The sequence below is a fragment of the Crocodylus porosus genome, unplaced genomic scaffold (assembly GCF_001723895.1).
Source record: "Crocodylus porosus isolate Cpor-Errol unplaced genomic scaffold, CroPor_comp1, whole genome shotgun sequence".
NCBI classification, from domain to species: Eukaryota; Metazoa; Chordata; order Crocodylia; family Crocodylidae; genus Crocodylus; species Crocodylus porosus.
The window spans coordinates 19,115,175-19,171,793 of NW_017728926.1; the positions used below are offsets into that span (position 1 = coordinate 19,115,175).

Below are 56,619 nucleotides of genomic sequence, written 5' to 3' on the forward strand. Positions count from 1 at the left end.
TATATAGCGAAAAGTGCACTGTGAGTCAGCAATGGGTGGCCCACACCCAGGCCAAAAACCCGCTACGACAGCCAGCTACTGGAGTCTCTCCTTTAACCCAAGGAGTGGTTTATGCTGTGGTGAGGAAGATCCCAGGTACAAACCTTGGTAACAGCTCACCTCCACCTTTCCAAACACACACATGCCTGAAAATCTTAGGAGACAGCTTATCACACTGATTGGGAAGCAGCACTGTAACTCCAATACCTCCTTGCCAAAGCCTGCCTTGACAGCCAGCTATGTTGTTACCCAGTGGGTGACACAACCTGGCAGCCCCCAGTAGGCTGCTGCTACCCTCCTCCTTCTCCGACCCTCAACCCCAGCGGATATGTTGGAGCTAAAACATCTCCGATCCCCCCAGGGTCACATCTGGTTTGAATCGGGCCTCCCATTTGGTTCCAATCCACTGATTTCCTGCTACTGTCCATGAAAAAGAGAGTGCGACTCTGTGGCTTCCCCCGGGTGTAATGGTCTAATCTGTACCTTGTTGCACACTGTATAGGGGAGGGTGAATCAGTGCTACTTGGAAGCAGATTTCTCTTCCTTTACAGTAGCATCCTGCACTTATATCATGCACCTTTATTCCTGCTGGCAGCAGCCAAATGCCCTGCTGCCCTTCCTTACCTCATCCACATGCCTCCAGTCTCCTAACTGAATCCTTCCCTGACTGGGACAGGTCTTCCCCACTCTAGAGGAGTTGGCACATGGATCCAATCCTCTCTTGTGAATGCTGCCCAGGCCCCTGAGGCTTCTGTCCCCATAGCTACTATAACGTTGCTAATGAGATGGGAAGCCCCAACTGGACAGTTGGGGGATCTTGTCTGAGAAAGATGTTGGGAAGTACGAGCTGCAGTTCAATAACACTAACCCAGTTTCCATGGACTCAAAGAACTTTATGGAGAAGGTCAGTTGCATTTTCTCAGTTTTACAGGTGGGAAAACTGAGGCACAGAGAGATGAAGTGACTTGCCTGAGGTCCCCTGACAGACCCAGTGGCAAAGTCAGGATGGAACGCTGTCTCCCCAGCCTGTTCTGTCAGCTCGGTGAGATGGGTGCTGGCAACAAGGGATCTGACCTGATGCCCCTGCTCTTCTGTACATATTTATCTGTTGGCTGTATATCCTGCCCTATCCAAAAGGCTCAGAAAATGCTTCCAGTAAATAAAAACCCCACAGGTAGGAAACAATAGTTGATTCCCCAAACAACACATAAGAAACCTCTTCCTATTTCCTCCACCCCCTGCACACCCATTCCCATGCCTCTGCTTTGCCCCAGGGGAGATCCCTCTGCACAGCAGGGCAGCACAGTTTCCCTCGCTCCTACCTGCCTGTCCGCTACCTACAGGCTGGAGGGGGGAGTTCAAACCCTGTGGCCCATTCAGCCCTTGGCCTCTCATCTGAGACTGTCACTATTAGCATGACAGGGGATAAGTATACTTGGAGCCAGACTCAGACCCAGGAAACTAAGTAAACTGAGGTTCACAGTAGGGATGAGACCCCCCAGAATCCTGCTGGTTGCCAAGTCCCTTACTCTAACTGACTGCAGCCCACACTCACCCACTACACTAACCATATCTGGATCTCATCGGGGGCAAATATTGTGAAAAAAACTATCAAATCTTTGGGGAGGGGAGGAAAAAACCCTGTGCTCCAGAGGCTTCTCAGTCATGCAAGGAACCAGAGCTGTTGATACTGTTATTATTAGACAGGATCTAAAGGAAGATCAAGAAATGTTCTATGGGGTGCAACTGTGTTTGTCATGCAACTATTTGGATCCTCAGAGGAATTCCACATGTGGCTTCCCCTCTCCTGACTCCAGGGTCCCACCTTGGCACTGATCCTGGTCTCCCATGCCTGCGGACCCAGCAGTGTGGAAGGGGAGGGTGGACGCTGGAGGAATAATGGGATTGTCAGCCTCCGAGGCTGCTGCTTGGCAAGCCGACAATGTTTGTTTGCACCTCTTTGAAGATGAGAGATGAAAGTGGCGCCCACATGGGCTGCCTTTGATTAGCTTCTTATTTTTAACATTGCAGCTGCGATTATTTTTCTTTTTCTTGAAGCATTTCTTCCCCAGCACCAGAAACTCTGAGGTTTCCCTTCTCCAGGGAGGTTAAACTTCAAGGAAACATAACAAAGAGAAGTGTGAATATAAAGGAGACTGGACAACCCGGGGCCAAGAGGGACCTATGTCATTTTATTTTTAATTTTACTTCCATTTTTTCTCCCAATCCCCTAGCCCCAGTGGACTGCAGAGAGAAAATACTTGTTTACTTCTTTTTTTAATGGGGAAAATAAATGAAAGCTAGGATTGTGCAGAGCTGTCACAGAGAAGCAAGTATCTAATGGCTCAATTCCCACCTCTGTCACTGAGCCAGTGTGGAACGTAAGGACAAGTCAGCTCGTCCATCTGTAAAATGAGGTTTATAAGGCACTGCTTCCTGGGTGCGATGGAAAATGGAAGCAGCTCTGGTAAAGTGTCTTGTGAGCATCTTGGACAGAAGGTGCACGAGCCACGATCCTATTTACTAGGATCTCTTCCATCTAGATACTTCTCTGACCCTCATCACAGCAGCATCTGAGCGTCTCACAACAGCTAATGGATTTTGTTCTGACGACTACCCTGCCTCGCAGGGGTGTTTCTCAGGAAAATGAGGGACAGGCTAGATTGAGTGACTGGAGTGGCCCAAGGGAGCTATCTTGCTGACAGGCAGTCAGGTTGTGCTATTCCTGCTGTTGAGAGCAGAGCACTGACAGTGCAGGTCTGGAAAAGAGGCTAATTTTGGGTGTCTGCTAGGATCTCCAGTCTGGCTTTTTTTCTGGGCCAGCCCTCTGCTTTCTCGTCTGTAGACTGGATGACATAACTTTCAGCTAGGAATCTGGTGAAATGAGGGTTCAAGGTCTTCCCTGATAGGACCCCTTTGGCTTAAGTCAGACAGCATCAGGAATTAATTTAGTTTAGCCTGCCACTCCTTTTCTGAGGCCTGGTTTTCAAAAACCTGATTTCAATGAGAGCAGCAGGTGTTTTCCACCTCTGAATTATAGCCTTATAGGGAGCCCTCTAGCCCAACTTAGAACCACCTTGCAATAGGGCAGCGTTCAGAAAAAAGTAGGAACTTTAGTCCAGTTGCCAAGGATAGTCCCAGTAATTGATGAGCAGAAGTATTCCAGAGTGGGGAGAAGATGAACTTTCTGCAGGGATGAGTGATGCTTAGGATCACAATGCCCATCTGTTAATACAAGTAGTGCTTTCTCTTGTAAGATGTCTGTCTGGCTATTCACCAGTGGAGTAGAGAGGGGGTCAGGGGTCTGGGGATGTTCATATTGTGGGAACCCTAATCAAATACTCAACGAAGCCTCTCCCACAACGCAAAAGGCAACTCCAAGTTTATTTGGATGCAATCCAGGTCTGCCTCAGCCCATCCAAAGGGACAACTCACGCTCCAATCCACCCCAAACAATCCAGAGAATCAGCCCCCTCCCAGTGCCCCTGCACCACCCAGGACAGCCTTAATGAAGAAAGCCTGACCCTCAGAGTGACAGCTCAGCCCACAGAGACAGGCTGACACAGCCCCACTGACTCCAGAACAGATGCTTTCAGCCCACCAAGACCCACTGCCCACCCTACTCGCTCCAGCTGTGATGTCCAGCTAAAAGAGAAAGATCAGCACCCAGTCCAGCCAGCACCAAAGGGGCACCTGAATGGACAAGCAGCATGGAAGAGTGACCGTTCTGGGGAACATGGCTCTCAGTTTGACTGAAGTTTCACATCCTGGCCCCAGGACCATCAGCCAGGTAAAGGAGCTGCAGTGTGGACGTGCAACTAAGGAGCAGGGACCCACTGCAGGTACTCATCCCTTTGTGTCCCAGGAAGTAGGTAGTCAAGGGACCCTGCATCAGAGGCAGCTTCGTGGAGCAGTAGAGGCAGCCTGCACGCTCCTGCCCCAGCTTGCACTGGGCTGAAGGAAAACCTGGGATGGAGCTTCTGGAACGAGACTTTCCCTTGGTTGCTCCAAAGTCCCAGTGAGGAAAGTGTAGGTGGCTCTTCTCCCCATGTCAATGAGAGGCATCGGGCAGGGCTATGTCTCTCCTCCCTCCGCTCCTTGCAATAGGGCACCATTCAGAAAAAAGTAGGATGCACCACTACCAGCCAAAATACCCCCTTCCCAGTCCACCCAGGTTAAGTCACGTTGACCAAAGGGGCCTTTATCTGACTAGAAGCTGTGTCTGCTTTAGGGCCCTTTGGCTTCACAGCTGTGCTATGGAGGGCTGCTAACTGCAGGCCACAGGTACACAGGGCTGGAAGGGGTCTCTTGGGCCACGGAGTTCAGTCCCCAAAATGGCCATTTCAAATCCTTGCATGTGACTATGAGGTACAAAGCCAGAAACCCCTGGGATACCTTACAGCTATGCTCTACTCATGCCATAGATAAAAGCTGGGGAGAGGAGGGGACTGCCAATGGCTGGCCACTGCAGTGACATGGGAGTTGTTCATTAATATGGGCTCAGAAGATCCTGGGAAGAGAACCAGAGGTAGGCAACCCCCATCTCCAGTCCTGAGATCCTTGCATGGAAAGTGCTATCAAATGGCAAATAATTTCTACCTGGGTGACAACTAGTATGTGAGAAGCACTGTGGTCTAGTGGGCAGGGCACTGGACTGCAAATGAAATGAGCTGGGTTCTACTTGTGGCTCTGCCACTGATCTTCTGTGTGACTTGGGCAAGTCCCTTCACCCATGTCTCCCATCTTATCCCACTTCTCTAGTTATACTTTTTGCTCCTCAGGGTAGGAACTGCCTCTTGCTACATGGAACATACAGTTCCTAGCGTGATGGGTCTTTGATCCCAAATGAAACCTCTAGTTGCTAATGTAGAATAACCCAGACTGGACTCCTGCATGCTTTACTCTGCTCAGAACAGGAGAGACAAGATCCTATCTTTAATTTGAACAGGAAGAAAGAGCCCAGGTGATCATCTCTCCAGTGGAACCTCCAGCCCCCACCCTGGGTCCAGTTATTCAAGCTGCTCCAACACATCCAATCTTGCAACAGAGCTGGCTGCCACATTGTGACCCATTCCCCTGCACGTCACATCTGGCTGATGTAAAACACACATGTTTTGACTGAAGCTTTTTCTTTAAAATGCCAACATTAAAGGAAGGTTTGCTTTGTAAAACAGAAACTGTAAAACTCCTCTGAAACCCAATCTGGGGGATTAAAAGAACCACATGAAAAGGGATAAATATGACCTGGACATTTACTTCCTGTTCAGAAGTTCGTTGAACATGTGCCTCCCAGCCTGTCAGTAAGAAGTGAGACCTTCAGGAACTGCTCTGCTTTTGTTTCAAGAAAGAAAGAAAGGGGGGAAAAAAAACCTTAGGGAGTTCCCAACTCTTCTTTAGCTCTTAGCTAATTTCAAAGGGTTGCTTTCCTTCCTGAGGCATCTCATATTCTTTCAAGGCCAAGGAAGATTCACAACGAAGAATAAAGACTCAGCTATTAATGAGCAAACTGTCCCAGAACATTACAAGGAGTGGAACAAATCCTGCTTTCATTAGTCAGGCCCAGTCTACACTACAGTTCTGACTATGGAGCTCACACTCTGCCAGTAAAACTTGAGGGTCTACACCCAAGGCTCCTCTGCTGCAACAGAGCTTTCCCTTTCTGCATCAGCTTTCCCAAATGAAAGAAAGCTTCTGCTACTGACTGACAGCCAGCAGAAGGCATATACCATTCCTACTTGTTGCCCCTCCTCTCGAGTGGTAGCATGCTATGGAAAATGCAGTCACGCTGTTTCTTCTCTGACATGCATTTCCAGAAAGCCTCTCACCCTACACATTGTTTGATTTCAAGGGGTAAAAGTGCATCTCCCCCATATGTCCATCCTCATTCAGACGTGATCGTTCTCTTACTTCTGGTGAAGCACTTTACAACCTTTGGCATCCGAGAGAGCCACTCCAGCAAACTTTTCATTATATCTGTCAAGATCTGAACCTGGCAGGTCACTGAGAAATAAAAAAAAGGACTTTTATGAATGAGATAGTTTCTGATTTGCTACAGCTTGGAACAGGCAGAGAGAGAGAGAAGCCAGTTTCTGAGCTGGAAAGAAGGTTGTTCCTTGCCAGAAAAAGAACCAATTTTCAAGTCACTTACAAGCCAAGGCTTAATCTAATTTCTCATTATTAATGACCAGGATGACACTTATATGTGGGAGGCAGATTACTCCACACCTGCTTGCTGAAGAGCTCTTACCCTTTCTCAGAATCGTCTTGTGTGGGCCACCTTCTGATTAAGGATGCTGGGTTGAATGGATTTGGGTCTGACCCATCTTGGCAAGTCCTTTGTACAAGCCCAAAATAAGCCAGTTTCTAAAAGAGAAAGAGGCCACTTCCCAAGTCAGCTCTCATACACAGCTGTACAGTAGCAGCATCCAAGCTAGTTTCCAGGCCCTCAAAAAAGGCTAGTTATAAAGTAATTTCTTAGATGGAAAAAGGCCAGTTTCTGAGTCATTTCCAAACCAGAAAGTAGCCAGTTCCTTAGTTAATTCCAAGCCGGAAAGAGGCCATTTTATGAGCCAGAAAGCATCCATTTTCTGAGTCAGTCCTGAGCCAGAGAGGCTAGTGTCTGAGTCAGTTCCAGGGGGAATATCTGGCACTTTTCCAAGCTTGGGAGTGTTGCTATCACAGCAATTGTTTGGTGATGCCATCCCAATAAAGCTTCATTATGGTGCTCCTCTTTCTATAAACTTCAGTGCCCTCCAGTGTCCCCAGCAATCACTTATCTAATATTAGGATATTAAAAAATATGGAAAGATTTTAAAGAGACTTATTAAAATGCAATTAGCAGCATGTACGACTTAAGCAGCGAGATTATTTTTAAAAACGACTTGATTGTGTGGAATGCCACGCACCTTACAGAGATAATAAAGCTGCCAATCAAGTCCATTTTCAAATTAGGAAATTTTCATTCTTTTTTTACAGCCCCCTAAGTGAATATTAAAACTGATTATTAACCTCCGAGTGCAGCAGCAGCCCCTAAACCTGCATGCACAAAAAAGAGAGGGTTTCATAATTGTTGTTAGCCTAGGCTTCATTCCCCATTTGGGCTGAGAGATGTTACTATTTAAAGGGCCAGTGTCCCACTTTGAGCCGGGTGATTTGAAAAGCCTGCATCCCTTAGTTAGAAAGGGGCAGCACTCCAGATTTTGCTACTGCAACTTGAGAGAGAAGTGAACTAGATATAATGAACCTTCCTCAGTACTACACAGCCAAATGAGTCTTTGCCATCATCAAACAGCAGATAACACTGCCCCCTCATGTCCAAAGTGTGAATCTCACCAGGTCTTCAAAGCCCATTCAAGTAACCTCCGCTTTGTCTGAGTGGAAACATGCAAGGCAAACTAATGCTAATGTAAAAACACCTACCTGTGTCATATTCAAGTGGCAGGTGTGCAGGTCATCAGCGTATGTTAAGATCTGCTTTCCCTAAAAGTGAAAACATGTCATATGCCTTTCCTTCCCTGATTTTTGTGTGTGTTTTAATTCCTACTGGGAGTCAATCAAATGTGATACTTCCTGGCATTTGACACGGCTGGCATTTTTATTTCGCCCATAAAAAGGATCTTTCGCAGAGAAATGAAGTCACATCACCCTGACACGTTACTCCTTTCACAGCTTTCCTGTGCTGTCAAAGTAGATTTATTGATGCTTCCTGGATTTCTCCCTTCAAGCCTACAAACTGGAAGTGATGAATTCTCTGCAAGGCAGCAGGTTGGGTCTTAGGGTGGGTGCTCCGTTTTTGGGCAAATGAAAAGATTTAGGAGAAATAACTGACTCATGTGGACCTTGATCCTGGCCCCTATCTAACAAAGCACTTAAGCATGTGCTCATTTTTAAGCATGTAAGTATTCCTGTTGGCTTCCATGAGATCATACACATGCTTAAAGTAAGTGTTTTGCTAGTGCAGGGTCAGATTGCTTGGGGACTTGCAGGGCAAAGAGTCTAGAAAATATGTCAAAGGGGTAAGAACAACCAGGTACAAAGTACCCACGACAGTGCACATTTCTGATGCACACCATTATCTACGGAAGTCAGGTAACTCACCTGGAATCTATGTGTTATGATTCACAGGGAAACTATCTATGGCACCTTTTTAAGGAAAATAATCTGCCAGAGCTAGAATAATGAGGGTTAGGAGGTTGACAAATTAGTTTAATAAGCACCAGCCTGAATCCACATTTCAGAAGTGGAGCAAGTCCCTAATGAAATACCTGTCATGGTTGAGTGTCACACCTTAAACCTGGATGTATATTTGTGTACGTCACTAAATGACCACAAAATCTGGTATCATTTAAAACAACTGGCAGGGGTGCAGCTCTGAGGTGGGAAAGGGTAGAATAAAGAGGATATTACTGAGCAGGAGAGAGCTGTTTTGGCAGAGCTTTGGGCTGGAGGACTGGAGTAGCAAAGATGCTATGGATCAGGACCAAGATGCACTAAAAAAGAACGGTGGAGTCTTAGGACCACAGACACTACAGGTGTTTCACTTTACCTAGTGCCATCATTTTCTCAATATTAGCTTAGTAAGTAGCCCTATTACTAACATGCTCCCAATTAAAGCAAAACCAGTATTTCCAAGCATAGGGACTGTTTCTGACTGTCTGCAGAAGGGACCAGTTAGTGTGACTATATGCACTGGGAGACTGCTAGGACAGGGGGTGAACATCCCAAGTGACTCCCAATGCAATTTAATCTTTTAGCTCATGGAAGTCTGTGCTAAAGGCCATAGGCTGCGCCCATGATTATGAACAGCTTCAGGAGCCGCCTATCCCTGAAAGCTGGGAGAACCAGGAATGTAGAAAACAACTAGGCCCTGCTGCTAGGTGAAAGATTTCCTCCAGGCTATATTCCAGAAAGCCACAAGACACGGCCAACCAAGGAATGGTCTGGGAGATGCCGCTAGGAAAAAGCAGAGGACCAGCTGTTGGTGAAACAGATCCAGCTGGATGCAGCATTTGCCTCTAGACTCACCTCTGTCCTAAGAAACAGATCCAGAAAATCTGCACAGCAAAGATGTTTCCTTAATAGAAGAAAAGACAGAAAATAGTTAATGCCATTGACACCTTTATTAGAAAATTGTTAAAGAGCTGGGTTCCCCTTGCAGCATTTCCCAGTCCAAGTTTGTGTCGCTCATGACTTCTCAGCTTTCTCTCCAAAACCTGACCAGCGACATCTCAGTGATTCCCCTCCAGGTGTCAGCCTTGCACTTTGCAAATGACTGCCTTCCCTCAGCCCAAACTGAAGGGAAGTGCTGGCTGAGAGCAGCGTGGATCCTCTGTGCAAGAGAGCACAGAAACCTTTAAAATATTAAAGGCTTTCTAAAATTTGACCCCAAGAAAGAAGCTGAAATATGCTTGGGGAGGGGAAGGGATGATAGCAGAACTGTCTCAATGCCAGGGTGTAAAGGGAAAATCTAAATGGGTCCATTAAGCTTTCCTCAGCCTCTCTCTGCCAAGAGAGCTACAAACAGCTGCCAGGCCAGAAGATGGTCTAGCAGCCAGGACTTTCATTTAAGTTTTCTTTTTTTAGGATCTAATTGACATGACTGTCCTTCTTTCTTTGGCCTTATTTCCTAACCACTTCCCCAGGCACTAAAAGCCTCTGCTTTCCTCTGCACTCTCGCACATAAATCTGTACTATGCTAGTATTTTCATCAATTGGATTTTCCAGTGCAGCATCACTGGTGGCAGCGCCACTAGGAGCTAGAATGGAGACAAAGCACACGTGGGCTTAAGGGTTTTTTTTAATATTATTGCACTGTGTAACCCTGCTTTGAGGTTAGGGTTGAGATAACTGGTTCATGAATAGCTCAGAAGCAAGACTGAAGGCACTGACAGAAAAGTCTGTGGCTGTGGGACTGGCGTGATTGTGAGCCTGTAGGTCAGGATCCAGGGCCATCAGAAAGATACTGGGATATGGCGGCTCAGGACTGATGTACAGAGTTAAGCAAGTCAGGACTGGAGCGCACTGTCATCCTTAGTGCACGGACTAGGAGCAAGAGCACTGAAATAAGCAGCGGGGTTGTGGGTCAGGACCGAGATGCACTAGCTGTGTTGTGTGGTGTAGACAGGGAGAGCCCGTATAGTGTCCAGCGCAAACTGAGAAGTTTCTGACTCTTCTGAGCAGAACAATGTTATAGTTCGTTCTGTAGGGCATCCATCCACAAGGAACTAGACTGAAATCCCTCTCTGCTCTCCCATAATGTATGCCACTGAAGAGCAACCAGATGGCAGCAACTTTCAATCACTACTGAGCTGGGCAGAATTCAAATAAGGTTCCTACAGGAACACCTATATCCTGTTAGCAGTGCCCTGAATCATCCACTGCCCTGTCTCCTAAACTGATAGAGCAAACTAAGCTTCATAACTACAGTGAAATCTTACCCAGGGTCCTATGAGGCCACAATGTCACACATTTTCTATAACTATTGAAAAGGTGCTTGAAGTTAGGGCAGGGGACTGGGTGTCAGGGGACATGGTTTCTACAACAAACATGCCAATGACCTTTGGCAAGTCCCTTCACCTCTCATCAGTATCCTCATCTGTTGGCTGTACTACTAAATGAGTAGAGTTGGAGGGAGTGAATGAAATACAAAGACCAGCACACTAAAGGGAGCTGAGAGGAGTCCAAAGGAGAAAGGGGGAGTTCATACACCTCTGGGAATAAGCCTCAGTGAAGAATCTAGATTTGTCTGCCTGGCAACACACTCCCCAAAGTCTAAATATATAGAGGTATGCCTTATCCTAGGTATCCTAGTACCTTGCTGTTGAAGGAGCTTTTCTCGTCACTGCTCTGTGGTTGATCAAGTCTGTCTCATTTCAAGGCCCACGCTTCTTTTAAAGTTACCTATGTAGCACACAAACTCAGCATCTTCTGCATTCATGACTGAATGCCATTTATGTGAAAAATAAAGAATTATGAAACAGTTTGAAGAATGAATTGAGAGGTGTAGCTGGGAATGTAAATTCAGGGGGAAGGAGGGAGGGAGGAGGGCAATTTATGGTGAATGGGTAATGACCAAAGGTCTGACGTCACGGCAAATCATCTATATGGCAAATGATTTAAAACAATTAAAACCCAAATACATTAAATATTGCCCCTGTACACCCATTGATCATGCTCTAAGTAGACAAAAATAGATTCTACATAAATCTTCAGCAAATGTACTTTAAAAAGCCAAGCAGACAGCACCACTGCACCATTTTAGAAATTGCCGATTTGCCTCATACCTGAGCTCCCACCTTCGGGGTACAAGGTTCAAAACCCCCAAACTTCCCAAAAAACAGCCTGCTAATAAATTAACTTGCCCAGGTCTGGATTTCAGTAGGCCTACATGCTAAAGGCACACATGCAGCTATACCCATGAAGGAATCTACAGCATTGCAAGCTTTCTGAGGGAGTATTTTGTTTTTGCATCCTGTATGTAGGGTCTTTATGCTATCCTGTGTCCCATATTTTAGGCCTGGGCATCTTGAAAGATGTGAGGCCAGCTCCCAGTGCATGAATTTAATCTTTTAGCTCACAGAGGTCCGTGCTAAAGGTTGTGGACTCAAACCCTGCTGTCAGCCATGCTGGCAGTTGTGACATAATCAAGACAGGTCTTTGCATCCCAGCTCCAATGAACTGCATGTGATAATAAGTTCCACTGGGAACTCCTTGCTTCCTTCCCACCATGAATTAAACCCTGGGGACTGATATGATGTACACAGTCATCGTGGTGGCTCTTCCCAAGCAATGCTGAGGATGGCCCAGCAATACTGGGGGAGTTGTTTGTGGGTGTTTCTGCTAAACAAAATAGGATGTGAATTATTTTTTTATTCTCCTCATATAAGACACCAACATGTCAGTTCTCACTGGTATCTCAAGCAAGTGGGCAGAGACCTGACTGGAATCCTGGTATCCAGCTCAAGGGCGAGCCTGCTGTATTGAGAGACATGCAGAAAGACAAACTCCACCAACTTAAATGCTCCAGCCATGCAATCTACCTGCTGCTAAGCTAACAAGCCACATGGAATAGATAATACAACTGATAAGAACAGGAACTACACATGATCTTAGCCTAAAAAAGGCCGAGAAGCGATTATTACACCCCATCCAGGCCCACCGACCAGTTTAGTGGAATGGTTTGGGCATGGTCCACTCAAGCTAGGGAAACCCTGCCAGTGAAGCATTTCCCCAGCGTGCTGCTGTAAAGAGAGCAGGTAAACATTTTTGCCTAAAAGCACAAGAGCTGGCAATTACATCAGCAGGAGACTATAACAGAACTGCTTCAGTGCGGCTGTTTGCTCATTAAAACAAGAAAGTCATTTGCACTTGGGGACTTGCAGTGTCAACAGAGACACCAGGAAATATCTCTCTCTCTGCTTTCACGGCTCTCCGCCTCTTTCCAAGGCTATTTACAGCTCATAAACTAACATGGAGGTTGCACTGTCCAATTTCAAAGAGCCACTGTGAAGCTGAGAAGCTCCTGCGGATCAGAACATCTTCTTAGAACCAGTGGGGACCCGTTAGCTACCATTGATTTTCTAAGTGCTGCATGGGTGCTTTCTTGCCTGACAGACCTGCAGATTGTGGCAGTCTGAGAGAGAGACACAGTTATTAGAAGTGCATCAGATCCCTGCGTGGCTCATCCCACCCAATAACAAAGAGATGAAATAACATTAGCTCTGCCTTGGTATAATTTCACCAGCTCCTTTGTTTGTTCCTCTATGATACTAGCAATTATCATTTTGCATTGCTGTATACACAACCACAGCAGTGAATCCTCCCAGTACTTTTCTGAGAAAAGAATGCATTGGTACAGCAAAGTTTTCCAAAGTGGCCACTGACTGGGTGACTCAGACAAGTCACTAAGCTAGAGTATGTAAAAAGTCCAATTTATCAGACACAGAGCATCTGTGGTTCTGGCTAGAGGTATCACCGGGAAGCACTTTAGAAAATAGTGGTCAAGCACTTGAAAACGGGACAACTAAGGCCTAATTTCTGAAGGGCTGAACAAACAAAGCATCTGCCCTAGTCATGGGAGCTGCAGGTACTCAGCATTTCTAAAAATAAGGCGTAATACATCTCAAGTAGGGTCCTCAGCAGTGGAGGGATCCAAAGCCAATGGTCATGTCTAAAATATAATCTATGACAAACAACCAGCAGCTAATAAGGGAATGAAGAGAGGTATAAACACAGGAATAATGGGCCAAATGATTCCTTCAGGCACTTAGCATGGGGAGAATTTAACCAATTAGATTTCAATTAGAGGAATTTTCCTGCAGCCAGGTGTCATTCTTACTGCAAGATTGCTAATTTACAGATTAAATCCCCAGGGAACCATGTTCTGCAGAATAACTATGGAATCCCATTTATCTCAGCAGGGATTAGGCCAACGCTGAGGAAAGATTGAGGCTCCCATGGAATTGAAAATGAAAAGATCAAGCCAATAACACACTTTTAATTCTATCAGGTGACTTTGTATTAGCACCTACTGTAGTCAATTATATTAGCATAGGGCTGGATCAGCACCTGGCAATCTCATGAGGAGAAGAGTGTGGCCCAGCAGGTTGGCAGAGACTGGATTTTGACCGTAAGCCAAAGCTCAAGTCACTCCCTGCCTTCTTTTTCCTTGCTCACCTGAGCAGAAAGGAGACTAGCAGCAGGGATGGGTGATCAGTTCAGGGAAGCTCAGAAGCAAATCCCAAGGAAGCTTCATGGGATAGTCAGTTCTTTCCCCTTTTCTGGGGATGCTTCTCTGGAGAATGGGATGGCTGCCGTGGAGGTCACTGTGTTAATGATGGAAAAGCCTTTTCAAAGAAGAAAGTAAAAACTGGGTGATAAAAACTCAGTGACTTTTTTGGCGCAAAGATTTTCAACTTCAGCCAAAGCCCCAAAACCCTAATAATCTCACCTCTTCAAGCCTATTAAAATGCAAGGCTCCCAGAGCTCTAATCTCTGCTCAGAGTCATGCAAGAGAAGGACAGCTCCACTTTTCATCTACAAACAGCTAAACTGCATCCTGTCCCTTTAACCAGCACCATTCAGCATGTGCCCTAGTTAAGGCATAGGATGAAGGATGGTTGTGCTAACTGACAGAACAGGGCAATGCTTGGCAGTTATGCTGTAGGAACAGTGCAATCAGCCCCCACTGCAGTCTCACTGGCACTAGGCTACCTTTGAGATTGCTATTCCTATTACATTTGATAAGGAACAAACAGTGAACCAAATGCTTCCGGGATGCCCCTGCAGGCTGTTCCGCAGAATGCAATTTCCTGCCACTTAAGGGAAAAATCTATGGTTACTTTCCTTACACCAAATTCACACAACTGGTTGAATCAGGGCATGTTTAACATGAAAGAAAGACTAATACTAGATAAAGGAATAAAAGGAGATGTGTGCCGAAGGCTGAGAGGTAACATTTATGAAGTATTTGGAGAGAATTGGCCTTATTCTGACCACAATAATGAGTGTCATTTTTTTTAATCCTCTTGCTTTCTACTGGTGTAACTGAGATCCAAGCACTCCAGGTTTTTGAAGTAGCCACAGCTAAATTTTTGATCACAGAGTTATATTTAGATGCCTGTTGATGTTCCTTTGCACCCCTGGGTGCTCTTTAGGAGGGCCAATGGCTAATCATTATACTGAGCTTGCTTGTACCTCTGGGCACACTTAACCCAGGGCAACAAAGTTATTGTATTGCAGTTTGCTCTGTGCCTGTGGGCACACTTAACTCAACACACACGATGCTTCATATCACTGCAGTGTCTTTGTCTACACCCGTGGGCACACTGAACTGCTGGCGTGGGGGAGCTGGTGAATTAAATATCTGTGTACCCAGCGGGACAGTTAGTCGAAGGCAATGAGTATTGCTAATTGTCTTACATGGAACTTAATATTTAAGCCCAAGGTAGAACAAGGAAAGTGTTGCAAAAATCACAACTGTCACCAAAAATATGAGAGAGATGATTTTGTTTAATTCTATGCCTATATTTTTCCAAACTGAGAAACAAACTTGGAGGGTAAAAGCCTCTGTTGTGAATAATTGCCCTTTTGCTAGCTATTTCACCAGCTGTAAGCAAGTTACTGCATAAGACAACCCATTCACCACTCTCTTCAAGGTGCTTACCTGTGTGAAATTTAGTTCAGGGTTGATGCTTACTCTGCTCATTAGTGAAATCACCAGCAGATGCTTTGCTAGATAGTGGTCACTTTGGCCAAGTGCCATGGAAACCTTTTCAAACACTGTGTTTGCTTAACTATAGTTATACTTGAAGTGATGCAATGGTAATGTTGATATACTGTAGTTACAGCTCAGTACTTACAGCATATACAAACAGTACTGACCAATTCAATGCCTACTTGATGCCACCAAAACAGAGCTGGGGATAGGTATTGTGCATAGGTAAATAATCTAAGAAATCCAGCATGTCATCTATCTGGAGAATGAATTTATCCCATTTACCTAATCACCCAGACCAACAGTTCTTTTGTATCAGTGTTGGGATATATTAGTTAAGTGAGCCAAAAAGAAAGGTCATGGTAGACGGAAGGCCCCAAGGAGCCACCCTATGGTCATACACAAATAACTAAATGGCTTAAATAGTGAAAGAGTTTTGTGACCAGTGTTGTGCTGCTGAACATGATAGCTGACAGGGCACAACTGAGGTTATGGAAGGAAAGATTACGTGCAACCAGGTGCTGTGAAATGGACTTGGAACCTCAGACCTTCCAAGAGGCAGGATTTAGATTGGCCAACATGGCAATGCCTTGGCTACCTGTGCATGCAAACTGGAAGATCAAAAACAAACACAAATGGGGCTACTCTAATGACACAAATATATGCAAGTATGGTGAAGTGCGGACTATAGAGCACATGTTTATTTGCCAACTCCTTGGTGAGACTTGTATGAAAGAAGACCTCACTGCAACAATACAAAGAGCCACCACTTGTGCACAATTCTGAAACAACATCTAGTTTATGACAAAGACACGAGAAGAAGTTTAACCTAATGTTGATAAGCATCAGTCATCCGGTTTCCAGAGATGCTGTGCACCTGTTGCCTTGAGAATTTAAATGGGCATATGGATGTGTGGCACCTTAAAAAGGAAGCCAGACCAAGAGATTGAATTCAGCTCTCCCACCAGGCAAGGTGACCTCTCTCTAGAAATGAGATCTATTATGGGATGATAATGGCAATCCCAAAACTCCTGGGAATTAGAAAATGAATCATTATGTGGTTTGGTCATGGATAGCATGGGTGGAATAGTGTGAGGAAGCACAAGTACAACAATGTAGAAGCAGAATTGTTCTTGCCAGGAGAGGGGGTGCAACCCTCTGGTTTAGGTTACATTGGTGGAATAACATAGAGAAGGTGCCCTACAGACTTGTCTTTCCACTTGTCCTGTTAACACAGTGACAGGGAGTCCTTTACAGCCCTCCTAATGATTGCTTTACATGACGTCCTGTTCATATATAACTTGAAGTGAAAACGGATTGCATTACAGATGTCTCTGACATACATGACTTGCAACTAATGTGGCTGTCTTTTGTGATTGATGGACTGAATAAGTTTATAATTTTTTTTTGATATTTTTATAATAATGTACAGAAATGTGGAATGGCAATTATCCAGACACATAAAGTGTGATTGATTAAAACTGTAGAAAGGCTATTAATTTATAGTTTTACAGTATTATCACTGCAAAGTATAAAATGTGAGAGTTTAATGTATCCAGAAGGCTATACCCTGAAAAACAGAAAATTGCTATCGTTAATGGAGCCATACCATGTGGGAACAGTAGTGTTCTTGACAGCCATTGTTCTGCCCCTTCATGTGGTTCATTTATATCCAGCATTTTCTAATGGGAGGAGAAGGGAGAGGTGGAACTCAACACTGTAATGCAGTCAGCAATCCTTTCTACAATGGCTGCATGGAAAACTCTGGATTGAAAGGGCCAGGCAAACTGCCAGGGAGACACAGTCAGTATGCACTTTAAATCTGGAGCTGGTCTGTAATTTTTAAATGAAGGAAGAAAAAGCATAAAGAAAGGGGAAAAAAATCAAGACAAGCCACCTCCCAGTAAACACTTACTAGCTGTGAAAGGATAATATCAGAACTATTAACTGATTTTGCTTCCTTTCCAGTCTGCCTACAAATCCAGTTTTGGCCAAGTCAGGGAAAAAGAACTGTTTATTGACTGGAAGACTGTCCCACTCCCATCCTATCTAAGCACTGGAGGCAACTGAAGATCTCCCAGGAGTTGATATATCAAGAGGGGGCTATGCTCAACATTTCCTCTCTTATGAAATAGTATCTAATGTAGTTGAGATTTGTGTAAGAGCCATTTTGGAGGACATGAGAACAGCCTGTTTGGCCTGTGCAGCTGCCACACTACCAGTAACTAATCACATTCACCTTCAGACTGAAAGGTGGTCTACGGAAATCAATTCTTATTTTATGAACACACCTTTGCACAGCACATTTATCAACACAAGACTCCAATCTGCCAACTCTCATGTAAGAATTGTGACGGTTTAAGTATGCTGTCAATCTAATGTGTGGGATCTTCTTTTTCTGGACTGCAGTGAAATGACATATGGAAAGGGACATTAGACAGGGGCTGAGAGAGCAGCTTGGGCTCTCTGGAGAGACTCAGCCCCAAATCTGAGCTGCTGTCTCACCACACAAAGCACAGCCTGTCATTAAGACATTTGTCACATAAACTGACACTTCCACTCAGTTTTGCACAGTTATCTACACTGCATCAATCCAAAAAACTCCCCAATCCAAAAAACTTTTTGGAACACTCAAAGAAGCCTGTTACCTTCTGCAAGCTGCATAAGTTTATTCACTTTGTTCTTCATCCTGTTCCCAGCAAAAGGCCTTGTAAGTCTTGCCTCCTTTGATGCGCCCTTCTCTCCCCTTCCCATGATTTGAGCTCCTGCCAGCTTTGTTAGAGAGAATGCATAGGGAAAATGTTTTTCTATTACATCACAAAATGAAGAAGTATCTTGTGGGAAGCGGACAGATGTAGCCAGGCAGTCTGAGAATAAGGGCAGGTGGAATGTGGCAGTAGCGACCTAAGAAATAGAACAGTAACTAGGACACTTAGTGTGGTGGTGGAGTGGGGGACGGGACACAGATGACACAACCATCTTTTAGTTGTAATATTCTGCATCTCTCTAGCTCTTTTCTTGGTCATGGATTACAAAAGGATTTCACAGATATTTATGAGTTAAGCCTCAGCATACTTGTTGGATGTAAATAACATTACCCCTCTTTTATAAGTGGGTAAACTAAAGAAATGGCAAAAAGGCAAGCTAAACAATACTACCAAAGCAATACCGTGAATCTACATCAGAGATGGGAATAAAATCCAGGAGCTTCAGGTTCAAGTCCCCAGCTCCAGTCACCAGCCAGTATCTCAACATGGATTAAAGGGGTGTTATTGGGTAAGATATGATCTAGAATTTAGATTTTGCAATTATGCATGATTTCTTTCTCAGGCTCTGGTAAACAAACTCCAGGCTAGATGGATGTTGGTTATGTTCCCTTAGGAATCCACAGGAGCTTAGTCATTCCATGAAGGAAGAGTTCTTCTAGATTGAGAAACTCAATTAGCTGAGCTCAGTGTTTTCAAAGATTTTCTACATCTCGCAAGACCTGCAGAAAATTGGGTTTTTACCCATATTATACAGCAGCTAAACTAAAAAATATTTGCAGGAATTGCTAATTAAAAAAATAAAACAAAACCCTAAATATCAAATACATTCCCCTGCAATGACCAGGACAAACATGTTAAGATCTAGGAATGCACAGTTGAGACCCTTAAATATTCTTAATCCAGTCATCACAAGCTCATGAAATAACCACAGTTACTACTGAAGCATTTCAGGACAGTGATCCTAGACTACATTTAAATATTTGTTAAATACACATTAGTTTTTTTTCCTTCAGAGCATCACTACAGGCAGCAGATAGTTTTCTGTGAGGTTGAAGTCCCTGTTGAGACTCCAGGGGGAAAAGATATGAAAAAACCTTTGTGATCAAGTCACCTGCTTTGAATCTGAGGCCACGACACTAATACGCTGAACAGTATTTTGCAAGAAAGCACAATTTGTTTCTCTGGCTTTGGGAAACTGAGCACAGACCAAGTTCCCCTTGTTGAGTGCCTCTCTTGTTTCTTACCCTATGTTAGCATTAAAATCCCCAGTGTTACAATAAATACTCTTTGGGGGAGTGATTACGGCAGCCCCACAACGGTTCTACCTTTAAATCATGTACACACATTTTCAACTTTACCATTGCTTTGGGTTGGGAAAGGTGCATGCCAACCCATAATAATGCACACCCCATGTAGGAAGACTCCAAGCTTCTGTGTGTTTGATAAACATTGCTTTCTTTTATTTTAAAAAAGCTGACTTTCAGTCTTCATATACTTCGCAAAGAAGTAAACACTGGAATCCCCTAGGAATCTTGTGTTGGGACCGGTGCTGTTTAATATACTCATAAATGATTTGGAAAAGGGGGTGAGCAGGGAGGTGGCCGAATTTGCAGATGACACAAAATTGTTCAAAGTGGTAAAGACCAAGGCAGACCATGAGGAACTACAGAAAGATCTGACACTATTGAGCAATTGGGCAACTAATTGGCAGGTACAATTCAATGTAGATAAGTGTAAAGTGATGCATCTGGACAAAAATAACCCAAACCATACCTTCATTATGATGGGCTCCACATGAGCCATTACCATAAAGGAAAGAGATGAGGGAGTGATCGTGGGCAGTTTGCTAAAAACATCAGCTCAGTGCTCAGCATCTGTCAAAAAGCAAATAAAACATCAGAAATGATTACAAAACAGAATTATAAACAAAACAGAAAGTACCATTATGTTCCTTTATAAATCCATGGTGCGTCCACACTTTGAATACTGTACCCAGTTCTGGTTCTCACACCTCCAAAACATAGAACTAAAGAAGGGCAACCAGGATAATAAGAGCATGGAGGGGCTTCCATGCAAGGAGAGTAAAAAGGCAAGGCCTAGTCATTTTAGAAAGGAGATGCTTGAGGTGTGACATAAGGGTTTACAATACACTAAATTGCAAAGAGAAAGTAAACAGGGATTTATTATTGACCATCTCTCACAATACAAGAGCTCAGGGTCACAAAATGAAATGAGTAGGTGCTAAGTTTTAACCAAACATGGCATTGGTGACATGTAAGGGGTGCAGGCAGGTGCACGTGCACCCTGAGATTGGCCACGCACCCCTGGAAGCGCCAGCCCCGAAACCAGAGGTGCTGGTAAAAGTGCACTTTTGGGTTTACTGGTTTCCCCGCTAGTGGTTCCAGGCAATTATTATTGAGCAGGGAGCAAGGGGCACAGCCTCTGAATCAGAGGTCCCTAGACCAGGTTAGGCAAAATGTGTCCCACAGGCCACATACAACCCACCAGGCCGTTCTATCCAGCCCGCGGGGCCCCTAAAGATTTAGAAAGTTTATATTTATCGGCCCCCCGCTCTCATGCGGCCCTCAATAGCTTGCCAAAACCCTTTGCCCAAAATAATTGTCTGCCCCTACCCTAGACCTTAAATGCTAGAGGCTGCAAGCAAGAGGAAGAGAGGGAACCCCCCCGGACAAATGAAGACACCAGAAGGACAGAGGGAGGCCACAGGTTTAAAACAAGGGGACACCCCTCACAGCCCGACCCAACACACGCAGCCCACACAACTGCCCTGAAGGCAGGCACTGAAAGGGAGGTGCCACCTCCTCGAGGGAACAGCACGGCCACACCCCCTGCGGAGCCACGAACAAAGCTCCGCCCCCGCCTTCTCTGCCGCCCCCACCCGTTTACGCATGCGCGTTGGGCCGTACCACTTGGCGCCCCGTGGTAGGGGCAACGGGAAGGAGGCCTCGCCCCGCCACTGCCTAGGAAGGCTCGGTTCCGCCTGAGGAACATTTAAGTTTTCAGCGAGGCCTGTGTTACCCCGTCCCACACAGGCCCGGGGCTCTCTAGGGCGCTGCCTGCCCCCTCGATGGAAATGGTTCAGCCCGGGGCCGGGCCCCGCGAGTGAGAAGCGCCCACGCCGCCATTTTGTCGGCAGCGGCAGGAGGCGCTTTCAGCCCCTCGGCCCGGACCCTACACCCCGCACCCGCCCCGCTGCCCGAGCCCCGCACCGGTGAGCACGGCGCGGGGGGGCGGTCCCTGCGCGCGGGCCGGGGCAGGTAGGCCCCGAGACTCGTGGAGCGTAAGCAGCCTGGGATGGGGCCTAACAGCTGGGCCCAGTGCGGCAGCTGGGGGGGAAGGGCACCCGGCTGGTCACGTGGTCTCCCCTCCCCCCCCAGCCTTGGAATGGTCCGCTCCCCGCTCCCCTCCAGTTCTCCCCCCGCCCGAGTGGTCTCGTCCTGCTCCCCCTTCCCCCGCCCTGCCTGCGCAGCTGCGGGGTTGTGACTTCTCCTGCAGTTGGGACCACGGGCTGCACCTGTGTCAGCCCAGGGCACCGTAGGCGCTCGGGCAAGGCTTCTCCGGGCGATCCGTCTTTCTATCGGACCCTCTGAGCGGTTGGGGAGAGGCAGAGGGAGGCTTTTGGGGTCACTGCACTCTTCCCCAAGTCTCTCGGCACTAGCATCACCTCCGTAGTGCATGAAGCGTGACAACGAACGTGGGGGTTGTTACCAGTTCCGCAGAACAGAAGAATTTGGGATGTCTTGCTGCAAAATGCACCATGTTGAAACTAATAGGACTGTAAATGCCACGCTAAATAGAAAGAAACAAATTGTTTACCTCTCTCTCTCTCTCTTTTTTTTCCAATCCATTAGTTCTCCAGCGAAGATGTCTGAGTACATCCGAGTTACTGAAGACGAGAATGATGAGCCCATCGAGATCCCCTCAGAGGATGATGGCACTGTCTTGCTGTCTACGGTCACCGCCCAGTTCCCAGGAGCATGTGGCCTGCGTTACAGGAACCCGGTGTCTCAGTGTATGAGGGGAGTCCGGCTGGTGGAAGGAATCCTGCATGCCCCAGAGGCTGGCTGGGGAAATCTAGTCTATGTTGTTAATTATCCCAAAGGTTTGTTGTCTGTGTTCCTGAACTTACCTGTCAGTTGTGGCTCCATTGCAGAGTGATTGTCGCTCTTTTAGGTCCTCTGACATGTGGGGTTATATTTAATTCTAAAGATACTTAGAAAAACAAAGCATTGTTCCTATTTTTGTAAAGAGTTTGAAATCTTTTGGGAAACTTCTAAAGCCCCCAGCCCTATAATAATCTCTGTGTGGTGGCAGGTGTTTGGCCACTTGACAGTCATACCAAGATTGGAGGCAGACATCGTTGTTATTGGGAGAGTGTATGGGGAAGAAGAAGATGAAAAGGAAATAAAATGAACTAAAGAGAATGTATTTCATTTTGGATTGAGCTGTCCTGTCTCAGCTGGTATCTGCCACGCACATATATCAGGCAGGAGTGTGAATATCATTAAGCAGTTCTGCAGTAGAAGGTAGCTGAACTTGTGATATAACTGAGGGTTTAAGCCTTTAACTTCTCTGCCCCAAGATTATGGAACAGTCTGAATTATAACATATAGACAAGAAATGCCATATGTCACTTTTACAGTTTAAATTTCCTGCAACAGATGCTTTCTTCTACAAAGGATTTTTGTATTGTGCTTCTTATGACTGGTGATTAGATGCAGTTTGTGGATTTTTTTTTTTTATGTATGTTTTAATTTCAGATAACAAGAGAAAAATGGATGAAACGGATGCGTCATCAGCTGTGAAAGTGAAACGAGCAGTGCAGAAGACTTCTGATTTGATTGTTTTGGGCCTTCCTTGGAAAACCACTGAACAGGATCTAAAAGAATATTTCAGCACTTTTGGAGAAGTTCTGATGGTGCAGGTAGAGTTCTGCTACACTTTCTCAAGGAGAGTGCCATGGATTCCCAATTCCAAAACTTCTTGAATGAGTGAATAGTATATTAGTACAGGAGACCCTCGTCATTTGTGGGGGATATGTTCTAGAGATCCCTGTAAATGGGGAAATTCGCGGATACGTTCATGAACTTCTTCTGTGTCTGTGTTCATGAACGGTCCGTGCTGGCGGTGGCAAGCACAGAGCTCCTGCAGATGCTGCCGCCACCATCACACTCACTATACACTAGGGAGAGAGAGCGTGGGTTTGAATATTTGCACCATGAATACTCGAAACCCCGAATCTGCAAATAGCGAGGGTTTCCTATAATTGTGATCAAATCTAATTTGCAGTGTGCTATGCTTTTCTTGGTTGCATTGTCATGTGTTCAGGTAGAAAAATCCCTTTTCTGCAGCTCTGTTCTTGTCTAGAGTAGTGCACGTGAGATCCAGAAAAGGCCTGTTTTGTTTTGCTTGTTCATGTTATTATGTTGTTAAGTAGCTTTGTTACTTTAAAGACTTGTGTTTTATAGTCTGAGCATTAAGTTTTTAGCTTTGTCTGAGGTATTAAAACAATTCTTCACTGAATCCTATTGTGTTTTGCAATGGTAACTGATGCATTCTGATTTCATGGGTATAAAGTCTGTAGGTGGGGTTTTTTCCCCTGCCTTCATTCCTGTCAGTGCTAGGAGTTGTTTCATAAGATGATGAATGGCCTAAGGCTGCAGCTAGAGTACTGCATCCAATTCTGGGCTCTGCAATTCAAAAAAGGATGTCAAGAAGCTTGAGAAAGTCCAGAGGAGAGCCACATGCATGATCAGAGGGCAAGAGAATAGGCTGTATGAAGAGAGGCTGAGAGCCATGGGACTCGTTAGTCTGGAAAAGCACAGGCTCGGGGGGACCTGGTGGCCACCTATAAGTACATAAGGGGTGTTCATCAGGATCTGGGAGAATGTCTCTTCACCAGAGCACAGCAAGGACCAATGGTCATAAACTCCTACAAGGCTGTTTTAGGCTGGACATAAGAAAAAATTTCTTTACTGTCGGAGCCTCCAAGACCTGGAATAGACTCCCTCCAAATGTGGTGCAGGTACCTACTGTGGATGTATTCAAGAACTGTTTGGATGCTTGTCTTGCTGGGGTCCTTTGACCCTAGCTGACTTCCTACCCCTGGGGCAGGAGGCTGGACTTGATGATCTTCAAGGTCCCTTCCAGCCCTAATGTCTATGAATCTATATTGAGCTAAGTAATAAAAACTTCACATTGCACATTTTCAGCAAGTAGTATTTCTTTTTTGATCAGAAAATGACCAGTAACTAACATGGGTTGTAGGTAACTTACAAATACTGGTTCATAGTATTGTGATTTTTCAGGATTATAACTATGGATAACTTTTTTTTTCCTTCTTAGGTTAAGAAAGACATTAAATCTGGTCACTCAAAGGGGTTTGGTTTTGTTCGATTTACGGATTATGAAACCCAGGTGAAAGTGATGTCTCAGCGACACATGATAGATGGAAGATGGTGCGACTGTAAACTTCCTAATTCCAAGGTATTTTGCCTTAATTGCATAGAAACAAAAGGTGTGGCTTTTAGCAGGATCTGTGAGGTGAGGATGAGACTAAGAAAATAGGAGAAGGGACTGAAGCTGAGCTGGAGGAGTAGGTGGAATAGGGTTAGAGAAAATACTAAGATAGTACAGAGGAATTGTACAAACTATAGAGCATCCTGATGACATCACAGAAAATGTTCATCAGTCCTTGCTTGAACTCTTCCCGATACACTGGCAAATTAGAGAAAATTAAAACAGGGATGCTTAACTGGCTTAAGGCCAGAGTTGAGTCTGTATCAGAGCTGGGAACAAAACTCAGAACTGCAGACTAGATAAATGTTGTTCTTTCCATGTATATGGATACAAACTGAATATTTACAGCAGAAAGACCTAGTTAGTTTCTTTTTGTCATCCTTTTTTTCTAGTTCGTCTTCCTCTTGTGTGTTTTGTTTTATATACCTGTCCCATTTGTATCAGGGTAGAAAATGTTCCAGTCATAAACAAACCCCCAGTCAGAAGAGCAGACTGTGATTTGTGGTGGGCTGTATATACTTGTCCTTCCACCACTGTGAGAGTTAGCAGAACAGTATCAGAGCTGGAATGTAATGGTTCCCTCTGATGTGTAGTGAGTCCTGAAACGTACAGCTCTGTTTGTTCAGAGTAGCTTCTGGCTCAGTCTTGTAGTATTTCTCTTGGATGGTACTGTCTTCTGTGACGTTCTCTCTATCTGGAGTGGAGGGTTGCTTTTCTTTATCTTACAACAACTGTCATATTCCTAATGTGCATTATGAGCTATTGTACAAGAAACTCCGTTGTCTTTCATGCTCAGATGACTAGCAGTTCTTACTCAGTAGTTTGTTTGGGTTTTTTTTTTAATCCTACCCAGCAAAGTCCTGATGAGCCCTTGCGTAGCAGAAAGGTGTTTGTTGGTCGCTGCACTGAGGACATGACAGCAGATGAGCTCCGACAGTTCTTTTCTCAGTATGGAGAAGTGGTAGATGTCTTCATTCCCAAACCCTTCCGAGCTTTTGCTTTTGTTACATTCGCAGATGATCAGGTAGGTACTTCCTCTGTACTTCCATCTCTAATGCTTAGGAAACTTACACAAGTGGTTCCCAAACTGCAGGCCACAAGACTGCATTTAATTGCCTTCAGATTATAGTGCCTCCACCTCGCATTCTTCAGTTTGAAGTTTGATAAGATGCATAGCAGTCTATGAGAAGTCCTGAGGATTGACAGTGGTCTGCTCCAAGTCTGAGAACTGCTCTTAAGCATTCAGTATCCCTATTTATCATTCATACAGAAACATTGTTAATTAATGTATAATTGAAGTCAGATGTGGATCATCCAGTTTTAGAATTCCAATGTTACTTGGAATATAACTGATTTGCGTGTTCAAACTTACAGTTTACTTAGTCTTTTTCAGCTAATAGTTCTTAAGACTAGATTGAGTCAGTTTGATTCAGTTAACACTTCTTATGAGAATTAAATGTATACTCTCCTGTTGCAGCTTAGAGATCTGTTTAAAATAATATATTTTTATGTTGTGCTGTACTAAGTGTAAAATATATATTATCTAATCATATGTTTGCTGAAATCCCTTATGTCTTACAGGTTGCCCAGTCTCTTTGTGGAGAAGACTTGATCATTAAAGGAATCAGCGTACATATATCCAATGCTGAACCTAAGCACAATAGTAATAGACAGTTAGAAAGAGGTGGAAGATTTGGTGGTAATCCAGGAGGCTTTGGGAATCAGGGTGGATTTGGTAACAGCAGAGGGGGAGGAGGTGGGTTGGGAAACAACCAGGGCAGTAATATGGGTGGTGGGATGAACTTTGGAGCTTTTAGCATCAATCCTGCTATGATGGCAGCAGCCCAAGCAGCATTGCAGAGCAGCTGGGGAATGATGGGCATGTTAGCTAGTCAACAGAACCAGTCAGGTCCATCTGGAAACAACCAGCCTCAAGGCAACATGCAAAGGGAACAGAACCAGGGTTTCAGTTCAGGAAATAACTCTTATGGCGGATCTACCTCGGGGGCAGCAATAGGCTGGGGCTCAGCATCAAATGCAGGCTCGAGCAGTGGGTTTAACGGAGGCTTTGGTTCAAGTATGGATTCCAAATCATCGGGCTGGGGTATGTAGACACTTTGGGCTCGGATGCTGACTCTATGGTGGGAAATCAAATTTTTCTAAAGTCATGGTAAGTATATTGTAAATTACATATATACTAAAATTTTCCAAATCAGTTTGTTCAATGTGCAGTATATTCAACAGTATTTTTGACATTTTTTTTTCTTTTGTAAAAAGAAAGGCTAAAGGAATTTTATAAGTTTTGTTACATGACTTGTTGGACTATTGAATGGTTGACAGTGAACTGCAGTTTGCCTGATGGGTAAACTAACACTACAATTGATAGGAAAGGCTTCTGTAATGATTTGTCCCTTGTTTTCTGGTTAGCTGAATTCTTTGCATGTCCAAAATGAAAACCATTGGTCAGGAACTACATTCTTTCCCTCTTGTTTTAATTTGATCCCCACCATAAGAATCTCTCCAAACGCCCCAGTTGGAGAACACAGCGTCGGTGTTAGTTTTTTGTTTGTTTGTTTTGTTGTTTTTTTTCATTTTAACATTGTCTCCCCTCATGTTAAAGTACGATATGAAGGCTTCATTTAATCTCTGCAGTTCATCTCATTTCAAATGTGTATGGAAGAAGCACTTCATTGAAAGCAGTGCTGTAAATATTCTGCCTTAGGAATACTTCTGTCTACATGCTTTCTCATCCAAGAAAACTTCATCACACTGCACATGCTACGTCTTAGACGGTGGGTGTTCCATTTTTATCCGCTACTCTTTATTTCATGGAGTCGTATCAACGCTATGAACGCAAGGCTGTGAGATGGAACCAGAAGGCTGTTTGAACTTTGAAACCTTGTGTGGGATTGATGGTGGTGCCGAGGCATGAGAGGGCTGGTATGTGCGAGAAAAAGGAGAGAGCGCATGCAGAGACCTGGTGGTGCATTATGGGATTTTATTTTACTTGGCAAGATGTCTCTCAATCCTGTGGCTTTGGTGAGAGAGTGTGCAGAGAGCAATGATAGCAAATAAAGTACGAGTGTTTCTTGTATTCAAAGGACATCCATATCTGGAAGACTAAGTGGGTTTTATACCTAGTTAACCAATTAGTTGAATGTGTTATGTGAAATGAATATTTGTATTTTTTTTCCCTTATGTCAACTGCTGTGAATGCTGTATGGTGTGTGTTCTTTTCTGTTAATGATATGTAAGTGTGGTAATGTGAATTGAAGATGATGGGGTTTGTGATGAGAACACTGAGCTTGTGGTGCACTTTGTAGTAGTTCTTAGGGCAAAGTTCACCAGCAAGCTCAGTGTGCCTCTAAAGGCTGGAAGTTCCACTGTCTGTAAGATTTCCATAAGAATGCTGTTTGCTGCAGTTCTGTGTTTGGATGCTTTTTATAAGATTTGTCATTGTAGGAAATTCTTAAATAAAACTGATTTAAGTAATATGTGTCTTTGTTTTGCAGCCCTGAATGCAAAGAATTCATAGCAGTTAATTTATTTTATCCATTTGAGATGAACTTCTGTAAAGTTTCTTTGCAGTAACTTGGTTTGTTACAGATAAACGTGCTCTAAAATAAGTCAAATGGATCCATCACTCATCATGTATTGGTACCGGACACCCACCTTTATAATCCACCAGCTTTTTCTTTTTCTTTTTTTTTTTCCAATTGTTCGGTGATATGTATCTCTAAAATCCAGTTCTCATAAGTGTGGGTGCCCTCACCTTGAATGGTAAGCAGCTCTTTCCCAGGCTACATTTTCACCAAGGAAGCTTTCTTGTTTTTGGGATTTGTGATGGTGGTTTGTTTTTTTTTTGTTTTGTTTTGTTTTTGTTTGTTTTTTTAAATGGAAAAAGAGGTAAGGGGGAGGAAAGCAAACACTTACACAGGTTAGATTTATTGCTCTTTGATATTTTTCCAGAGCAGTTTATTTTGAAGCTGAATGCATAGCAAAGTACTGTGGACATCTTTAAATCAATCTGCTGATTTGGAACCAATTGCTAAGTCTTTCCATTATAATTCCAGCACAGAAGAAACTCTCAGCTTTTGACTAAAATAAAGTTAGACCACAATAGAAACTGTCCAGCTGAACCAAGAATATTAATGACTTAACAGTTTTTTTTTAGAAGCCCTGATGGCAATTTAACAAACTTAGTTTTCGGAAATTCTAAGAGGCTTCTTTATGCTGAAAGGTTGAATGTATGAAATAGTAACACATTCAGCAGTATTACTTCCTTGACTGTGTTAAGATCTAAAATAATTATTATAATGTATTTGTACTTGAAAACCAATACATGCCACACTGATCCTCTTATTGCTGTACTCCATTATACTGTATATTTACTATTTTTAAATATGAAGAATTAAGGGAACTAGCTTAGGTTCTTCTTTTGATGTGGATAGTTAGCTTAATTTTGGAAGGGGATTTTGAATTAGTATGTGTTTGCCATATTTTTCTTATGAATAGAGGCCATTGAAATGTTGGGTAATTGTGCACTAATGTTAATTTCTAATACTGCAGTACTAGTAGATTGCTGGCAGCCAGGTCTTGATGAACACTTGAAAAAAGAAAAGCGTAGTAAACATTCAAGACATTCAGAAGCAATCCCACCTCTTTCATTAGTTATATCCCTCTACAAAGAGTTACTTAATTTTGATTCTGAACCTAAATCATAATGATTTCCAAACTCTGTACCATCTGTGAATTTTGCATTTTAGCACTTGCACTATTACCAGCTACTGCTGCTGAGTAACACTTTAAAATGGTACTCTGGAACCTCCAAAGACTAAAGTGTGGCATCCCTGCAAGGAACGCGATGGTAAGTTTTTGTCATTAGCATGGCTTTAATTTGTTTAAAATTGTTTTAAATCCAAGATCAGGTCTCAACAGGCTAGCAGTGTTGGGTAACCTTTGCTATGATTTTAATCTCCCCTTACCCTCAGACAAAATCTTTGGAAGACTTATAGAAGTATTTTCAAACTTTATTAGTCACTTTCTCTAAATGCTTTGCATATTCTAGTGTTTTTAAGTGAGCTAATAAAAATATATTATTACTACATGCAAGTGTTTGGAGTCTTGTTTTTAACAAATTGCACTTATATTTTGTGTGTAAAATACTGAAACTAGAGAGATGAAGGATTTTAGAGACTAGGAAACATCATGCATTTATTTATAAATTTGAAAGACAACATTTGTGTGTGGTTTTTTAGGTTAATTTAAGGAAAAGCAAGCTGATACTTTAATATGCTCTGGACTTATCTAATTGCTTTTTCTTTGTTTAAGCTAATCTGCTGAATGTCTTCTAATTTGACTGGTTGAGACCATACTACTAACATTTTTGAAATGTTGGATTTCCTCTATTGCCTTGCTTAAATAGGGGTGCAGAAACTGGGAGTGCAGAATTACATTAATGTTATTGCACTTAACTGCAAAAATTATATTGGTTTTAATATTATTTTATAATTTTGGTTGTACTTGGTTGCTCTAACTTTGCCGAAGCTGGTGTTTTTGTAAAGACAAGTTATCAAAAACAAACAAACTCCAAAACAGTGCAAGGTTCCCTATAAATGCACGTAATGTAACATCTTAAGTGCCAGTCTTGATTAGTGTGAAAGCATTTTACCCATAGCCTCTGAGAGAAGCCACAGAACTTCTGCAGTTACCTCGATTGATGCTGTTGGAATCTTTTGAATTGTAGGATTCATTTTTAAGGGCTAAAATGTATTTTTCCTTTTAAATGCTTTTTCAGGTGTTAAGGGGAACATTAAAGTTGTGCCAGTGACAACTGCTTTTATCTTCCCCAAATATTTTTTTTAACTTTAAATTATCATCCGCTACAAATGGAACCAGGTTTTTCTTCTGAAACCGTAATTAAAATACACTCACCAGAAAAGCCGCTAAATGTTAATTCTTTTTTTTAAGTTTTATTTATTTTATGCATAGTTAACACTTGTTTATAGTCATGTGACTATCGCATAAGAACTAACATAGAAAACACCATTTCAGTGTAAAATTACAAAAAGTTGGCTCAACCACTTGGACTACTATAAAACCTGAAAGCATTTCTAATGCCTGACTCATGTCCCGTAAACTCGAAGTTGCTCAAAAATTAGAAGATAATCTGTTAAATGTGGTGGGTGTCAATGCAAAATAGAAACTTTCTCTCTGCTCCCTTTTCCCTTAAGTACTGCAGACTTAAAATGGTTTAAGAATTGTTTACCATAGTATTTTGAATCCATGAAATGTAGTTATACACATTTGTGTATACTCCATATTGATCAGCCACACCACACTCTAGGCCCCAAGACACAATACCACCAATGACCCATTTCTTAGTCTGACTGTCTAAGAAAGCAAATGGTCCCCCACTATCACCCTGACAAGAATCCTTCCCCTCTCCTTCAGCTCCTGCACAAAACATGTTTTCTGTTACTATCAGAGGTTTTCCATCTGCAGCTTGCTTGTTTGCATATAGATTTTTACACTTTTGCTGGTCAGTAACTGTTAATTCAGCATACAGTAGGTAATTGGAAGAGAGCCCTTTCTCAGTTTTTCCCCAGCCTGATACAAGTCCCATCTCATCTGTTTTCACCTGAAATCTTGCTTCTCTTCCTGGCAAACAAATGGGTGTGATGTTTGCATTAATTGGGACTTTATGCTTCAGTTTAATCAGTGCAATGTCATTGTTAAAATTGATATCATCATTTTTATAACCTTCATGAACAAAAATTGCTTCTGCCCAGGCTTGCTGGTAATGAACTGAATATTTGTTAAGTAGTCCCATTTTGATGGTCAAGGACAGTGGGTTTCTCTGATCAGCAACAACATGAGCAGCTGTTAAAACCCAGTTGTCTAACAAAAGGGAACCACCCCCTGCTCTTCCTCTTTCATCGGTTAACAGGACCTGCCATGGTAATTCTCCAGGTTTTGCCCTTTTTCCTCCATATATACGTAGCAAAGATGTCACAGTTCGTGTTCCACAAACTGAGAGAAGAGAAATAAGTATGGCAATAAATACCAAGCATTTAAAGATGCAAACTTGTTACTAAACCTACCCTGGTGAATCCACAAAGCAAATTACAATACTTATCCATGGACTTTAAAAGGTGAAATAATTTGCAAAGGGGGCAAGAGTGACTATTTAGGTAATGTTTTCAGTAGACTTCAGCTTTAAATTCCATTAATTCTTATATGTATGATAGGGAATGAAAAATTTGCTTTGAAATAACTGTAGGGAATCTAAAGAGTTGTGCTTAAAAGAATACTTAATGGTTCAATGCATATGACTAAATAATGCAGAATATTCTTCACAGGAGGACTTCATAGGCTTTTTCAGGCCCTCTTCAAAGTTTTGCAAATCAGTTGTGAGGCTGCCCAAGCATTCACAGTGTTCTGTAATAAAGCTACCGGACAGGGCTTGGATTCACTCAATCCTACTTGGTTAGTATGTTGTCATGTAAACCAGACTAGTGTTTAAATAAGCAAAGAACTCTCAGGTTAAGGATTATGAAGTTTCTGTCTATTTCTCATACCAGCCTTGTGTGCTTCTGAATTGATATATAAAAAACGTACGAATGTAAACAGTCCTAAATCTGGTTTGCATTGCCCTTGGGAAGGGCAGGTTCTCAGCTTTGAGCCCTCATGTTAACAGCGACGGGGAACTTGAGATAAGGCCACAGAGGAGTCTTGAAAAGGATCCAGTGTAAGAGGAGAAGGATACATTTGAGTTGGGAGCTACAGTGGATCCCAGTTGAACTCTAGATGCTGTGATGTTTAGACCTGTCAGTTTGTCATTCATTTTTCACTGATCTAATGCAAATAAAGTGGGTTACTCATTGCATTTACCTCATCTTGGTAAGTCAACGCAAGGCAAATTATAGCATGTTTTACATTTAATAACAATTGTGCAGGTGTTAATTTTTTGAGGGGTTTTTGTGAAATTGATGTCCATTGAAGGCTGATAGCTAGGGAAAAGTAATTTTGTGGACTTAATATCACTAGGAAAGCTACAGATTGTTTTGATCATTCTTTTAATTGCAACTTAAATAAAAGCTGGTTTCCTTCTGCATGATAAAGAGCTGCCCAATTGCTTGTGATGAATAGTGCTCATATACAAAAGTTTGGTAATAACAATGTTTAAAGACCAGTCATAAGACACCTACTGAATATATTTTCCTAAGGTCAAGTCCTTGTTTATCTATACCAATCAAACTTGATGTATCAACTCGCGCATTACCTGGCTCACAGATGGGAAGTGCTTTTTCTCCGTTGGAATTCTTCCAGAATCCATCAGCACTGCACTGATACTTATCTGCAATCAGAAAGGCAGAAATTTTAAGAACATACATGCACAATTCCGGTCCTATTTTTGTAGCTAGGCATCTATGAGACATCCATGTATCTGAACATAATGTAAGAATTGCCATTTGCTGTGGTGATTCCACTTTACAAGCTCCTGTGGTCCATCCTGCCCAGCATTCTGTATCACCCAAGGGCAGAGTGGATGTTGAAAGGGAGAGTGCACTGGGTGTAACCGGGGTTTCCCCCCTACTGTTTGTCACAGCCCACAGCATTTAAAGTTTAGGAAGGTCTAATTCAGAGCCTGTACTTCTCCTGTGCTTAAATGTGTCCAGTTCCTTTTTAAAATCTGGCTTAAACCATCAGCTTCCACAACAGCTGGTGACAATGAGTTCCACACTCTAATCATGTGCTGTGTGAAAAAGAATTTGTTAGTTTTAAACTTAAGATCTAGTTTAATTTTGTGACCCCTAGTTAACTCTTTAAGTACCAGACTACAGTCATGGGGTGCTACCCTAATTTTGTGTAGTCTTGGATGAAAATTGTCTGTGCATTATCTGTCCCCACCCCTTTATTGAGCGGTGAGAGGGCAGGATCCTTCACAGTTTATGTAGCTTAAGACCAGGGTCTTTGTGCCACAGGAGCTCATGAAGTAGAATCTCCACAGTTGTGATAAGCATCCCCCAGCTGAAGTTAAGGAGATGTATGAAGTGTTAAGTGCCTGAATTAAACCCTGTATAATAAGTGCTGCACCAGAGCTTAGTGCCAGTTTTCCCATAAGTACTTGTGGGAAACAAAAGATTGGGCCTCTAAAAAATGTTTCCCCTTACCGTTACTCTTCTCTTTCATACTGTAGAAAGGGCCCTCACACTTGTACTGGATTTCAGCTTTGTAGGTGGTCACTTCTGGTCTTGTGACGTATGTAACAGTGCCGTTGTCTATGTCCTCAGGTGGGCCACAGTTGACAACTAAACAGTTAACAAATAGGAAAAGAAAAGGGAAAAAAGCCCCTTAATTGGATTAAAGTAAAAAAAAAAAAAGCCATGTGAGCAGGAGCTGGTTGGGTGGAAATACTATTAGAATAATTTATTTTCCTCAATAATAGCCTGGCTATTCACAGAAAAATCCCTCGCTACTGTGGTCTCAAAGCAAACTTGTTGCTGTTGCCAGCGGTGACTTTTTAAAAAACCAGAAGTCTAGTGTCTAAATTTTAAATAAAAATACAATTTAATAAGAAAGGGGTCATTTGTACCCAAATAAAAGTATTCCATCCCATGCTTCTACATCGTCTCATACTTCGGAAAATACTCTGTCAGAGAACTAAAAATTAGCATACTGCAAAGATAAAAACTTGTGCCTAATAGTAATATACTTACTGATGCATTTTGCCATCGGCTTATTCCAGGAACCATCCTTTTGACATTCTGCTTTAAAAGATTTCACAACCAGTTCATTCTATAGGGCAGAAAAAGAGGATGTAAAGATCTATTTATTTCTTTAAAAACTGACTCAGTCAACTTCACAGTGTTGCTACTCCCTGAAAAAGAGTCAGACTTAATGTCTACTCACCAGCCTGAAATAAAAATATGCTGTACTAAATAGATTTTATAGGCTCGTGATGCCATTCTCAGATGTCCTTGCCTGTTCTCACGTTGTTGCAGTACCCTAACACTTCTACAGTGGGTACAGTAGTCCCTATGTTACACTCGTACTGTTTTCCAATAAGTAATAACTGTCCTCCTGGACACAAACCCTACCTAGCTGAGGTTTGAGGGCCATGTGAAAGGAGGGAAGCTTAAGTTTCCTGGGAGTTTGAATCCACTTTACATTTGTTTGCTACAGCAGTCTGACCCACTTATGCTTCTCTGGAGTCCTCATCAATGAGAAATGTAATGCTGTAAAGTATGTCAAGAAGAAATGTAGCAGATCTTGCAGTTGATCAGTTTTTGCACAAACCCTCCCTTTATTGTATGTCATGGTGAAGTGAATAGACAAAGCTCTAATATAATTAGTTGTCTTGATTTTGAACATAAACAGAAACAACATGTAACTCGTAACCAGAACAGGTACTAGAGTAATACCAAACACGTAAAAAGAAGGAATAGTTGGCCGTGGTATGTTTTTATACTGTGCATTAAAATAAGAACGCGTCTTACTGGAAGTACATAACAGCAAAACTGTGATCTAAGTATATGCTCCCAACAGGCTTCTGCGTTTTGGAATATCATCAGAAGTCCCCTGCTGGGAGCTGAAGTTGAAATGCTGTGAAGCAGTCTAAAATATTTTTTTAGGCAGCAGACACGAAACGTTCTAGTTTTAATTTTTCTGCCTTAGTGCTCCGCATATTGCCTCGGTAGGCCAGGCTTTACAGTCTTCTTTTTTATCTCCCAATGCAGCCACCAACAAATTTACAAGTGCAGCAGCCCAAAAGCATCAATAAAACCTGTTTGGGAAAGGATAGTTTTTTGGAAAGGACAACTGAAAGATGATAACTAACATGCACACAATTATGGTTTGGAAAGAAATTGTTTCTGTGTGACAGTGGTTAAAGCAGCCAGCAATCCTACCTACTGTTTACTCCAACAAAGATTTAAGTCCACACGGGAAAGCAGAATATGAGGAGCTTGTGGTTTACCTACTTCCAACAGCACATATCCAGCATCGCAAGACAGATGGTAATAATCCTTCAGAATGTATTGTGCTTGCACTGGTCTGATGTGGCCATTGGGTGGTGCTTTAGGATTAGGGCACAGTGGAGCTGTAGAGGGATGCATGACAAAATATCATATTTCCTTCTGAAATGGAGTCTAATCTTTGTTGGTAACGACCGATAAAGCTATGCGTCATCTCTCCCCACACACACAGGCATGCACATGCAAAAGTTACTGAGAGCAAAAGGAAACATTGAAGTGAGGCAGGCATAGTAAAACCTTGCTGACATACACTCGAGTCATCCTCACAGTGTATTTGATTACTCAGATTCAGCCCCATGCTGGAAGACTAGTCAATCTAGAGTTATGCAGTGAAGAGTCTCGTGTAGTCACAAGTTCCTTGCTCTAAACAAGTCCAATGCTTGCTCTGGACAGCCTACACCACCCCAGATGGTTCTGGTGCTGTAGTACCTATTGCTCTGGATACTCCCTGGCAGACTTTTTAAAATTTAATAAAGCTCTGGTGACATGTAAGCATGAAATAGAGCTGCCTGATTGCTGTTGTCCTGCCTCACTGAGGTCTGAGAGTAGCTTGGAGTCAAGTCGTGAGTAGGGGCCTCTTTTCTTTGAAGGGAAATTAATGTCTTAGATGTGTTGGGTGGTGAAATGACAGCTGTGACCAACAACGTGGCACCAGCTATCATCACTAGGCTGCACACTGGCATTCTGGACCTTTATGGTGATGGAAGTGATAGACAGTATCCTGCTCCAAACGTGCAAAGAAGCAATTACTTGAGGTGAAGGAAAGTCTCCATTTAGGACAGATCCTGGGACATGTCATTGACTCTGCCCTGTACAGAAAACACAGGAACCATTTGCTATAATCCTAAGCTCCCCATTAAGGCTGCAGAAGGGAAGGTTGGTTGTGTATCAGTAAACTCAATCTCACGGAAGTACCTTTACTACTGAGCTTAGCCAAAAAGCTGACAAGGTGCAAGTGTGGCAAAAATGAATCTGAGCACTAAAAAGAACAACACTGGTTTTAAATATGTGACTAGAAGGGATCCCCTGGATCACAACCCAGTTCCCTGCTACTACAGGTAACTACATTGTCTTTCTGCTTTCATGAACTTACCGAACCACCCTAAAACAACTTATGTTTTTCCCCCACCCCCAATTACACTCTTCAGGAGGCCGCTTTAGACCCTCGTTCTGCTGGTGGTCAGAAGCCTCATTACCAGCCTAAATTTACTCCTGGCCAGTACACTCCTATTAGTTTTAGGGCAGACACTGCCCTTTAACTTAACCAACCTTCTACCTCTCAGGTGCTTTCCCTTCAGGGAATTTAGACAGCAACTGGCTCTCCACCCAGCTTTCAGATGAGCTGCACAAGCCCAGCTCTTTTAATGTCTTCTCTGTTCTCTCCCAGTTCTGGTTTGAATTCTTCCTTCTTGAAAGTAGTGGTCAAACTGGGTAGCAATGCAGATGAGGCCCACCTGCACCTATGCTTTGCGCACTGGCATTTAGATTTCCCTATCTTTACTAGCAGTATCTCATCCTAGGACCACATTTCCCTCAAGACCAACTGACTTTTTCACTGTGCTGTTCCCACCTGCTCTGTATTTGCATCTCCCAACTTTGTGTCATCAGCAAGTTCTTTTTTGCATGTTCCTACATCTTGTGTGAAGATTATTAAAGGAAATGTTAATGAACATTGGTCCCAAGACCAATCCTAGGGTAGCTTTACTAATAACCTCCCTCCTTCAACACCACCCATTATTTTCATTTTAGCTAGTGTCTTACCCACTTTACAAATGTACTACTTCACTTATCCACTTTAAGTGATAACTCTGCCTATGGCCCTGTACCAATGCCTAGTCACGTCATGGAGTCATAGAGCAGTTGGGTGGGAAGGGACTCCACAGATTATCTAGTCCAGTGTTTCTCAACCAGTGGTGGGACACAAAGGTCATGTAGGTGGGACTTCAACTCATTGCCCAATTGAAAAAAATTAAAGTTGTTTGCACTTCAGAGAGATGAATCAACGGCTATCTCAAACAATGGGGTTTTGTTTTTATCATGGTGGGATCAGGGTTTTTTGACAAAAGGGTTGGTGGGACATAAAGGTGCAAGAGATTGAGAACCTCTGATCTAGTCCAACCTGTCTCGGGCAGAGGGATCAGCCCTATGCAAATACACAATACATCTGGGTAGTTTAATTTTGAGTGACCACACTTCCTTTGTCTAGAAAAGCAGTGACCTTCCAAGAACGCTATCCTCTTCACCTGCAGTCTGCCTGTATTTAATCTCATTTTTCATTTACCTCCATGTCTTTAATTATTCTTTCCTTCAATGTGTGCATACTACTGCAGCCAGAGTAATGGGGTCTATACTCACCTACACCACTTCCCCTGCTGTTTTCTATATGGTGCTTCCTGCCAAGCTGATGTAGTTATTAAAAGCCAGTTCTTTAAAAAAAACAAATCTAGCCCCACAAACTTGAGAGGATTAAACAATTTTGGGGTTTGCTTCTGCCTTAGAAGCAGTAAGTTCCTTCTCCATCCCCTCACACCCCATTAGGGATCTTGCCTTTGTGTCTATTCTTACTGAGAATTGAGATAAGGTATTTATTTAAGTTTTGACATCATACCCATGGTATCTTTAATACCAACCCAGTCCTCATTGCATAGCAACACCACTACCCTCCCTGATCTCTCTTGAAATAAACATCAGAAACCTGTCTCCCAAAGAACAACTAGATTTCTGGATGGCAAGAAAGCCCAGTCCTGATAACCCACCTCTTGTAGTATATTTGATCTTCCATCCAGTGTGGTCTCCTGAGATATCAGTGGTGAAAGTAATATCGACAGCGTTGCTTCCCGTCTCAATTTTCGGAGGCAAAGTTTGTCCACAGAACGGGCCGTACTGCTTTTTTGGCGTTTTAATCTGAAACAATGAGACAACTCGAGCACCTCTGCCTAACCTATCCTTAGTCAAGGAACTTATCCTTTTGCCTTGAGGACAATGGCAGCTAGCCAGGGACTGCTCAGGCTGCTAATTGTGGATCTCTTCAGCAAATTGTAGCTCTTCTGCCTAATGGCAAGTCAGGACAATCATTTTATATAGAGAAATTTACATCAAAGCATCTCAAAGTGCTTCAGAGATTAGCCCGGGGGTGGGGGGCGGGCATTATGGCCATTTTATAGATGTGCAAACTGAGGTACCAAGAGCTTAAGTGTTGTGCATGACATGATGCCATATGTAATGGACAGAAGGTGGGATCCAGTCCTACCACCTCACTGTCTGAGAGCTGGGAAGGAAGGGGGTGCCTCCTTTCTTGTTTGAACTTCCCAAGCAAGAAAAATACCCAAGAGTGGGAGGGCGGGGAAGCTACAATTTGAGGGGGAAAAGCCGGCCCAGCAGTGGAGCCCAACTGACCTTAAGGGCATCGTAGGGACACAATGCCTCTGGGTGCGCTTCCACATTAAACGTTTCCACAAATGCCAGGATGATCATGAAGCCTTCTTCCACCCGGATACTGTAGCTGCAGGAGGAGAGTTTGGGATAAGCCTTGGGATAGTTGGGGCTGGTGATTTCTCCAGATCTCTTGGTGAAGGACTGGCTTTGACACTGAGCTAGAAGGCAAAAAAGCATAAAAGAAAGATCACGATAACTAGTCAGCAGTTTTACATCAGGGATGCTGCCCAGAGGCAGGGAGTGCAGGGAGCAGGAGAAGCAGCCAGGCCCTTAGTGGTCAAGTCACTGCAGAATTAAGATGAAATGGTAACAGGACGTAAGGCCACCATGCAAGCAGCTGGGAGGGAGCATCTGAGAAGTCCTGGCAAATACTAAAGCACTAGTTCCAGTGCCCAGGCTGTAAATGCTTCTAATCAAAACTACCTGTCCCTCATTTCCAGAGGCTTCAGACTGCATCTCATTCTCTGCCTTGACTGTAGCCAGAAATTTCCAATGTGATTTTATTCTCTGTGAAAAGCCAGCTCTGCCTCTTACTGACACAATTGAAGCCACAATGTTCCCTGCTGAAGAACGGCAGAGAGGAACATCCACAAGTGCCTAGAAGATCTTTGCTTTTTGATGGCATGATTGCTGTGAAGCAGTGCTTTGATCAGCTGGGTACAAAAGCTTTACGATGGGCTATGAGAGCAGCTTCCTTTACTGATGGACTGGCTGGTAACGGTTCCAAAAATTTCCATGCCACTATAATGCTAAATTAATTGTAAAAAGAAAACTGGCTGGCTTTGGGACATATGCACCCTACAAATCCCTATCAAGTAATATGCCATCATCCACTCATTAGATGTAGGTGATCCCCAGGAGGCCATGTTGTCCATGTAGATGGAAACTGCTCAGGGCAAGGATGTGTGCCGCATCCTAACACCCACTTCAGCAACTCTTGGATTTCCTGCTTTCAAATTCGAGTCTCCTCTTCTTTAGGAGGGTAAAACCTGCTTTAATCTAACTCTTAGATATACAACATTTTAATCTTTTGGTATAGGAAGTGCTGACTCTGGTTGAGGTGCAAGAACTTTGGGCTAAAGTCTTTTATTTTTCCTACTGTTTTGCTCCCAGCGCAGTGGGGCTAACCATACAAATAATGATGCACTTGGGCCTTGCAAACAGTTCTTTTAGAGAGCTGTGACCTCCTCTAGCCAGTTGACACCACTCCTCTCCATCACCCTTCTCTTGAGCAACCACTTTCTACAGAAACCCCTCGATCCTCCCCAGGGTATTCAGGCATCAAGGGCATTTCCTACTGCAAATCCCATAAGTGCCTAACTTGGTACCCAAACATCAGAGATAAAAATGCAGATCAGAGGAATCCACTGCTAAAAAAAAACCAAAAAAAAACCCTGCTCCTGAAGCTGAACTTGGGACCTCCCCTGACTGCAGACTGAACTTGCTTTCACTCTAAGGATTGATGGTACAGAAAGCTCAACTGACTTGTCAGGAGTTTGTCAGCTGACTCTGGACCTAACCTTGCAGCTCTGCTCTTTTTTTCTTAATTTAGAGATGTGTTAAGTTTTCTGTTGCAAGTGCAAAATAATCATTGAGTTGTGTTACAAGTAGACATCAATCTCTTCTTTCCATTCCATACTCATGAAGAATAATTGGCAATGCTTTTATTGTGCAAGTGAGTACCTCATTTTTTTTTCCAACTCAGTGGATGTCACTATAACTCCATAGTTTCTGCCTCCGTGTCCTGCAGCATCTGCTGATTATGGGAGAGCAAACAAGTGTCCTCTGTGCAATTATTCTTCTCCCAAGCCACTGATGGGGCTGCTGAAAATATTGATTTGAAAACTTTGCCTTCATCACTTTGCCTTCTGGTACTTGGTAGAAAATAGCCCTGCAAGCACCCTCTCTTCTATTCATTATAGAGACAGACCAGAAATCAAACCCTGTTTAATACAGAACTTTGAACTGCTGAATGGACCAAGTAAGTTAGTGGAAAATTGGTTTCTCTCTTACAAACTACAATTCTTTCATGTAACAAAATGAATGGGCCTGATCTTAGTCCATGCAAGAGTGATCCAAAAGCAAGCCTAAAGCAGGTAGGAACCAAGATACAGTGCCTGGGGAAAGGCACAGTGTGCATTTTAAGGTTTATTCCTTCAATTCATCCCTTTGCAAGTAGCTGCCATGCACAACCCCTATGTCAGGCACCTTGCCTGGGGTTAGGAAAGAATGTCTTCACAGAAGTGTGATGCTTCAAAACCGCTTATGGATTTATGCCTTCTTCTGAAGTACCAGGTGCTGACCACTGGCAGAGACAGGCGAGCGGGTGAGAGGAACTTAGTCTGGTACTTCCCTGAGCCTGACAGGTGCTGGGCATGTCTACACATGCAGTTAGCACCCCTGAATAAACTCGGTTGCAGTTTGTGCTGGAGTTTATTGCTCCAGGGCATGCCATTTGCATATGCACCTAGGACAGGGGCGGGCAATTATTTTGGGCGAAGGGCCGCTTACCAAGTTTTGGCAAGCTGTCGAGGGCCGCATTCTCCTCTCTGGTGCTAGGCAGGGGCTTCTTGTTGGGGGTGGAGTGGGGCTGGGCAGGCCTTGCTGCTAGGTCCTGCCACTAGCTCCTGTCATCTTTGACAGGCAGCCAGGAACAAATAAATACTAAATTTTCTAAATTTTTTAGGGGCCCCACAGGCCATGTTTTGCCCACCCCTGGTCTAGGACCACAGCACATTGAGCTGACCCTCTGGGTCAGCCTACCAGCCTGGGGGTGCTCCGACTTGGCTCAATGTGCAGCAGAGGGGCTGGCTCTGGCATGAGGGTGCTCCGGTGTGGGGCTAGCTGGCAGGCAGCCCCCTGCACTAAAGCACCCTTGTGCCACAGCCAGCCCTGTCACCATTTACATGCGTGTTGCAGTGGAGTAAACTCCACTGTAGGATAGTAATTGTGCCTGGCAATACTATCCTATGGTGAAGTTAATTGGTTTGCTCTGTCCTGATAGCACCACATGCGTAGATAAATGCCAATGTTTTACTGCAGAGCTAATCAGGTAACTCCACAGTAAATGTCTCGTGTAGATGCATCCACTGAGGTTTTACCTGCCCCTAGCACTGATGTGGAGCAGTGCTGTGGGGCTTGGACAGGCTCTTCTGTGCCTGGATAACACCTAGGACAAGAAGTCCGTATGTGGGACCCTTGTGTGCTATCACAGCACAAATAATACAAACAGGACAATGCTGATATCTCACTGACGCTGAAAATGGAGTTTTCATCTGAGCCTTCACCTTGTTTTGAAGGACCCAGGGAGGGGAAAGATGGAAAATGACTAGGTCCTGAATCAGTGTCCACTGAAACTCATTTCTCCAGGGGACTGGGGAGTCAGGGGATGTTGTGTGATGCTGAGAGACAATCCCAGCAGAGGGGAATAAGCCCCCTGGAGTCATGGCCACAAACAGCAGCCAAAACCAGCTGAGCAGACAGGAGGAGGTGCCTTGTGCTAGATCTAAGGGATTTGCTGCTTGAAGATGAAACACTTCAGAACCTGCCCTACTTTCCTGTGCAATATCTCCTGAATGTGGCCACAGGGAGCTGCCTTTGGCAGGGCTGTATTTTTATTTCACAAGTCTGCAAGCAAGGAGCTCATAAACTAGCCAGCCCAAAAGAGGATTGAATCATTTTCAACCCACTCGCAGCAGTAATCCTGTCCCTGGGCTTCTCAGACAGGGTTTTAGAGCTGCCCAGAGAGTGCTCAATTATACTTATCCCATATTTTTATTAGAATCACAGCGAGACATTTGCCAGAGACCTAAACTCTGAGAAACGAGCCCCTCTAAACTTGTGAGTTCATTGGCACTGGCTCATTAGGTTTCTAACAAAAAGTGGATTGTAAATCATGCCTGCGAGTCACCCCGGTGCCTCCAGCTGGTCCCAGCGTGGCTGCCTGCAACACATCTTCAAGGCAAGACAGCACATATCCCGACAGGGTCCTGGTGACCACCCTGCCACTGTGGCTCTTGTCCCTGGAGTGTCCCAGTGCTTCGCACACAGTAACTGGCTTCACCCTTGCAACCCGCACAGTCAAGTAGCACGGCCCTATCAGCCCACGTTACAGACTGAGAACAGAGGTGCACAGGTGCCAGAGACTTACCCCAGGTTGCACAGGACATCGGTTGCTGGGCCAGGGCCAAACCCAGGCCTCTTGGGTCAATCTCATGCTGACTCTCAGGAGGAATGATTTCAGTGCAGGAATTAGCTGAATGCAGGACAGCAGTGTGGGGCAGAGATGGAGCTCCCATTGCCAAGAGCCTCTACTCCCTTGTTTTTGCTGGCTTTGTGAGCTTGTTGAGCTCTTTAAAGCCTGGTTTGATCTGTGGGTGGCTTTTCCACCTGCCTCTCCACCTCTATTAGTTAATATCCCACTTGCAAATGCTCTCTGCATTAAAATAGTGTCTAGGAGCCCTAGTCAAGATCCCGGATCCCTGTGTGCTAGGTACTGCTAGCACACAGACGGAGAGCGGGTGCCTGCTCCAAAGAGTTGACAGTCCAAGAGAAGGGGCAAGAGATGAATGGCTGGGGGAGTGGGGCTGGGGAAGGATGCAGGGAAGCAGCCAGACAACACTAGTCGGAGTGACCAGCAATGGTATTAAACAGAGAACAGAGCCTGGATCCTGTGCCCAGGGAAGGCTCTGCTGGGATGAACTTAACTAACTCTCAAGTCATCCTGCAACAGGAGAGGAAGGTATGGATGAGTGTTGTGAGGATGTCAGGAAAAATCATGGCACCAGTACTACGTAGGAAGAGGGAGCTGGGCACAGACTGGAGCCACTTTTATTTAAATCCACCTGGAAAAGGTCACCTCTTCATGCTGCTGCTTCAAGTGGCAGATGCTGCTCCTCAAGAAGGGAAACTCCATCCTGGAGCTGCTTTGCTTAGTTACTGCTTTGCTTCCCAGAGCAGCTGAAGCCCAGAGACTTTCCAGAGGACCCGACAGGACAAGCCATGAGCACAGGGTTGGGCAATCACCATGTCAGGGTCCAGAGAGAGATCAAACTTTTCCCAAGCATGAGTATGCCCAGAACTGAGGCTCTTGGCTTTGTCCATCACAGAGAAGAGGCTTGGTGTTTTAGCACGGGCACAGAGCTGAAGTCACCCAGTGATGCAAAGTGCGGGGTAGGGTGGCTTGGATCCCGTTCTAGTTTAAGTGTTTGGCTTGATCAGCCCAGCAACTGAAGCAGCGCACTAAAAACAAGAGGCAGCTTCTCTCCGGCTTGTGTTGGAGCCCAAGGCACCTCTCAGGAGTGCGCTCGGTCACCAGCCTCTGCCTCATCTGCCTTTCCTTTTCCTTAGTAACACGAGGAGCAACACAAACACACAAACAAAAACATGGGCCTTGAGGCTGCAGCCGGCTTTGGACAGGAAAGGCCATTTTATTGTCTGCAGGCAATGGCCTGAAAGGAAGGAAACCCAGACGTGCGCAAAGGAGCCGAGACCCAGCATGTGTGACATGCAGCCGGTGGCAGGTCAGGAAGGAGGGTGAGCCAGCTCTTCCCCGCATGTCTGTCTTGATCTCTGCTTAAGCAGCAGCAAGTTAATTATCTCAAGCTGGAAGATAAAGGAGAAGAAACAAATAGGCAAGAAAGGCTTGTCAATCTCAGCCTGCTAAGATGGAAGGCCAAATCACAGGGGCCAGTGTGGTTCCAACAGGCCTGTCCTCCGGAGCCCAGTCAGAGGCTGCGCTGGCCTCAAAGCGCGTTTCCGAAGCAAGATGGGGGATATGTTTTAAAGGCAGAGCCAAACCCACCGACCCCTTGTGCTACACACACTGGCAGGAGGAGATGGGGCTGGGCAGCAAGCAAGAGTTCCCAGTGCACTGCGGAGCACAGCTCCCGAACAAGACCCGAGGGATCCCGAAGTTTGGGAGTGTTTGCACTAGAGGGGGGTGGAACAGTCACCCCAAAGCCATGCAGGAGTGTCAGAGTTCAAAGGCTCCAGACAGGAGTAGGACTTGCAGGCCATGCCTACATCTAGGGAGCACTGAGCATCCCCAGGTCCTCCCAGGTGCAGGATCCAGCCCCAGCCTGATGAAGCCCCTCAGCTACGATGAATCTGGCTTCTGTCCTATGTTGGCTCACAGCATGTTGCAGGCAGAGCAAGCCCCGAAGTGCTGATCGCTGCACTGATGCAGACAGACACTTGCTCCTTGTCATGACCCTTCTCCCAGCAGCACATGCAGAGCAGCGGAGGTGGCTGGGGGCCTGCAGCCCAGCCCTGTGGAAGGGACGTCCATGCATGGCCTCTCATGCATCTGCAGCTGGATTCAGGTGGCTGGTGTCACAAGCACAGAAGCTCTGGTGTCCGTGCTGTGACAGGCAGGCGGAAGCAGGTCAACACTGCCTCCATCTGAGCTGGGGATCGGCTTGTGCTCAGCCTCCTTGATTGCAGCTCCTCAGTGGGGCTAAAACAGTGGGTCTGCACCTCAACATTTACAGGACATTGGTGTGGGCTGCTGGAGTCTGGAGCCTGCAGGATCCAGCTGGGGCAGCAGAAAGAGGGCTTCCTTCCTCCATCCTGTGCCCAGACCCTGGAGGAGCAGTCCCAGGGGGCAATTGCACACCCAATCACTGGTCTGTCATTGGAGCCTGCCCACCACAGGGTCAGTGGGCAAATGCCTGGAAACTAGACTGAAGCCCCCAGAGCCTCCAGATAATGCCTTTCCCCCTGCCCAAGCACAACTTCCTCTGCATTGCATGGGCTGCAATTGGGCCTTGGGATGCTCCAGACTTGGACTTCACTGGGTGCCCAAGCCGGGGCAGGGAGGGGAGCAGACTCACCTGTGCATGTCCTCTTGTCCTTATGGAGGGCATAGCCCACCCTGCAGCTGCAGTAGTAGCCACCCAGGTAGTTATGGCAGTAGTGGTCACACAGCGGCTCCCCATCCACCAGCAGTTTGCACTCATCCATATCTAACAGAGTTAAATACGCCAGAATCAGTCAACTGCACTGAGCTGGGGCAGGCGGGGCAGGGCCTAACACCGAGGGTCCTCTGCAGGAGGTAGCAAGGTGAAAGCTATGAAGCAGGGCAAGAAGAGAAAGGAGATGCTTCTGGGTGTTAGCTGGAAACTTCTTAAAGTCTGCTTGTGTCTGTCCAAGCCAGCTCCTACCCTCTGCTGAGAACCTCATCAGTAGCACCCCGAGCCCTCCTCTCCCTCGCCCCGCACAGGGCACAGGCCTGTCCCTCCTCCAGGCCTCAAGGCCACCTGCCAGAGGGTGTGCGAGGCCAGGAGGGGCACTGCCCCAGTGCAGTTGTTTTCTCCCTAGCCAGGGTTGGCTCTCACCTTCAGCAGCGTAGAAGGCCTCAAAGCCCGTGAACTGCTTCTCATTGGAGTAGTCAGAGCGGAAAGTAACGGTGAGAGTGTTGTCGACAGAGTGGTATGTCTTGTTGCCCGGAGCCTCCTCCGTGTCTGTGCTCACCTGCCCACACAGCTTGGCCACCAGCTGTCCTCCAGCGCTCAGCTGCAAGGGGGCACAGAAGAGCCAGTCACACCGACACATTTGTACAGCCCCCCTCTACCTCCCAACTTGGTGGGAAAAAGACCAGGTCCATGAGCAGCATTCGGTCTCTGTCCCTGGGGAACACCCCAACCTAGCGTCATGTGCCCAGCCCCGCTCCTGCCTGCCTCTGCACAGGGGCTGAAGATCCCTGGAGAGGAAGGGGAAGGCAGACAGACCCTTCCAGGATGCCAGGAAGAGCAGTTTTCCTTGTGGCCAGGGCTCCATGAGGATGTGCTGAAGCAGGGTCTGGCCACATGCCCTCTAGCTCTATGCTCATGCCAGCTGGCTGCGTGCCCCTGGCTGAGTGGAGGCTGCCGGTGTCCTTCTCCTGGCAGACTTTCCATCAGCAGGAGCTCCCCGCTACCAGCTCAGCCAAACCTGAGGAGAGCACTGAATCTATCATAATTATGGGGAGAGGGAAAGCGTGAGTGTGCGCACACATGTATGTATTCAAGGTGTGGTTAAATACGAGGCAGAGGGAGATCAGGATACAAACCGCTCAAGCGCTCGCAGAGGGTGCAGAGCTGACAGCACTCTGACAGATTGCACAATTAGGGACTCCTGATCAGCCTCTGGGCAGCAATTTCCTCCTACCCCGAGGGCTGTTTTTTCTCTTTTTCCCTTAAACAAACACCACCTCCTCCCCACCCCTCCATTCCTACTCAACGTAGGCAGGCCATGTTGGGTCACCAAGCCCTGCCCTGTTTGCCGTGGTGGGTTCTGTTCCTATTCGCTTCACCCTTTGGTCCCAAGTCAGACTCTCTGGACGCCCGTGCTATGGCCGGGCACAGCCCATAAAAGCAGACTAAACACACACTGAACTTTGACTGTACAGAATAACCCCTTTCAGCTGGGCCCTTCCCTTCTCTCCTTCCCTGTGCCCAAACCTGGGCAACATTTGCTGGTGGCATAATTCCCAGTTACTCCAGCTGCCTGCCCATTTAGTCGCATGTTCCAGCACCAGTAGGCCTGTTTTGGACTGGCATCGCCCAGTGCCGGCTCATGCACAGAAGCACTTGTGAGGGAAGCACCTGGTCATCCTGCCCTGCCCAGTGCTGATACAACAAGACGCACTGAAAAGCAGGACAACTTTCCTTGCATCTGGCCAGCTCTCAGCAGGGAACCAGACGGCCCAGTGCAGCTGGACCCGTACAGTTGTAGGACTGTGTATGCCCTGCCTGCCCCTAAGAACAAGTGGCTGGACAGCTGGTGTTGTGCCCAGCACAAGAGCTCTGCTGGCACCTGCTCTGCCCCTTTTCTTTGGCTTCTCTGCCCAAGCTAACCTCATCAGCTGTCTGGAGCAGGGACCATCGTTATATTGCTTCCTGACTCAGGACCCAGGAGATGCTACTGCAAACACTGATGCCACTGTATTGGTACTTCAGCAAGGCAAGAAATCCAGGCCAAACCCCAGAAATCCTCCCAATCTGCTGGGTTCAAGCCAAATCTGGCAGCACTTCCTCCATGCTTTTTTTTTTTTTTTTTGTTTCCCCACTCAAGCCAGTGACATCCTCCCAGCAAGCTCTGTGCCAAGGCACACAAATGCCCTGAGGCTGCCCTTTGGGCTCAGTCTCGCTTTTGGCCCATGGCCCATTGGCATAGCTCTCCTGGGGCAGAACCGTTGTTGAGAAGAGGTCCAAGAAAGTCCGAAAGGACAGTTCTCTGCCAGCAAGCGCTGCTTGGATGAAGTCAGTGCCTTGATGTAACCATGTTTCAGCAAAAATAAGTGCGTTGCTTCATTCAGCTGTGCTGAACAGCTTTGTGTAAAGCACCTGGCCACGCTTTTCTCTTGGCAAGATAGTCATCAAATGAATCTTGCCTCAGAAGCCATCGATATCATTATTTCAATGAAGCCATCAGATAAGGTTGGTTTATTATTTCTGGAAGGAAGTTTTCCTCACCATTGGGGAATTTCAGTATCTGGGCTTGGCATCCTAACGTGGGATGAAAAGATCTCACAGCCAGACCTTCCCTCCGAAGATTAATTTAGTCTCAACCAGCTGCAGGATTTTCCAAAGCAGCCACTAACCTACCTCACAGTCCAAAGAGTGTATGACAGTGTGTCCCTTATAAACCTGAGCCAGGAAGTCACAAGAAGATTGGAGCAGAAGACAAATGGCCTGGTATTGACCCTGCAAGGCCAGCCTTTGCAAATGGAGCTGATTTTGACACACAGCACCAGCATATGCCTCTCAGACTGAGATGATGCAAAGAACTCCAGCTACCTAACCACACATGACCAGGCAGAAATGCCCACTCAATCCCATATTGTAGGTCCACTGCCCGGACATACATGCACCCAATGACATACGTGCCACATGTGCCTATGTAGGGCCTACATGCACCCATCTACTGACGTGGACAAACACAGAGCTCTATGGAGCATACTCCCAAGCACCCTTGACACCCTGGAGACTCCACATACCTTGACATAGTCATATTCACACAGGTAGGACAGCTCCAAGTTGAAGTAGGTGAAGTAGAGGCGGATGGTGTAGCCCTTGGGGACGGTGATGTCCCAGGTCCTCTCCTTGTTGTTGGGGTACACATTGGGGAAGTCAGGGGAGGCAAACTGCCCGTACATCTTCTGCAACAGGATGCTGCGACCCATCCCATGGCAGAGGGCAGCCAAGAGAAGGTACAGCCTGCCCCAAAATGAACACAGCCACGGGGAGAGGGTCAGTGCAAGCTCAGAGATTGCGCCCGCTCCATTCTGCGGGCACTGGTCAAGATCCTAAATCCTACTTAACTTTGGGGTAAAACAGCAGCAAGTGCCAGCGTTGCTACCATAACTGCATTAGAATTAGGCTGCCCGGCTTTGCACCGCGAAGTCCAAGAGGGACCTCTGCAATAGCACTCACCTCATGGCTCCACCGTCCTGCCTGAGCCTGCTCTGCTCTGAGCCCTAAGGCTGTGGCTTCGCCCAGTGTATTTGCTTGCGGGTGCTGGGGGAGGGGGCGTCCCACTGGCTCTGCTGCGTTTGTCCGGCTGTTGGACTCTGATCCTTATTGGCCTTTCGCCCTCAGTGTCCGAGTTCTGGGAACTGCCGTGAGTGGAGCAGGCCCACGTTTCCAGGCTTCGGACCAGCACAGAGCGAACAAACGTGCTGATGGAGTTAGAGCATTGCAGTCCCCACCTAGGTAGAGCAGGAGCAATGGGCCTGGCGTTCATGCAGGCAGCCTGGGGCCGAGGAGAAGAAGGTGGGGGCAGGTACAGGGTGGTTCAGGAAGCCGTGCGCTCCGGAGGCAATTGGGTGTTTAGCAATCCCTTTCCCCTGCGGGGAAGCTAACACAGCTGCTTTGTTCCTGTTGCACAATGTGCAAGTTACGGGAGTCCTGGGCTCCTCTCCTAGCCCTTGCAGGAAGGTGATGAGAAGTCACCAAGGGGCCCACGGGTCTGTGCTGACCCACTCAGCAGCTGCCTGCATGGAGGAGGACCCGAAAACGCTCTTCTGAGCCGAGGACACCAGCTTTCACCGCCAGCCCGCCCAGAAAACTGGGGAACGCAGAGCAACACTGGCCTCAGTGGGGTAATGCAGCCTTTCAGCTCCCAGCTGCTGCTTCAAATCCAGCCCAAGTCTATCATGGCTGGAAGCAGTTCCAGTGTTTTATGTGAACCTGTGTGGGGTGGGCACTTGCTACACTGCCAGCCAGCTGGAGCATGGGGGCCGCTATGACAGAGGACCTGCGCTTGTGAACAACTCAGCAGTGCAATAATCTGGCGGTCCTAGGCAGCGTGGGACACCAAGCCGCCGAAGGAGAGGGGGAAAGGGAAAAAGATAGAGTCGGCAACGCGAAGGGATGCTGGGAGGCTGGTCTAGGCGGTCTGAGCTACAGTGGGGCAGGCTTCCTCCTCCAGCAATGGCATCGTGGTACAGGAAACCAGGGCTAAGGTAGTGTAAGGGGATGAAGCGGGCAGCAAGACAGCAGGGGCATGCCCCCATGCCCACCATTAACTGTGGGAGACAGGGTGGAGGGGAGCTCTCCAAGCATAACCCTACAGCAACTAGCACCTTGGAGTCCAGTGCACGGGCAGGCCTGCCCCTCCTGCTGCCCAAGGCTCACCCTGCAAACCACAAGCAGAACGACGCATTTACAAGCAGCCAGTAGCCATGACAGCAAGAGTGACAGCAAAGGACCATGATGGACAGGAGCCCCCACCAGAGCCCACTCCTCACTGCAAAATCCTGCTGCACCCACACATCAGAGACTGCTCACAAGTGACAAGCTCCTCTGGGAAATCAGTGCCGGGCAAACCAAGCTGCTGGCTCTTCGCTCTGTGACACCATGCCTGTGCTCTCAGCTAGGCGTGTGTATAGGTATGCACGTGAGGATGGCAGTGCCTCGGGGCAAGGAAGCTGCCCTGAATACAAACAAGCAAGCCTAGAGCCCACGGGAGGTTGCAAGGTTCACCCCTCCGGGGTTTTTGGAGAAACAAGGCTACAGGCAGGAGCTGGGGAAGCCACTTGAGACCTCAGACCCCTGGGGTGTAGTGCTGTCCTGTGATAAAGGGGAGTTTTCTCCTGAATTTCACCAGAATGAGGATTTTGCCGGTTCCCTTTCCATTTCGTAACACCAGGCATCTGCAAGCCCAGCTGAACAGCACCATGCTGAAAGACTCGGGCCCTACATAAGATCTCCCAGCCTATCTCCATCTCCACCCAGGCCCAAGCAGGTCCTCCTAGCAGCTTCCAGGCCGAAGCCCCCTCACAGAGGGATGCAGCTATTTGCCTCCTGTCGAGCTACTGGCCAACTTGAGGAAGCTTTGGATTTATTTAATATGTCATGGACTGGTTGTGAAATCTGCCCTACTGTCTTCTTGCTCCTTCTTAAAGGGGCCAGGTATTCAGAGCACAAACTCTCAGCTTGGGACCTGGGAGCACACAGTGCTGTGGGAACAAGCTATGCTGTGCCAGAGGCAAGACAGCCCTCTTGAAATCGCTTGGCGGCTTCTTCTCCAACCTTCAAAACTCAGAGCACGAACGGCCGCTCCAGATCAGGCAGGGCCTGCAGCCCGGTGGTTCGCCGCCCAAGCCTGGACAGGACTGGGGGCTTCAGTGGACAGCGGGGACGTGCTGCAAATTTTGCCATAACCTACCTACTCAGAGGGGCATGTTCTCAGCACGTGGCAGTGCCTGGAAACATGCGGCTTTACAACCCTTGCTGGCTCCTAGGATTAAAATAAAAATAAGTGAATCCATTTCAGTTGGCTGCGGCTGTTCCTGCATCCCAGCACGCCCAACAGCAGCTTGCTGTGCTTCCCAAAGACACGGCTCCCAGGCAGCCTCTGCCTTCCCCAGGAGCCAGCTGTCTCTGCGTAGCAGAGATACGGCTTTGATGCTTGCTGTACCTTGGCTAAATCTGATCCCTTCCACGTGGGGGTAGAGGGGAGGATGTGCTGCAGGGGAAGGAGGGGAGGTGTGGAGTTGTATTTCCTCGTTACAAATCAAACAGCGTGACTGACATCAAGAGACAGGAACACGGATAGGGCAGGAAAGGGAGGGGGAAGGAAGAAGAGCTACACCACTGCAAAGCAGAAAAAAAAGCCATCTTGCACCAGGGTGAGATGAGCAGGCGAGGAACGCCGATGCTCAGAGGTGCTGTTGCTCTCTCTGGGTAGCATTAGGCCTCCCGCTCCCCTTATGGGTCACTCTCTCTCTCGCTGCCACTAGCACAGAGCGCTCTCAGACATGCCAGCTGTTGTGCGCCCACCAGCCTGCCCTCCAATCCCACAGACTAGCCAATTGCCTGCAAGGGCTCAGCCTTTATCCCCAAGGTGCCCAGCATCCTGGACCCAGGGTGCCTCTAAAGATAGACTCAAGTGCTGGGATGAGGAGCGCGGCCGACGTCCCTCTGCCTGCAGTACAGTGGGACCGCACCCCACAAGGCTGGGGCTCACTTGTGCAGGACTCAGCGCTGTCTTGGGGAAGTGGCCTGAGTCTGTAGGATGAATCCCCAGGAACTAAGAGCCATTGCCGACCTCCCTACCTCGTCTTCTGAGCACAAAGCTTTGGCTCTGCTTTTTCCAATGCGCGCACGCGCGCACACACACTTTAAAAGAAATCCAAGGCAAATCTCTGCGCTGAAGACGCTTCTCCGTGGGAGAGGATCCGAGACATTAGTCACACCGCTTAGTCACACCTCTTACCCACAGCTGAGAGGCGCTCAGAAAAAAGGGCCGAGGAAATCCTAAGGACCAACAGAAAGTAGAGTCTCTCTCTCTTCTCACCTCTCTCCCACCCTGTTTCTGCTGGCCTCTCTCAAAGATTGAGATTGCACATGTAACCGTCATCTCCCAACGCTCACGTCCTTGGTACCTGCAGTGTGTCTGCTACACTGGCAACCTGTCCGACTGTGAAAGAGGCTTAGTTACAGCTCAAGATACAGTTGGATACAGACTTCAGAGTGAAGGGACTGTGCATGTCACAGCTCCAGCCCAGCCCACTTGCTCAAAGCCCAAGGAGAAGCTCGTTCAGTCAGACATCCAGGACAACCTGGAACTGGTATGGAGAGGCCGCGGGCCACGACCAGGGTCTCTGCAAGGGCGAGCATAGCTGTATGCTTGACAGCAGAGAAGATGAAGACTAGAAGACAACTGCCTTAGGAAAGGGAGCAGCTCAGCAGTTCCTCTCTACGCCAACCTCACTCAGCTCAGTGATGCACTGGCCTGAACTTGATGCAGCCTTGTCCCGCAAGCAACCTGCCCAAGCCAGTCTGAGCCTCCGCTGCACCGGGAGTGGGCACCAGGGGAGCGCGGAGGGACAGAGGGGCCAGCTGGCAGGTGGCCGGGATCACGCACACAGCAGAGATGAGCATCAAGTGCAAGAATCCTGAGCAGTGCCATCTCTCTCAGCTTACTCTGTGCCCCGATGACATCTGGGGGATGCGAGAGAAGCAGCTTAGCAATGGGGTTCACATCCCACCCTCACCTGCCTCTTCGATGCAGCTCTGCCCGAGGGCCAATCTATGCCCATCCGTGGCCTTATCTGCTGGAGGCCCTGAAGTGTGCAGCTACCTTATGGCCCGAGTCGGCCTCAGGCTGGAACACTTGTCTCCTGCACTTTACCAATCTCAGCTGCAAGCTGAAGATACAGTGAAGGGGCTGCTTCCCCCAAAGACCGCAGGTCAGTCAGGCAGCCAAGTTCGGGCTTCTCAATCTCCAGACCCCTTTACTTCCTTCCTTCCTGACCTTTTCTGTGCCATCCCTCTGGGGCAAAGTAAATACTTAGTAAAGTTCAGCCTTTCCTCCCCGAATTAATCACTTGCTAGATGGGAAGAGAGGAAATCTTGAATTTGCTAGGTCCCCTGCCCTCTCCAATTAGCCGAGACTCTCACCAAAGAACAGCAGTCCCAACAGCACCAGGGCTAGCAAGTCTACAGAGCTCTAGTACGGACAACTAGAAATCGTCGACTAATGTAGGAGTTGCTAAGCCTGTTAGCATGTGCAGAGAGGTTTGCTGGATGCAACAGAAGTGCTCAAGCTCTTTAATTCAGAGCCGGACAGGGAGTCTGTTAGAGTCTATCCCAAAGTGCCCGTGGCCATGGCATCTTCCAGTGACGGATGTTGGCAGGGTCACTCATGACAGCCCAGTTGGCTAAAATTAAACCAGGCCCTGTCAGAAGGGAACAAACAATTCGGCCCGTTATGGAGACAGCTGTGAGCAATGACACTGGATCCTCAGCCAGAGTCGGATCCTGGGTTTTCAATGCCCCCACCACTCTCACCTGTGACGAGAGATGGAAAGCAGCATCCCACCCGTGTCCCAGCACTGCCCCTGAACACTGAGATGCCTGTGCGTCACATCGGACTGATTCCCCTGAGCCTGGGGGGCACGTAGCACATTAAAATGCCCAGTGGGTCGAGATGCAGAGGAAGGCAGTGGTGCCAATACCAAAGCAGAGGGCATCAGCATTCAGCCTCCTCCCTCCCGCTAGGAGGGGCGCAGACGAGGAACAACTGGAGCCCCTTCCTGCCTCCCGGTTGCAAGCTCCCCGCAACATGGTTGAAGAGCACCACTGCGGGGTTGGCAGGAAGGGAAATGGGCTTCTGCTCTATTCAGTTCCTTGTACCTTAGGTGCTCGCTCAAATCGGCACAAGCCACACAGACCCCCAGGGGCCAGTAAATTAAACACGGTGTAGTTTCAGTGTTTGGATAGGATCCCTGGGGCCTGGCAGGAAGAGACTTCAGGGTGTGGGTAGGAGGTGGTTTCTCTTGATGTGTGTCAGCGAGGACAAGATGGAGCCACAGCCATACAGGGGCTGGAAGAATCACTTTGGCTGAAACCAGATTAATCTCCCTCACTTGTCTGTTAGCCTCTGCTTAACAGCATTGTAATGACCTGAAATTGCTCCTGACAAATTGGTGCTGAGGTTTTGTCTCCTCGAGGCTGCCGCGTGAGGATGGGCCATTATTCTTCCAATTTAGGTCTCTGATGCCTGTTAACATACATTAGGCTTTTCCATATGGTGCTTTTTAGCCTGGTGTCCAGGGCAGCTGCCTGGGTCTCTTCCCCCACCTACGCTCTCAGGGCTGGCCTAATGAGAATGGATGACAGCCCTGCTCAGTAATGGGACACAGATGGTCCAAATGGCTTTTCACTTTTCTGCTTTGAAGCATATTTTCATTCTGGAAGGCCTGAAAGATTGGGAGCTTTTTTTTGTGTGTCTTTTTGGTTTTTTGACCAATTCGCATTGGATTCCTTGGACAAAACAAGGCCTTGGAGAGAGCTGCAACCATTTTTTTACTGCTAGGTCATCCAACAGGGGTACTCTTCCCAACTCTGTGCCTTTAGGCTGCTTGCTTTCCCGCTCTGTGCCTCAGTTTCCCTTCCCCACACTTTGTCTACTCTGTTTTGAGGTGGATGAGCATGAGCAACCTGAAAAAGGTTGAGAACCACTGGTGTAGCTACACCTAAAACAAGCCAGAAAGGCACTCCAACTATGCCATCAACACAGAAAGAGCTAGGGAATGGGGGTTACCCTGGTTTAAATTCACACATGAGGCTGTACCAAAAGACATTTCCCAAGCAAACAAGACCAAACGCTGTGCTGAGAAGAGGGCTGTAGTACATTCCCATTGACTGCTCATTAACACACATCTGCGACCCTGAGTATAAGTGCCCATGCAGACACTTGGCAACCATTTGCTGCAAGACAATGAGCCCTCCCATCAACCATTTGTGCCCTGGGACAAATGTTTGCAAACCACCAATACCAGCACTTGCAGTGGTAGCCGACCATGCAGGCTACTCTTCAAATTAACAGCTCACACCAGCATAGCTGCTGACTTTGCGGGTGCTCCAGGGCTCAAGCCCCCACTGAAAAAAGTTAGCAGGCATTCAGCACCCAGGAGCCACATTGAGCAAGCTGGGTTGTCACAGGTGACTTCAACTACCCAGACATCTCGTGGGAGGATCCCTCAGCAAAATCCAAGTGGTCACAAAGCTTCCTCTCATGCGTGGATGACCTCTACCGGACTCAAGAAGTCAACAGGCCAACGAGAGGTAAAGCACTGCTTGACCTGGTAGTGGTGATGACCTAGTGATCAATGGCAAGCTGGGTGACAGCGGCCACGAGCTGATCGCCTTCACCATCTGCTGTAAAGCTGGCAAGTCAGTCAGCAACACGGAAGTCCTTGACTTCAGGAAAGCCGACTTCGACAAGCTCAGGAGGCTTGTCAGTGAGGCCCTAAGGGACCACGACCCCAGGGGGAGGGGAGCTCAGGAAGAGTGGTTGCTCCTCGAGGGAGCGATCCTCGATGCACAAGCCAATTCTATTCCACCTCGGAGGAAAGGCAGCAAGAGGACACAGCAGCCCCCCTGGCTCTCCAGGGACCTAGCAGACCTCCTAAGGCTAAAAAGAAAGGCCTATAAAGGATGGAGGATGGGATTCACGTCCAAGGAGGAATATTCTGCACTGGTCCGGTCCTGCAGGGAGCGAACCAGGAAAGCCAAGGCTGTGACTGAACTCCAACTAGCTACAAGTATCAAGGACAATAAAAAGTCCTTTTTCAGATATGTGGGGAGCCGGA

The 56,619-nt window shown here is 46.2% G+C and overlaps 2 protein-coding genes across 4 annotated transcripts; one reads left to right on the forward strand and one right to left on the reverse strand.

The window, feature by feature from the left end:
• Positions 1-21,143: 21,143 nt before the first annotated feature.
• On the forward strand, positions 21,144-28,053 carry TARDBP (TAR DNA binding protein). Its single transcript, XM_019541681.1, has 6 exons — positions 21,144-21,253; positions 21,894-22,144; positions 22,803-22,966; positions 24,388-24,528; positions 25,415-25,585; positions 26,143-28,053. Exons 2-6 carry the CDS (start codon positions 21,907-21,909, stop codon positions 26,671-26,673), a joined length of 1,245 nt encoding a protein of 414 aa, XP_019397226.1. The 5' UTR covers positions 21,144-21,253; positions 21,894-21,906; the 3' UTR covers positions 26,674-28,053.
• MASP2 (mannan binding lectin serine peptidase 2) lies at positions 27,456-52,930 on the reverse strand. Of its 3 annotated transcripts, XM_019541677.1 has the most exons (13): positions 52,818-52,930; positions 51,687-51,758; positions 49,451-49,725; positions 49,015-49,234; positions 46,373-46,550; positions 45,869-46,000; positions 38,997-39,193; positions 38,357-38,504; positions 35,547-35,665; positions 34,284-34,362; positions 33,738-33,875; positions 32,846-32,920; positions 27,456-31,593 (listed from the first exon to the last, which is right to left on the reverse strand). In XM_019541677.1, the coding sequence occupies exons 3-13, from the start codon at positions 49,453-49,455 to the stop codon at positions 30,815-30,817; spliced, it is 2,070 nt and encodes a 689-aa protein (XP_019397222.1). In that variant the 5' UTR covers positions 49,456-49,725; positions 51,687-51,758; positions 52,818-52,930; the 3' UTR covers positions 27,456-30,814. The 3 variants fall into 3 exon arrangements, with proteins under 3 accessions (XP_019397222.1, XP_019397223.1, XP_019397225.1); XM_019541678.1 differs by lacking the exon at positions 52,818-52,930 and having other exon boundaries at positions 31,557-32,418; positions 51,687-51,868; XM_019541680.1 differs by lacking the exons at positions 27,456-31,593; positions 32,846-32,920; positions 33,738-33,875; ... (3 more) ...; positions 38,997-39,193; positions 52,818-52,930 and adding an exon at positions 44,443-44,639 and having other exon boundaries at positions 51,687-51,841.
• Between the last annotated feature and the right edge of the window lie 3,689 nt (positions 52,931-56,619).

What these genes read in the sequence shown, in the direction of transcription:
- TARDBP (XM_019541681.1), top strand. Translation starts at nt 21,907, where the DNA reads ATGTCTGAGTACATCCGAGTTACTGAAGACGAGAATGATGAGCCCATC. An exon ending in TGTTGTTAATTATCCCAAAG is followed by an intron (nt 22,145 to 22,802) that starts GTTTGTTGTCTG and finishes TTTTAATTTCAG; the next exon opens with ATAACAAGAGAAAAATGGAT. An exon ending in TTACATTCGCAGATGATCAG is followed by an intron (nt 25,586 to 26,142) that starts GTAGGTACTTCC and finishes TATGTCTTACAG; the next exon opens with GTTGCCCAGTCTCTTTGTGG.
- MASP2 (XM_019541677.1), bottom strand. An exon ending in GGACAAGAGGACATGCACAG is followed by an intron (nt 39,194 to 45,868) that starts GTGAGTCTGCTC and finishes TTTGCCTTCTAG; the next exon opens with CTCAGTGTCAAAGCCAGTCC. An exon ending in CTGGATATGTGCTGTTGGAA is followed by an intron (nt 34,363 to 35,546) that starts GTAGGTAAACCA and finishes TCTGCCCTATAG; the next exon opens with AATGAACTGGTTGTGAAATC.